General features: G+C 33.9%; 8 protein-coding genes across 18 annotated transcripts; 5 read left to right on the top strand and 3 right to left on the bottom strand.

Annotated features, from left to right (window-relative positions):
* The first annotated feature begins 3006 nt into the window (after positions 1-3006).
* LOC127242923 (E3 ubiquitin protein ligase DRIP2-like) lies at positions 3007-7909 on the top strand. Of its 2 annotated transcripts, none has more exons than XM_051262662.1 (8): positions 3007-3223; positions 3442-3693; positions 4534-4636; positions 5395-5719; positions 5802-6232; positions 6329-6382; positions 7327-7399; positions 7472-7909. In XM_051262662.1, exons 2-8 carry the CDS (start codon positions 3579-3581, stop codon positions 7640-7642), a joined length of 1272 nt encoding a protein of 423 aa, XP_051118619.1. In that variant the 5' UTR covers positions 3007-3223; positions 3442-3578; the 3' UTR covers positions 7643-7909. The 2 variants fall into 2 exon arrangements, with proteins under 2 accessions (XP_051118619.1, XP_051118618.1); XM_051262661.1 differs by having other exon boundaries at positions 3007-3274.
* Positions 7910-8108: 199 nt separating this feature from the next.
* On the bottom strand, positions 8109-8957 carry LOC127242924 (PRA1 family protein E-like). Its single transcript, XM_051262663.1, has one exon. It carries the CDS (start codon positions 8857-8859, stop codon positions 8275-8277), a length of 585 nt encoding a protein of 194 aa, XP_051118620.1. The 5' UTR covers positions 8860-8957; the 3' UTR covers positions 8109-8274.
* A 4301-nt stretch (positions 8958-13258) lies between these two features.
* LOC127242925 (signal recognition particle 9 kDa protein) lies at positions 13259-17086 on the top strand. The gene is made up of 4 exons (XM_051262664.1): positions 13259-13495; positions 13608-13676; positions 14749-14842; positions 16670-17086. Exons 1-4 carry the CDS (start codon positions 13424-13426, stop codon positions 16744-16746), a joined length of 312 nt encoding a protein of 103 aa, XP_051118621.1. The 5' UTR covers positions 13259-13423; the 3' UTR covers positions 16747-17086.
* A 4421-nt stretch (positions 17087-21507) lies between these two features.
* Positions 21508-24384, top strand: LOC127243070 (probable WRKY transcription factor 21). Of its 2 annotated transcripts, XM_051262922.1 has the most exons (5): positions 21508-21701; positions 21830-21885; positions 22049-22983; positions 23071-23196; positions 23904-24384. In XM_051262922.1, the coding sequence occupies exons 3-5, from the start codon at positions 22229-22231 to the stop codon at positions 24046-24048; spliced, it is 1026 nt and encodes a 341-aa protein (XP_051118879.1). In that variant the 5' UTR covers positions 21508-21701; positions 21830-21885; positions 22049-22228; the 3' UTR covers positions 24049-24384. The 2 variants fall into 2 exon arrangements, with proteins under 2 accessions (XP_051118879.1, XP_051118880.1); XM_051262923.1 differs by lacking the exon at positions 21830-21885.
* Positions 24385-35978: 11594 nt separating this feature from the next.
* Positions 35979-37195, top strand: LOC127243053 (histone H1-like). Its single transcript, XM_051262903.1, has 2 exons — positions 35979-36298; positions 36376-37195. The coding sequence occupies exons 1-2, from the start codon at positions 36101-36103 to the stop codon at positions 37081-37083; spliced, it is 906 nt and encodes a 301-aa protein (XP_051118860.1). The 5' UTR covers positions 35979-36100; the 3' UTR covers positions 37084-37195.
* Positions 37196-37311: 116 nt separating this feature from the next.
* Positions 37312-44023, top strand: LOC127243051 (pentatricopeptide repeat-containing protein At3g22470, mitochondrial-like). 9 transcript variants are annotated; one of them, XM_051262896.1, is made up of 7 exons: positions 37312-37466; positions 37788-37896; positions 38014-38058; positions 38908-39095; positions 39726-39917; positions 40017-40128; positions 42151-44023. In XM_051262896.1, exons 6-7 carry the CDS (start codon positions 40103-40105, stop codon positions 44021-44023), a joined length of 1899 nt encoding a protein of 632 aa, XP_051118853.1. In that variant the 5' UTR covers positions 37312-37466; positions 37788-37896; positions 38014-38058; positions 38908-39095; positions 39726-39917; positions 40017-40102. The 9 variants fall into 9 exon arrangements, with proteins under 9 accessions (XP_051118853.1, XP_051118856.1, XP_051118854.1 ...); XM_051262899.1 differs by having other exon boundaries at positions 37788-38058; positions 38908-38944; positions 39023-39095; positions 39833-39917; XM_051262897.1 differs by having other exon boundaries at positions 37788-38058; positions 38908-38944; positions 39023-39095.
* A 1126-nt stretch (positions 44024-45149) lies between these two features.
* Positions 45150-46929, bottom strand: LOC127243052 (fructokinase-1-like). Its single transcript, XM_051262902.1, has 4 exons — positions 46582-46929; positions 46112-46362; positions 45734-46025; positions 45150-45656 (listed from the first exon to the last, which is right to left on the bottom strand). Exons 1-4 carry the CDS (start codon positions 46927-46929, stop codon positions 45150-45152), a joined length of 1398 nt encoding a protein of 465 aa, XP_051118859.1.
* A 152-nt stretch (positions 46930-47081) lies between these two features.
* Positions 47082-51377, bottom strand: LOC127243054 (iron-sulfur protein required for NADH dehydrogenase, mitochondrial). The gene is made up of 8 exons (XM_051262904.1): positions 50915-51377; positions 50690-50825; positions 50492-50614; positions 48793-48890; positions 48537-48663; positions 48332-48417; positions 48101-48226; positions 47082-47410 (listed from the first exon to the last, which is right to left on the bottom strand). The coding sequence occupies exons 1-8, from the start codon at positions 50942-50944 to the stop codon at positions 47237-47239; spliced, it is 900 nt and encodes a 299-aa protein (XP_051118861.1). The 5' UTR covers positions 50945-51377; the 3' UTR covers positions 47082-47236.
* Positions 51378-70599: the final 19222 nt, after the last annotated feature.

Raw genomic sequence — 70599 nt, 5'->3', positions numbered from 1 at the left:
CTACGTGCAAAAAGTAAAATGCAACTTTGCACCGGGACGGAGGGAATATAATATTTTAAAATAAATACATTTTTTTTCATCCAAATTCATATTTATTTATTTTTTCCGATTTTTTAAAACAAAGCATAATCCTACTCACGTCCTCGTTCTTAACGATGAACTGCGGCGCATGTTATCCTTGGACTCGTTTGCCCCTTGTTTTCGACTTGTTTTTATATCAATGTATTTCATGATATATATATATATATACATTATGATTTTATATATATTTTTAATTTGATTATTTTAAAATTTAAATAATTATCAAGTATATTATAGTATTTAAAATAAATAAATATGCATACAAATAAACAATAATTTAGACATGATATATATATTTTTTAAGAAGATATCATATGTTTTATTTAAATACTCCATCCCTCCCTTAATAATTTATCAATTTTTTCATTTTCGTCCGTCTCATAATAAACTATTCATTTTCTTTTATAGTAACTGTACCTAACATTACACATATTTTTTCAATTTACAATATATTACACAAATGTCATTACTTTTATATCATACAATACTAATAAGGGCAATTTAGTCTTTTTATCTTTACTTTACTTCGACTATATTCCAATATAATATTAATATTTCTAAAACTCCGTATAAAAAATAAATAGATATATAAATATGAGACGGAGAGAGTACTATATATTAGAGTGTTTTAAACTTTTTCAATATTTTAAATTGTGATACTCCCTCCGACCAAAAATAAGTTTTTTATTTAATTTTTCACATGATTTAAAGTAAATTAGTATTTTATAGATATATAGTGTAATAAAGTAGTGTAACGTGTATTTTATCATTTATATTAAATTTAAAGTGATGCGAAAAATAAAAAAAATATGAGTATTTTGTTATGTAAGTGAAATATGTTTTTTTTAAAAAAAAAATGAGAAATTTTAATTTAGACAAACTAAAATGAGAAATTTACTATTAGAAAAATGAAATATTATTATTATTTTTTTTATGAAATATCATATCAAATACTCCCTCAATCACAAAACTATAGTCTTAATTGAGTTGAACACATTATATTGGTAGTTGGCAAAAAATATGGATAAAAGACTTTTTTGTCGTTGTGAGTGTATTAGTGTAGAAAGTAATGACAATTGTGTAATCAAAATGGTAGTTTTATAGTGATATGACTATTGTTTTTAGTATTGACAAAAATGGTAAATAAGACTATTGTATTGAGACAGAATGATGGAGTATCAAATTCTCTTATTATTTCTAAAATTTTAAATCTTTCAAGAAATTTCTTATCTAAAACCTATATATATATATATATATATTTATAGATAATTGTAAAAATTAAATAGTGAAAGAAAATGTCAAATAAACACATTATGTGATTCTTATATTTTATTCCTCAATTTTTATTTTTATTTTTATTTATATGATAAAAAAATGAAATGATTTATTTCATTCACCGACTCAAACAAATAAAGAAAGAAATGAGTTTTAGTTTTCCATTATCATTCATCTGTTGCTTTTTGTATAAAAAATGAAATTATCAAAAAAGTAGCAAGTAATTAAAACGAACTAATCTGTTTGATAAATTAACAAATTTAATTGAAAAATATTAAAAAATACAATAATCTGATTAATAAATTTAGAGTAGACTATATTGCTAGTGGAAAAATAGAAAATGAATCAATTATAAAAGAAATGATAACAAAGAAAAGCAGAAATATGTAAAAAATATTGTCATATTTAATTAGTGTTTTTAAATAGTTATTTGGACATAATTTTTATGAGATAAAAAATATTAGTACTCCTTCCTTCCGTCCCAGATACAGTATATCTACATTGTAGACACTGTATTTTAGAAGGGGTGTAATTAGTAGATAATTAATAATGTATCACTGAAAATAATTATTCTATAATATAAATAACTATAAATTAACATTAAGATAACTAATTAGTTTAATTAAAATTAAAAAAATAAAATTTAAAAATTTAAAATGAGATTAAAGTGTGTAATCATTTTCCAAAAAAGAAAAGTAACATGATACATGGGACGGATAAAAACGGCAACATGGACATAGCATGGACGGAGAAAGTATATTTTTAAAAAAATCATAAAAGTTAAAAAGTAAAAATAAAAAATTAAATATATACTCTCTCCCACTTTCACGTACCTAGAAATATTTTTTATTTTTCTCACATAATTTGCAATATTTTACGGTCTCTCAAATAATAAATAAATAAATATAAATTTTTTTCTCATCATATTATTTAATTTTTAATTTATTATACTTAATTATTTACTTAAATTCTCATACCTAAAAACAAAACATTTCACCATACATTAGACGAAAGTACTGTGTTATATTCTTTTGTGAATTTTTTTTTCTTAAAAATATCAAATTAAACTATTACTTTTTTTATATATAATATTACAAATTTAATTTATATTCAAAACATCATGTCAAAATTTATTTATATTATATCAAACAACTATTCAAATTCAGTTTTTTACTATTCTTAAATCCAAACCCAAAACCCCATACCCACAAACAAACACACCCGATGATTATGTTCTTTTGTGGTTTTCAATACTAATTTTTACTATTCAGATTTTTTTTTCTCTAAAAAAAATATCACATCAAACAATTATTTTTATTTTTTTATATTATACTACAAATTTATTTTACATTTAAAATATCACATCAACTCTGTTTATATCACATCAAACAATTATTCAAATTCAAATTTTTACTATTAAAAAATTCAAACTTAAAACCTAAAACCACATACAAACACACCCTATATTTCTCAATCTTTATTTATTTCTATATTTTTCACTCATTAAATTTTTTTTAAAAAAGAAATCAAATACACCCTTAAATTTTAATATATTTAAAATAAAAACAAAATGTATTTATTTTATATAAGTATGTAAGCAGATTTAATAGCGAACTTAAAAATAACTCAAAAACAATTTTCTAATAGATTGGGCGGAAAGACAATAAATTACGGTGAGGGGCAAGGCTGTCATTTGAAGAATTCATTTGGTCCATGCTAATTGTCACAGCCGACCGAGCCTTTGCTGCTTTCTTCTCTCCCTCGCCGCGCCCTCTGCACTGTCGTCTCGCTCTCAGTAGATTTCGGTTCGCGTTTCTCTCTACAGATCGGCGAGGAGGCGTCGGCGCTGAAGACGTCGCTGGTGGAGGTATATTTTTCCCCAAATCAGCCAGTTATTGCGGAGTATATTTTTAGTCAGGTTTGAAGGCTTTTTTTTTTGTTTTGTGGTAATTCACTGTTTCCGATTCCGATAATAGTTGTTATCGCTTGGATTTTTATTTTTGTTTTTGTGTTTATGGCGTGCTTGTTGCGGAGGAGGTTGTTTCCGGTGATGATTTGCGGCTTTGGTGTTCGATTATAATGCAGGTATTGCGACAGAGGTGTGAGGAATGGACGTAAATGGCAGTACTCATGTGGCAGTGTTGGCATGCACTGCATAAGACACGTGGTTTGGAGGTCGATAAATTTGATTTGTTTGATTCAGGTGTGGATTTGGTAGGACGATGTCGCACCAGGTTGTGAAAGTGAAGCGGGATGCGGTGGCGCCATGCATGACATGTCCGCTCTGCCACAAGCTCCTCCACGATGCCACCACAGTAATCGAATGTCTTCATACATGTGAGCGATTCTGTTCCTCCTCTTGGTTTTCTAATTTTTGCTGAGATAGTGATTTTAGTTTGATTCTTGTGTGGTGATTTTTTTTGTAATTGGGGTGCGATTTTGTTGCGATTTGGGCCTTTTTCATCTTGCAGGTTGCTCTAGTTATTTGGATAATCTGGATTTTTTGTATTGTTATGATGTTATCTTTGTTTTGGTTCCATGAGCATGTAAATATAGTTGTGTAGTTCTGTTCTAATCAGCGCCTCTATGGATATTTAATAAGATATCTGTTTTTTTAAATCTGATCACCTGTTATTGAATGTCTTTGATTCATACATGGAATTCCCAAGCATAACAACCTACATGGCATTGGTTACAGACCAGAATAAGATGTTTGCCTCATTTTCAGTGTCCCACCTAAGTTTGGTTAATTTCAAGTGTTGATTGTCTTATTTGTTTTTCCAACAGCGTTCCGGCTAAGTCCGGAACCTCAATGTGACTTGAAAATATAATACTTGCCATTGGTAATGTGCTGAGTTTTGTGATGACATTCACTAAAAGCAATGCACAAAACTTTGACTGCTTGAGATGAAATTAATGTCTTCAGAAGAAAATTGTTGCAAAACATCTGAGCAAGCTTATAATTAATTCTTCTGTTCACCCTGCTGTGGTTTGTGCTTGAGCTACTTTTGCTTTTATGGTGTTGCACCTGAAATCTTAGGAATGGAGACGGGTAGCTGGCACATGGTCTCATGTTGTTGAGCGACTTTGACCTTTATAAATTCCTTTTCAGACATAGAAAGACAAGGTTTTTATATTGTGGGCTGATAAATCCAATTTCATATTTCCATACTACAGTTTGCAGGAAGTGCATATACAAGAAGCTATCATCAGATGAGGAAGAGGACTGCTGTCCTATATGTAACATTCACTTGGGCTGTGTTCCATTGGAAAAGCTGAGGTCAGTTCCTCTTCTATATATATATATATATATGTTTCCTTCACTTAACTGATTTTGTCATCTATAGGTTGCTTCGGGACAAACAGAATAGACTCACATGCACTGTAAAACAGTTGTCTGTACAGTCCTCTTAATCCTTTATAGGACAAGAATGATTACATATGAACTTCTCATGATCACATATCACTCTAGCAATGCTAGTGACCTGAACAATGCTATCAGACCCTTAGCAATCCTTTAACGTGCGTTTACACTCATTTGTTTTTAGCTTCTTTTTTTATAAATTTCCCCCTTACTTTAGTAGTGTCAAACAATAGGTAGGGGTCATGGATGGAGGATAGTTTTTCTTGGTTTGAGATTTCGATTGATTGGCTACACATAGATGAAGAGAAGTAGCTTTCTTTCTTTTTCTTAATTTTTTAAATTTCCTTTTCTAATCTTAATTTTTTATGAATGTTGTATTTCTTGTGACCGGGCATCCTTCTGTTTAACACCAGTCTACTAAACTCACAAAACAACAAGATTCGTAGTAAAAAATAGGATCACAACAGCCAACTCTGGCTCTACTTGATCTGGGCTTCTGAAATTAATCAGTGGACATTTGATGTGTGTTAAATACCTCTTTCTGAAGGTGGATAGTCATAAGTGAATAGGAACTATAATCTAGGTTGTCTGTTCTGTGCATATAATTTGTCAATGAACTCTGATGCCTATAGACTTCTTTCCCCTGCTTTTATCTCTGATATTCTATTCATCAGGGCGGATCATAAATGGCAAGATGTGAGGTCAAAAATATTCCCTTCTAAGAGGATAAATGCGCGAGCCCCTGAAGTCGAGACTGCTATCACATTGCCTTCCAAGAGAAAGGAAAGATCTCTCTCATCCTTGGTGGTCAGCACTCCCCGAGTGTCAACCCAGAATGGACTGACAGGAAGAAGATCAAAGTCTACAACAAGAAAAGCGTCAAAGGGAACAAGGATTACTATGGAGAAACCTTCAAAGAGAGAAGATTCCATGGCTGATCACCCTGAGAGCTCTGACTCACCAGAACCACCAAACAAACTTGCTCGGAATGCGGGGCAGGTATAGTTGTGTAGAGTTTGACCATATTAACATTGTGCACATTGCAAATACTACTCTTATACTTCCTGGTGTGTGGATGTAGAGTTATGGTCCTGGTGAACTGTCTGAACGCCCCAGTCCTAATGGCGGAAAAGAGAATGGATATGAGGCTAGGGAAGGCGACGTTGCACTCTGGAAACCTTTAAATTGTTTATTGGAGGCAGCAAATAGGAGCAAGTATTCAAATTTTAGCAATCAAGGGTCTGCTTCTAAATCAGAAGCTCCTCATGACAATGTTGAATCTTCCTATAGAACCAAGAATAAAGTACATGGTCAGAGGTCGAAAGTTCCAGATGAGAAGACCGGAAGCGATAACACCCCCCCACCATCAGAAAAGTTCCATAGAACTCGTCCCAAGAAGCCACGAGATTTTGGAGAATTCAGGCTTCCACCCCAGGTCGTGCTTAATGCTGCCAGTGCTAAATTTGACCGTGCAAATTATCCTATTTGGTTTTCATTGATCTCAGATGAACGGTAAGCTTTTATTATCCATAGTTGCAGTGATTGTGTATTCTGAATGACTGAACCTAGTACTGACAAAATCTCCTGATTTAATTCACACATTTTCAGGAATGGCGATGTGCTCCCGTTGCCTCAAATTGCTGCAAATTTCGTAAGAATAAAGTAAGTTTGCCTAAACATGTGTCCTATGAAATTTCCTTCATTTATAAACTAGTAATTGTTCAAAACTAACACTAACTATGTTCTGGAGAAGTAATGATATAATGCCTCTGCAATTTGCATGAGGTACGTTTTGTTTGGTTTCAATAAGACAAGCGAGTCTCTTGCAAAGGTAGTTAATAGTTTAGTTGGTTAAACTATTTTATTGCTTCGCAATTCAAGTCGACGTTTCCAGAATGCAGTCTGATGGAATTCTCAGTAGAAATAGGGTTGTCGATAGTTGGACTCTTATCTAAGAGGTTTGTGGAAAGATAAACCTTGTTGATTGATCTGCCAAGTAGATTCATCAACTTTGTAGTTCATAACTTCAATTTATTTCAAATTCAAATTTGCATCAAGGTTTTACTGGATTAGATTTATTTAGTTTATAATAGTGACTGACATTCTATGGTTTGTATTGTACTTGTATTGTTCTTCTACTTCTTTCCAGAAAAATGTTCATGAATTTGCTGCTGTCTAATATGATGGTTGCTTACATTAACCAAATAAATTGTAATTCAACTCTTATAGATCGAGTTTGTTTGCTTAGTATTTATAGTTTTAGGTGTCTTGGTTGTAATGCGTGATAAAATTTGAAAGTATTATAGAGAATAATGTTTTGTGGTTTTTGTTCATTTTTGTGCTTTTTTATTATCGTTTATTTTTGTGTGTATATATTGTATACATTTTTAGGGAATCATGTACGTGTGATCATTCGTGCCCCAGCTTTATGATATCTATCAAACTTCAATCATATGATCGAGTATTTTTCTTTCTTTCTTTCTTTCGTTTTTTGGTTGTGTATTGTTGTTCCTACCATATTTGATGATTTTTAGACTAGTTCTAGCATCAATTTATCTTTCTACATGTAGCTTTTCGAAAGTTTGATTATTTAATTCTCATAACAGGGATGGTAATATGCCAGTTTCCCTTATCCAGAAATACCTCAAGATGAAGCTAGCTCTAATCGGCGAAGATGAGGTAAATTTTCGTCAACATGGTCGATATCCATCTTAAATTATGTGATTTTTTTTGCATGTCTGCTTATTGTAGGTCGAAATAAAATGCATGGGCCAGACTGTGATCCCGACATTGACGATGAGGAATCTAGTCGATCTATGGCTCCAAACAACCACGAGCGATCGAGTTTCTGCTCAAGTTGGTTCTTCGGCCAAGGAATTTGTAATGGTTTTGGGCTATGCTCGCCGAGTCGGCAAAATGTGATACCCGGTGGCACCTGTTGTTGGCGTTGTGTTGTGTTACAAATGTTCGATTTAACCGAACCTCCGAAACAAGTTTTGCTCATTTCATACAGGTCAGAACTTACCAAACAATCGCCAAGAAGTTTCTACACACTTCTAGACGATGCATCTATATACTGCACTTGGATCTTAAGTTTTATCTTTTGGATCTCAGAGTTATTATGCGTGTCAATGCACATTTCTTCAAATCAAATTATGTTTGTTTGTTTTTCTTATTGTTCGATTTGATACGGTTATATATTTGAATATTAATTATTATATTAATAATGTTGTATAAATAAAAAAATATATAAAAATATTTTTATTACTTTTTATTTCTATATTATTGTTTTGGTTACAAAAATTGACAACTGAAAGGAGTATATCGAATGTCTTTAACGAATTGAATGCAATTTCTAGTGTATCTACACATACCTCATCCACAGGCGTTTATCAAAACCTAATGACTGTTCGATTCAAAAAGTGGCTCCGACGACGGAGGGAAGGAGTATATGTAGAAACATTCGAATGTCTTTAACGAATTGAATGCAATTTCTAGTGTATCTGCACATACCTCATCCACAGGCGTTTATCAAAACCTAAAGACTGTTCGATTCAAAAAGTGGCTCCGACGACGGAGGGAAGGCTGCCGCCGGAAATCTCATCTTCATCCAGGAAAAGATCCTCCGTGAGTCTGAACGTCGCGTGCAGAACCACCGCCGCCGCGCCGATCGACAGCGACACCAGAACGTTCAGCCAAACGTTCGTGAGAAGCAGAGCGACGATCGTGACGATTCCGAGCGCAATCAGCACCGCGCGATCGTCTACCATGCGATCGAACACGACGATAGGCTCGTCGCGGAAGAAAAACAGGAAGAACCAGAGGATAAATACCGCTATGAAGACGATCATCGAGATCGGTCGGTACAGCAGGCTGAGGAAGACGACGAACAGCACGACCATGGCGTAATTGACGCGGAAGTGCGCGAGGTTGTGTTTGAATCTGGATGCGAATTCGCTGAAGCTGGTCGGCACGGAGTAGGACGACGGATGAGCCAACAGCTCGCGCCACGGCCGGCGCGTGGCGAAGATCTCATGCGTGCGCGATTTGATTCGGACGAAGGCGGCGCTGCTGTTTCCATTGCCGCCGGCGCCGCCGCCGATGTACGGCGCGAGGCTACTGTATCCGGTCGACGTCATCTGGTGCGAATTGGAGGGAAAAACCCTAATAGAAGGTAATTTTGACGGAAACGTGTCTAGGAAAACGATGAATCCTCAAAACGACGCCGTTGGGTGGTCCTGCTTCGAGTGTCGTGTCCAGGTACGAATATGATAACATTTTTAATTAAAAATAAAATAAAAAGGAAATACAGCGGTGCCGAAATGATATGGAACTTTGAATTGACTAATAAAAAAATGACTTGTAATAAAATTTGATAACCTCTTTTAGTTTTGTTTGGTTTAAGACTAATTATTACTTCATTTGACCTTCAGAACTTAAGAGCTAAGCCTTTATTTAGTTTAGATATTTTAAATTAAAATAATAATACATATTTCTTTTTATAAAAACTAAGGGTGTGTTTTTTTTTTTTTTTGGGTAAAATTGTGGTTTCAAAATTTAGAGTAAAATCTCCCTGTACTTTAAAAATTGTACGATACTTTCTTATACTTTAAAAAATGTTGCATGAAACCCCGTTACCATGAAACTTTCCTCGTGTGATAAGAAGATGATTTCCTATCTATATGTTTTGCATGGCAAGGGATTTTATGCAATATTTTTTAAAGTATAAGCGAGCGTCATGCAATTTTTTAAAGTAAAATGGGGATTTATGCTGAGTTTCAAAACCACAAAGTGGTTTCATGCAATATTTTTTAAAGTATAAGGGAACGTCACGCAATTTTTAAAGTAAAAGGGGAATTTACGCTGAGTTTCGAAACCACAAGGGACTTACGGGCAATTTTGTTTTTTTTTTTAAGGGGTTTGGGCTAATTTGAGTTTTAATTTGGTTTTTATTTGAATTTTAGGATGAGTTTGAATTTTGTTGTTTCTTTTTGTGTTTGGGTTTTATTGGAGTTTTGATGGGTATTGATTTGATGGATAATGAATAAAATAATATAAATGTGTATTAAATTTAATTGATAAAATTTATGTTGTATGATTTGATTATGAATTTATATTATACTCAACCTATTGTATATATTTTTTTACCCTATAATTATTATAAATATTAAATAAATATAATATTTGAAAAAAAAATTATACAAAATGGCAGCTGAATTTTGGCAGCAAATGTGAGACATTTGGGAGCTGGCTCGGTTTGGGTTTAAACATTGTGTTTGTTCCCAAACTGGCCAAGAAGAAACAGACCCTAAATGTTGATTCTAGTCCATATTGTTTGAAGGTGATTCGAATAAATTAGATATACAATTTAAAAATTTTGCAAGTCAAAATTTCATATTGAGGGTGAATTGGTACAGGAGATTGCAGATTTTAAGATTTTAGATGTTTTATTATATTGGGGATTTAGACGGTGATCTACATAGTTCAATAGAAGATTGCAGATATTTTAAAGATATTGGTCCAATAATTTTGGATGATTGACCGATAAACTTACAATCTAAACTGACTCAGAAGATTTTAGGTGTTTTAAGGATGTTATGTTATGGATTTTAGATAAAGTAGAGACAATTTAAGTAGTTCAACAGAAGACCGGCAGATAGATATTTTAAGGATGTTATTCCAGTAATTTTGGATGATTGAATGTACATGCAATATGTAGACATAAAATCTGAATTGACTTAGAAGATTGCAAATGTTTTAAGGATATTAATTTGGGGGTTTTGGATGATGAGGTGGGGACAATCACATGGATGTTGAACCGACAAAAGATTGCAGATATTTTAAGGATGTTATTCTGGGATTTTGAATGATTGACTGCATTAAACACACAGTAAATATGACAGATATTTTAAAGATGTTATTTTAAAAATTTTGGATGATGGATAATCCATGTGGATGTTGAACTGAAGATTGTAGATATTTTAAGGATGTTATTAGAAGAATTTTGGATGATGAGGTGAGGACAATCCACATGGACGTTGAACTAACACAAAAGATTGCAAATGTTTTAAGGATGTTATTTTGGAATTTTGAATGATTGACTGCATTAGATACACAATAAAGATGACAGATGTTTTAAGGATGTTATTGTGAAAATTTTGGATGATGGATAATCCACGTGGATGTTGAACTGAAAATTGTAGATATTTTAAGGATGTTATTATAAGAATTTTGGATGATGAGGTGGAGACAATCCACATGGATGTTGAACTGACACAAAAGATTGCAGATGTTTTAAGGATGTTATTTTGGGATTTTGAATGATTGACTGCATTAGATACACAATAAAGATGACAGATGCTTTAAGGATGTTATTGTGAAAATTTTGGATGATGGATAATCCACGTGGATGTTAAACTGAAGATTGTAGATATTTTAAGGATGTTATTATAAGAATTTTGGATGATGAGGTGGGGACAATCCACATGGATGTTGAACTAACACAAAAGATTGCAGATGTTTTAAGGATGTTATTTTGGGATTTTGAATGATTGACTGCATTAGATACACAATAAAGATGACATATGTTTTAAGGATGTTATTGTGAAAATTTTGGATAATGGATAATCCACGTGGATATTGAACTGAAGATTGTAGATATTTTAAGGATGTTATTATAAGAATTTTGGTTGATGAGTTGAGAACAATCCACATGGATATGGAATTAGCATAGAAGATTGCAAATATTTTAAGGATGCTATTTTGGATGATGAGGTGGGGACCACATGTCATACTAAGTTACAATTCCTTGAAACAGAATTCTTTTAAAGTTTCATTATATAGTTAGTGTAACAACCTTGTACGTATTCAATCACTTGTGTGTTTGTAACTGACTATAATATAGACACTGTAACAACCTTGTATGCAATCAACTACCTATATGTTTGTAACTGACTAAAATTTGTGAGAATTTTATATACTTTGATGTATGCATTGTGTAAAAAATAGTTGAGAAAGTGAGATATGTAAACTGAGTGAATGAATACTTCATGGATCTTTTCTAGAAGATGATCAAATTACTAAAGAGTTCATATGATCGGAAAGTTGGTCTGAATGTTAGTTTAACCACACGTCATCATATTTGAGTACGAATCGGAAGTACACTAAGGCTTGGGGGACAATTGACCCCAAGTCCAATTTTTTTGATTTTTTTTAGTGTTAAAAATATTAATTTTTTATGTATTTATATACAATTTGCTTCCCCAAAACTATCTAAATTCATATATAATTCTATCATTATTTTGTTTATTTAAATTTATTAGTTAAATATTAAATAAATTATACTTCCTCCGTCCCATAACAAAGTATTTATTTTTTCCATTTTAATCCCATAACAAAATATCTATTTCTTTTTTTAGTAACTGTACTATATACGTAACATTACAAATACCCTTACAATTTACAATATAGTATTACACAAATGTCATTACTTTTATATAGCACATACTTATTTTAGTCATTTCTACTTTATTCCTTCTACATCCCAGTATAATATTAATATTTTTAAAACTGCGTGCAAAAAGCAAAGGAATATCTAATTATGAGACGAAATGAGTAACATTTTATCCCCGAAATTTAAATGCTAATTTCGTCACTATCCGTTGTATCATATTGCTCAAGGGGCTAAAAATGAAGTTGAAATGCACTCTACTCGACCATATAAGGCGGTGACTCAAAGAAAATTAGTTCTCAATATGTGTCACTTAAAGAGAGGGATATCGGATGTTTTTAATGTTTATTACTTCTACATTGGTAATTTGATGATGAACGAGTGAATTATATGCATATGCTTTAATTTCCTTGTCTAGTGATTTGTGTGTGTTTTTGAAAGTTAGATTCTGGCATAAATAAAATTTTTGGAACAAAAAATGCAATTCTATATCTTGAAATTTGAATTTCAACCTAACATAAACAAATCATATTTATATATAATATGCTAATTTACAAAATAAAATATATAATATTAATTTTAAAATATATATTATTGTAAATCTAAGCCTGAGATAACAATAAAAATTTAAAAACAATGAATTATTTATTATATAAACTATTATATTTAAATTACTATTTAAACAACTAAAACAATAATAACCAACTAATCATGCCAAAAAGTATTTGATTTTAAATGACACAATGACAATTTTTTTTAGATGACATTTTAATAGTAGATTTATTTTGATTAGATACATTGTCCTCCTAAATTTAAAGATTTAAAAAAAAAAAATTCAAATAAAATATATTATTTTTTTATCTCATATAAAATTTTTATTTTTTTTATTTTCATCAATTTCACATCATTTATTTTAAAATAATTAATTATATATTTTAATTTATAATTAATAATATTATTAATTATAATTAAATTTTTTAATTTTTAATTTATAATTAATTATTTATATTATATAATAATTATTTTTGCGAACATACTATTTAATTATTTATTAATATCCTTCTGGCGTGTCTAATAGTGAAGGGTGATGTAAAACGACGCCGTTGAAGAGGAACCCCACGAAAAGTTGTGCAGTAGTATTAGGGAAAACCTCGCATAAATCTCTCCCAACGCGACGGCGTCTGAGCCACGGCAAAAATTTGCACAAATTGCATAGATATATAGAATCGGCAGGACGGATCAGTCTCGGGATCATGGTCTACATTGCATCTTGGGATGATTTTGTGGAAAAATCCGTCCAATTGTTTCGCGCTGATCCAGAAAAGGTATACTTGTTTCGAACCGTACGCCGTTTTACTTGTTTTGATTTGAAAATTCAGTGTTGCTTATCTATGAACTGTGCAATTCTGATGGTTTTCCGTTTGTTGGGTGTCGAAGACTCGTTATGCGATGAAATACAGGCATTGCGATGGAAAATTGGTTCTAAAAGTCACCGATGATAAAGAGGTAATACAGCGAAACTCTTTACCCTTTTGAATTCGTTGATCTTCATCTTCTAGCGCATAAGATTTTGGGGTTGGAAAAGGTGCCGATTTGTGTGTTTGTTTGATTTGATTTGATGAGTTCAGCACCACGTGACTAGTAGTTTTGTTTGCATTGAAATAAGTGAATTGTCAGTTTGATTCAAGGGAATGGATGAAATAAGATTCTAAGCGTTGGTGGAATTTGTGCTTTGAGATTGTTTTTACCTTCTTGAATTGTTGTTTATTGGTTGAATTTTTAAGATTAATACCATGATTAGATAAAAATGATCAATCTGTTTTCACCGCCGACAGAAGCTCTCTTGAATTTTGATTTTGAAGTTGAAATTTTTTGGCATGAACTACTGCTTTTTGCCACTAACTCTTTACCCAAACCTAAAGTTGATTTTTATTTTTTTGGGTTAGTTACAAGATATTATGTTGAAATTTGTTTGGTTTTGATTTGAAATTAAGTTTTTTATTTGAGTTTTGGTTCAAATATGATTTTGACACGATGTTTTGTGAAATAAAACAGGTGTAGTTTTATTGGTATTGGGAACCGTGCAGATGACTAGTGTTAGATTTGTGTTTAAAACACAAACCAAACCAAACACAACGTGGAGGTTTGGGTTTTGAATAGTTGTTGGACATGATACATATAAATATATATTGATGTGATGTTTTTAAACTAAAATTTAATTTTTGTATGATATTCAAAATAAAAAATGAGTATGATTTGATTTTTTGGGGGGAGGGGGGGTTGTGCGCGGAATTTTTGGTGACTAGTGAAAATATTTGGGGAAAAGCCCATCCAAACATAACTCAATGTTTCATCTCTCCATCCAGGTGAATGTTCATCTTTTTTTCTCAATCTGGGTTATGTTAATGTTTATATTTTGTGTTTGAAAGTTTTAGTCACGTCACTGTCCGCATTCCATGTTCATAATACTATTTTGTCATTCTTTGGAATGAAATGAAGAAGCCCTACGTGTTAAATTAAGTTAAGAAATTTAAGTTGGAAATTATCTTAATTGCTTGATTCGTTTGTTCCTGATCAGTGCATCAAATTTAAGACGGATCAGGCACAGGATGCGAAGAAGATGGAGAAGCTAAACAATATTTTCTTTACTTTGATGGCTCGTGGACCTGAAGGTATTGGTTTCACTTGTCAACTGCATCTTTCATTGTTTCATCATCATTTAAGTGTTGAATTACATACATAAAGCATGGATACTTGGATAGGACAGGGATGAGAATTTCATGGGGTTGGGTTTGAGATATTTTGGTTCCCTCTGAATAGAACGATCATTGTATGGTTGGTAATTAAATTTATAGTACATTCCACTTCATTATTCATCTAAAATAGGGGAGTTCTAAACTTTATAATCTGGAAAGACCGATTTTGGACAAAATTTCAGTATGTAAGCATGTGTCTTTTACTTGACAGTTTGTACATGCATATCCAAAAGAGTGGTGCCTATGCCTAATGCCCATAATCATTCATCACATTTTCCCTCGAATTCTTTTTTATTCTTTGTATCCACATTTCCTCCTAATGATGTCTGAATTCTTGTCTGAACAAGTCATTAGAGGTTTGTTTACTCTTGTGTGTGTGTGTGTGTGTTTTGTTACAGTTGGTATATACAAGTTTGAGGTTTAATAGGGTTGGATGTTATGTTTTTTAGTGGCATTGTTTGATTGAATATTGGGAAAAAAAATGCAAACAAACAAACCGTAGATATGAGTTTATTTGGTTATGTTTTTTCTACGCCTCGTATTCACTATACATCTACAATAAAAGAATTTTCTCATAAAACATCACATCATATATTTTTTATTTCATATATTATGTATAACTGTACTTGTTTGATTCAAAACATCACATCAACTACCTATTTATATTACATCAAACTTTCGATTCATTTTCTTTTAAACTAATTCCAAAACACCCTAAAATACAGCCAAACAAGCAAAACTCGTTTGAGTGTACTCAATCCGCTGCACTAACAAACTTGTCTCTTCAATTTTCTAGTCCATTGTGTTGCTTCAGATAATTTCTGCTGTCAATCAAATACATTTTTGTAAATCCATGAACAAAGTAACGTATTGCTTCTAGTACATTCTATTGCTGATTTTCAATTTCAAAGCCACATTCTTCTTTAGAGACTCGTCAGCTATGTAATAATCCGAATCATACATGAATTAAACAACAGCAAAGAAAATAACATGATGAACAATCTTTTTGGATCATATATGAAATATATATCTAGATTTGGAATTGTTCAATTCACCAGCACTTTCTAGAGTAGAAGAAAAATTTCTGGAAGAAAAATGTGTTGATGTTTTTTCTTATTCGTACTTTTACCGAAGATTCCAGAACCCTAACTAAGATCACATGTTACCTATTTCCTTGGAAACCTGTTCTTAGCATTTCAGAATTTGCTCTTGCATTAATATGATCTTTTGTTTTTATATATTTAGGATTCTTCATGGGATATTGAGATTTATTGATTGCCATGCTTCAGAAAAATTTCCCCAAGTCTTCTTCGACATAAAAATTATTGTTGTCAGGCTAATTTGTTTTCCAATATTGTCCGAATGCTAATATACACACATCTCACATCCAAGTGCCTATTATACATATGAATTGATTGCTATGTAAATCCAGGATTTTGAGTCTAATAAAAAAAATAGTTATCATTTAAGAAAAAATAAGGGGAAAAATGCGAACTTCATATCCATCCTCCTTTGCGCACATCAAATTAGTGTATATGTATAACACCAAAGTAGTTTGCTCATTGATTGCCTTAAACTCCTGTTTCTGTGTCAGGTTTTTTACGTAGTCTTGTTAAACTGCGAATAGAACTACTGTGAATTGCATTTTCAGTTCTATCAGGGCTTATCTTTGGATTTTGCCGAGAATACCTTACTTGTTTGAAATGCTAACTATAAAAATTGTCCTATGCAATCATTCGCCAGCTGACATCTCGGAAGTTGGAGGAAAAGATCAAACAGAAGCACAGCCAACCAAGAAAGGAAGGGGCCGGAAACAATAGTGCACCACTTCATCGTCATCTGGATAAGCTTTCAGGCAGCAAACACAATCGAATTTATGAAATCTAAAGAATTTCAGGTGATTCTCATTGCTTTTGTTTCGAGTGATCCTGGATTGCCTGAACTTTTGCTGCTTATCAATACTCTCTTTAATCTTGACTTGCATCGATCAAATCTTCGACATTTTGTCATCTCCATTACAAATTATTCGATGAAATTTATGTTAGTTAGTTAGTTCTTGATTCAGCACATGAATGTTTTTGTTTTATTTGTCACACTCCCAATCCATCCAAACAATGGTGGTGAGTTGTTCTTGTGCTGCCATGGTTTTTTCTTACAAATGGAAAAGAGAAAGAGATCCATTTTCCTTCCAAACAAGAAGTGATGTATGCATTAGAGTGTCTGAATAATTATCCCATTTTGGTATGTCAAATCCCTGTCAAGAACATGCTTCTTTTTAGCTATATTTAAGCTTTGGATTGGAAAAATGATCGCCTCTGTTAAGATATTTTGAAGTTTTGGAAATTATGGTAATAGGAAAATGTATTCATAGAATAGCAAAATAGAAATCCCGTGGTTTGCGAAATATGCTGAAAAAAATTCTGTGATACAGATAGTATTGCAAATTTTTTCTCCATTTGTTAGTAATTAACGGAGATTGTAGCTGACACGGTTTTATATTATTATAAAATCATAGATAACACGAGAGGACATAGTGAGTGTATACTTCTGTACATGCTTTGAAGAGGAAATGTTTTTGTCCTGTTATCTATGATTTTGTAATAATAATCACAGTTCTAAGTCGAAAGGTATCTTTTGTAACATTATTTGAATGAAATTTTATAACCTTCCCCCTCCCCCCCCCCCCCTCTCCCCCCCAATACCCCCAATTATATAGATAGAAATATGTTGAAAATGAAGAAAGCACTAGAGTCTAAATTTCTTTGATTTGAAGTTTTGAATGAAAAGATTTTTGTACTCTCTTGCTCATAAATATATATATATATATATACACTTATTTTATGTCTAAAAATGTTTTCTTTTTTCAGTAAAATTTATATATATTATATTTACTATAAAAAAAATAAAAACTAATAAAAATATTTACTTATATAATAATTTGAGTATTTTTTTAATTGTTACTATGAAAAATTTAGTAAAATTCTGATTTTTTTTCAAAAAAAGGGAATAGGTAGAAAAAGTAGTACTTGTAGTTTTAATATTTTTAAGTGTTGTTATGAAAATTTATTCCTTCTATATTGAATTAATTTATCAATTTTGTTATTTTGGTTTATTTAATTAATTTATTATTTTAGTAATTGTACCTTTTATATGTAATTTAAAATTTTGTTATAATTTTATATATTATCACAACATTAATAATATCCTCATGGTCACAAGTCTAATCCTTGTACCTCTAGGCCGACGAGTTCAACACTTGATGAATATTAACTTCTATATTTCCCGTGACATAATATATATATATATAACTGTATACATGAATAGTATTCATGTGACTACACTACAAGTGGCCAAGAAAAAATTAAATAAAATATAAAACATATATATATATATGCAATAGTACTATTATATATATATATTTTTCTGTAACACGAAAATTCGTAATTACTATCCAAAAATATACATTGGGTACTATTATATACTCTTTTGGTTTCATAAAAAATATTCATATTATTAGTTCTATATAATTTGTTTTTCAAATATAATTATACATTTTAATTATATTTAAATTTTTAATTAATAATTTTTAAATTTAATTAAATTACTAAGTATTCTAATTTTACTTGTAATTATTTTTATTATATACACTTCTTAATTATTATTAATTATATTTTATCTAAACTTTTTTTTTTTGTCTATAAATATTGCTAGAGACAATTTATTATAAAATGAGGAGTAATAAATTGATATGTCTCAAAAGTGACATCTCGAGCTAATCAATTTTGACAAATCTGACGATGAAAGAATAAAATACAGTCCCCTATATTAATAAGTAAGAACCCATCTTGACGTATACTCCGTCATCTTACTATTTGACAACATTTTTTTTTTCTTAAGTTTTGATACTTATTAATTAACAGCAGTAATTTTTAAAATTTATTCACTTCTTCCATAATAATAATGGACACTCTTTTTAATATTTTATAAAAATTAATTTTATTTATCTATATTTAGAATTTATAATATTAAATATTTATGTTATCTTATAAAAATTTACATGAAACATTTAAATTTTTACTATTTCAAAAAAAATTCAAACTATCAATAATATCTATGACGAGGTCTATGGGTGCGTTTCTTTATACCAAAAACTTTAAATTTTTACTATTTAAATTTTATATTTTTCGAAAAAATAATATATATATTTTTTTACAGAACATCTGATTATATATTATTTTAATATTAAATTTAAATCAAAATTTTTTTAAGCTTATAAAAAAGAATACTACCTAGGTTTTGTGGGTTTGTTGATTGCGACATTTTAATTAATATCTCTATTTTAATTACCTCATTTCAATACAATAATTTTATTTTTCATTTTTATTTGTCTCAAAACAATAGTTTCATTTTCATAAATAACTTTATCACCATAAAACTATTCCCATTTTTTTATTATTATTACATAATTGCTACTATTTTTTACAATAATATACTCACAATGACAAAAAAATTATGTATCTTTACTTTTTACCGAATATTAATATAATATAAATATTTTTTAAATTTTGTGTCCAAAAATATACATTTGGGACGAAATGAATGTTTTATTTTATTTTATTTTACTTGGGAAGGACGTGTGTCCTGAAAGTCAACGGCTGCCGAACTTGTGAGGGTCCACATGAACCGGGTTACGATAGGTCCAAACCGGTTGCACGATAAACGCGCAGCACTGGAATACTCCTCCCTATCCACGCGTCGGCTCCACAACGATACCTCGCCTGCGTGGCGGAATCTCGTTGGCCGTCGCTGTAACGGCTAAAATGAAGGAGAATGTTCCCTGCGTAGGTTAGTGGGGGCGTTGTATTGCTGTTCTAATGTGCGCCGAGGGCTGGGAAACCCTTCGAAGCCAAGTAAGATTCAAGCCACATCAACTCCAACCAAGAAGTATTTCATTATTCTGATAAGAAATAAATAAATAAATAAATAAATATTTCCTCGCTCTCTCATTTAAATTGTCAACTTTAAATTTAGCCAAGAAAATTTAAGTATTGAATAACTTAAAAATAATTATAATTTAAATTAGAATAATTAAATATTTTATTTAAAATCAAAAAAATTATATATAAAATTTAAAATGTAATTAAAATGTATAATTATATTTTTTTAAAAAAAAATAACAAATTATATAGGATAAATAAAAATAAAAATAATAGACAAATTAAATTAGATAGAGGGAGTATTTAATAAATAAAAAAAACAGTATTTTATTTTTTTTAATATAAACATTTATTTTATTGTTTGAATTGAATTTGTGATTGTAAAATTATGACTTTAAATTTCGCATTATTTATTAAACATAATTTATCTACTATGATTTATTTTATCGAGTCTAATTTACATGTTATTAGATTTGATCGAAAATATCTAAAGCTCATTGAAAGAGTAGCAATTGTGGGTCTCATGTAAGAAATTATATGAACAGAAATAAAAAAAAAAAGGATTATTTTATTTTTTGATCAATAAAAAGTAATTTTGTGATGTGAGAGTGAACTTGTAATTCTAATAATAATAATATATATTTTATTTTTTTCAAATTTTTATATTTATGAATTTACAATTATAAGTTAACTCTCACATCACAAAATAAATAAATAATATTATATTTTTATATTAATTATAAATAAATATTTTTTTATTTTTTTTATTATATAAAATTTTATCTTTACAAAATAATATTAATATTTTATTAAAATGTAATATTTAAAAATATTTAAACATATATTTATAATTTTAAAAACATTGTTATTTTAAAAATATAAATAAAAAACACTCCTATAACAAATTAAATAATATCATAATCTATTCTTAATTTATTAAATTTCATTATCTTAAATATAATATTAATATATCATTTTATTCAAATAACATTTTAATATAATATTTTATATAATAAAAATATTTTTTTATTAAATTATATAAAATAAATAATATTTATTTTTATTTAAAATATTAATATATCATTTTATTCAAATAATATTTTATATAATAAAAAAATATTTTTATTAAATTATATAAAATAAATAATATTTATTTTTATTTAAAATATTAAAAGAAAAGTTCGTTCACTTTAATAGTTTAAGTACAACTATTCCATATAAATATTATTAAAATTATATATTTATTAATTCATTAAATTAATAATTTAATAAAAAAAATGTTTTTTTATATAATCAATATAATTCTTTTATACGTAGCATTAAAAATACATAAAAACCCTATAGTAAAAGAGTGTGGAAATAATAAGGAAGGGAGTGGAAATAGAGAATGTGTGTGTGACATTAAAATAACAAAGTGGGAAGAAAATAGGAAGAGCAATAATTATAACGAGTCCAAATAGTGGGCCCCGCCTTTGAAATCCAAGGGACGTGTTTGTTTGGAAATTTTGATTATAAGTTTTTGATAATTTTAAATTAAATTAATTGTTTAAATCAATTAAAAAAAAAAAAAAAAAAAACAAACAAACACGTTAACATACACATACATACAGGGATATATGAATGCCTCTGCCATTTCCATTGCCATGGCAGTTTCTCTCTCTCTATATCTCCCTTTCTCTCTCTTCTTTTCAGGTTTATTCAATGCATTCTCCCAACGCCACTCCGTAATCTCACTGCCTTCCTCCTCCTCCGCAGCGACCTTCCTCATCATCATCATCATTATGACGACGTCTGATTGAGACTGTGACTGCACCAGAAATCGTCGATTTCTCGCTCGAGTACGACTGTTTTGTATTTTTAAATTTATTTTGGAAGAAGAAATTCAATGCTCTCTGTCAAAAGTTTGTTTGGTCTTCCGTTTCACACCTTTCAACGCAGTAGGATTTTTTGTTTTTTGCTTTCATAGAAATTGAAAGATTCGACTGTGGCGACACCAATTTTCCTCCGAAAGTCCAACTAAAGGTCCGCGCTGTGTTGCTTTTTTTCTACTTAGCCTTCACTCTTACGCTGCCTTCCAATGTGTTCTTCTTTTTCTGCTATCTGAGTTTTGTGGTTGGTAGGGCAAGCAGTTGTTTGCATTTCATTTCATTTCAATTTTTTTTTTATTTCCATGTTTGATTTTCAGATTGTGTAGATAGTGTTGTCCTCCTGATTTGTTTCGCGATTGCTATGGCGGAATTGGTCCTGTTTTTGCTGCATCGTTTGTTTCGAAGTTATCGCCCTTATCTGCCGTAATGTTGCCGTCGAATTCGGAGTTCTAGGGTTTCGGATTACCATTTTTTTGCTTAGAAATTCGTTTCAGTTTATGATGGAGGAAATTGAGAAAGCAAATAGTGCAGCGATTGAGAGCTGTTACAGAGTGATTAATCTGTTGTCTCATCCTCAAGATCAGAATCAGGTTAGGGATTTAGCAGAGCAAACAGGGGTGGCTGTGAACAAGTTCAAGAGAGTCGTTTCTCTTCTTAATTCCGCCTCTGATCATGGTAATCCTAGAGTGAGAAAGGCTAAGAAAGTTGAGGCTCCATCTCCACAGAATCTTTTCTTAGAGAATCCAATTTGTATAACAGATCATCAGAATCCCAAGCCACTCCATCTTCTCCAAATTAATCCTGTAGAGAGTGCTCGTCTTCATGATAGAAAGTGTGATCTCACATTAGGAAGAACTTCTTTGGAGCTCAGCTCACATGGAAAAGTTCCTCTGCATCTTACGCAGCAGCCGCAGACACCGGCGGCGATGTTTCCGAATTATCATTTGCTTCAGCAGCAAAGGACTCAGCAATTGAAACACCATGCCGAAACAGTTTATCGTAGCAGCGGCATCAGTTTCAATTTCGATAGCTCTACCTGCACGCCGACAATGTCGTCAACTAGATCATTTATCTCCTCATTGAGTGTCGATGGAAGCGTCGCTAATCTGGATGGTAGTGCATTTCATTTAATCAGCACGCCTCGCTCGGTGGATCAGACCTCCTACCACCATAAGAGAAGGTGCTCCGGTAGGGGTGAGGACGGAAGTGTCAAGTGTGCGAGCAGCAGCAGATGCCATTGTTCTAAGAAAAGGTGTTTGTGTTAAAGCTCTGTTTGAATGCCTGATTTCATTATAGAACTTTGTGTTTGATTTGTTAACTTTGAGTGGATTGAAAACAGGAAGCACAGGGTGAAAAGGTCGATCAAAGTGCCGGCTATAAGCAACAAGTTAGCCGATATTCCCCATGATGAATACTCCTGGAGGAAATATGGTCAGAAGCCGATCAAAGGGTCCCCTCATCCTAGGTATTGTTTGACGATCTTGCGCGCTTGAATCCTTCGTTACTGCAAATTTTTCGTGTTATTGATTGTCGGTGAAATTGGTGTTTACTGTCTTTCAAATTGCTGCAATCTAGTTTGTTTATAAGCTACCTTCACTTTGCTGTTGCCTTGATTGATGCTGTAGTGTATTTGTTGCTATCATGCCATTTCAGGACACAACTGTCCGCGAAGAAAATATGCATTTGCGTATTCTCAACGTTAATTTCATAGTGTGGGTGTGTTTCCTTAACATTTAGATTTTAAAATTTAGGAATACTAAAGATTTAAATAGATGCTTGACATGATAGTATGAACGAATAAATTGATTTTTTTGTGTATATAATTCGAAGTTTTGGGGAAAAAAATGATAAATAGTATGAGACCAAATTTAGACCTTTAGATACTACTTTTGTGGTGAAGATATATATTGGGATCTCATAGTTTGTAGCTTTGAAATTCAGTCTCCACAATTTTTACAAAGGAACCTATCACTACAAAAAAATATATATATATTTGTAACGGAAATTAGGGATGGACGGCGTTAGCTACTAGAATTTTAGGAATCCGTCGGTAATTTTATTAGCAACGAAAAAAGTGAATTTAAGGATGAAAATTTTTCGTTGCAAAAATGTTATTTTCTTGTAATGTATATGGATGTATCGTGAAATTCTTTGTCGGTTGTGTGTGTTCAGGGGATACTACAAATGTAGCAGCATGAGAGGCTGTCCAGCAAGAAAACATGTGGAGAGGTCGTTGGAAGATCCTTCGATGCTCATTGTCACTTACGAAGGCGAACATCACCACCCGAAGCTACCTTTGCAATCCGCCAACACATAGAATCTCGGAGGAAAGGTATGCACCCCGAGGCCTTCGATTAAATTGGTTATGTACATTATACTTGTTTGAGCTCAAATGGCCGGCGTAGAAGGGGCTATGATATGGGGTTTTGTTTCGTAGAAGTTTCAAAGCTTGATCTCTTTTTTTCTCGATTATGATAGAGAGATGGTGATCGAAAACACGATCCTAACCATCTCGGTAGACTCTCTTGCCCTTTGGAAGAATTTCCGGGCCATTGTTTTTGCGGTTAGTGTTGTTGTTGTTGCTGCGTGTCTATCTCAGTTCTTGAAACACATTCGTCGGCTAAGTTTGAAAACAACTGCAATTGTTCGTTCACTCTCGCCTCTCTGATTTTTTTCTTTTACTCCACACACGCACCCACCCAGGATCAACCTCGAGGTCTAAACCCAAGTGAATTTACAAGGGCTTGGCCTCATGTTGCGACCAAGTTTTGCATGCAAGTAGCCATTCATGAGAATTTCGGGAGCAGTTTTTGCTACCCAAACCCGATCGATAAATATTAAACATCTGACGGGATCAAATTATACGATCTAACCTATTTGCAAATCTTATTCGTCGATCATTTATCCTATCCGACGGCTGTAAATTATTCAAGACTATCCTGAATAATTGAATCGGGAGGATTCAATTCATCACAAAAATTTCTCATCATCGATAGGCTTCATAAAACCCCTTAAACTATGCATCTTTAGGCTTCTTTTAGGTTTGGGCCTTTCCTTGTCTTCCTGCTTTTTAGAAGTTTAGTTTGGGCTTTGGATACTTTTTGTTTTAGGTTCATTTCTTGGACTCAATCTTTTTGTGTTATTTAATATATATTTTGGACACATTTCAACAAATAAGCTTTTAAAATGTCTTTTACAACAAGATTGATAAAAAAAGATTTTTAAGAAATGGACTTCTTGGGCTTTGGATACTAACATGTTTAGACTTCTTGTTTTGGGGTTCATTTTTTGGACTCAATCTTTTTGTGTTATTTAATATTTTTTGGACACGTTTCAACAAATAAGATTTTTAAAAAGTCTTTTACGACAACATTGATAAAAAGAAATAATAAAAAAAAAAAAAAAAAAAAAAATTGAAAAAATGGACTTTTTGGGCTTCTTGGACTTTGGAGGAAGCTTCTTACAATCTAGGCTCCCATCGAGTTGGTTTCTTCACCAATTCCTTTCCCATTCGTCCAATATCAGTTTGATGCATTTGACCTTAACGGCAATTATAACAAAAACGCATATTTGTTTTATTTTGTATGGCTTTCCAAATAAATTGCATTTTATTTTTAAAATTATAATTATATATTGAAATAATATTTTAAATTTCATAATTTATAATTTTTTAATTTTAATTAAATTATTTAGTTATCGTAAATTTAATTTATATTATTTGGATTATATAATAATTATTTTTACTAATATATTTCTTAATTACTTGCTAATTATACATAAATTTTTGTATCTACACTAACTAGAACGGAAAGAGTATTAAATAAAAATCTTCAGCATAACCATTGTGTTAACTTTTAATAGGGCCAAAAACTTGAATTTATTTATTAAGATCTCTTTGTAAATCACCAAATCAACTTGATATATACATGAACAAAACGATATCAACACAAATCAATATAGAACTTTGCATATATTATAAGAAAATCAAACAAAAACAAGTTTGATACGAGGTTCAACCCCTAGATTATATTGGAAAATCGGTTAATTATTTAATCGATGAGATTTAATTTTAAATTAAATCTGTAATTTTTAGAACTGATTATTTGTTGAGTTGAAATGCATATGAATTGTTTGGTGGTTATTAACAGTGTAGTTAAGCATATGAATTCCGGTAAGCCACAAGCGCGCGTGCCACCTGTCCGGACCAAATAATGACATAAGTACACAATGATATTGGCCGTGGTCGTAAGTTGGGCCTGAGTTTGGTGAATGTTAGACTTGACGAACTCTAGTATGCTTCGGAGCCAAAATTGAGATAATAAATTATTTTGTTGAAGCCTAAGAAAAACTATTTTGTTCAACAAAAACATAGCCATATAAGGAGATGCATATATGATAAATAATTATTTGAAATTCAAATTTTAATTTTGCAATTCAAAATTTAAATAATATATTTATGATCGAAATTAAATTCAATGTTTATGGTCAAACGTTACCAGTATTATGACCGGCCATTAAATGCCGGAGGTTTCGACTTGGGAAATTGGCGGAGGTGCCCTCTTTACACGCATTTCTTTACACACCAACACAAATGAGAGTTTTCTCCCTGCTCTTCCTCTCTAGTCTTTTCTTCTCCAGCAAAGTTTTCTGCGAGTTTTTCGGCATCTTTTTTGGCTTTAACCTCCCGACACGGTGTGTAATTACCTCATTTTAGTTTGCCGGAGCTCCGAAATATTATGGTGCCATCTAATTCGGAAACAAATGTCGTTTTATTTTTGGGAATATTGCGCCATAAACCGGAAGTACTATCGGGGTGTATCCGTTTTTACGGAGAGAAATTCTACCTCGACTCGATGTAATTATCGAATTTATTTCGATATATTATATATGATATTGAAATTTATTTTTTTCGATAATAATTTGATATAGTCGCAAGATAATAATTTTCTAACATATTACACCCATACACAAACCAACCAACCAGACATCAGGGAATCGACCAAGAAACAACGCCTCAAAACACAATCAACGTGTGCCTAACTCAAAAATGAAACCATTAATCCTCGTCATATAAAGAATGACCTAATGGTGTGGAATGGACTAACTACCGTAAAGTCGTGGGTTCAAACCCCAACGACTCCGGATTTTGTCAAGTACATGAAGATCTTAGTTGTGGTCGTACAAAAATATAATCATATAAGTACATGCATATATGATAATTTGATGTTTATGATCAACGTTACCGGAATTATACTTCCTCTGTCCACTTACATATATTTCTAGTTTTTGTTGTCAAATTACAAATAACAATTTCAAAAATATCTTCTTCTTGATTTTTCTATAAAATACCTTCATTTTACCATTACATCATTACTTTGACAAAAAAAAAAAAAAAAAAAAAAGATAAAATTATCTTTACATTACTTTTAACTACCAAATATAGTAAATATTTACCTTCAAATTGGATGAAAAAAGTATTTTATATTGTCAACATGATTTTCAATACCTAATATAAAAAAAGGTGAGGATTAGGTGCTGAATGAAAAACTTCAGCATCCATGCTGAGCACTTACAATTTGATGATGTAGAATTATGTTAATTATTTTAATTAATTATATAAATTAAAATAATTAATTCTAAGTGCTAGCATGGGTGCTGAATGAAACTGAATTTTTTCATTCAGCACCCAATCCCTCCCGTATAAAAAAATACAACCGAATACATAACATACACACACTTCAACTATTAGAAAAAATGTTGATAATTGCGAAAATTTGTCGCAAATTTTAATCCGCGACAATTAAAAGTCACGGAAAGTAATTTCGTAACAAATTTATGTCACAACTTTTTGCTTTGACTATTCCGTAAGTAATATTTGCAGAAAAAGTTACAAACAACTTTTCATAACCTATTTAAAGTAACGACTTATGTAACGAAAATGTCCAAGATATTTCTATTCCGTGTCTTTTGACTATTTCGTTACAAAAATTGTCACGGAATTTTTTCTTGACTATTCTAAGTTGCGGCAAAAATAACCAAAATATTTGCAATATTTTAAATTATTACAAATATTGTTATGGTATAATTTCCGTGACTTTTTAAAATCAAATGTCACAACATAAGTGACGAAAACAACTATAAATTTTTCTTATTATCTTTCGTAGCTATTTAAAGTAATAACAAAATAATAAAATCATCTTCAATATCTTTATTTATTTTTACTTGTATTGTAATTGAATAATTTTTTTAACTATTCATCACTGTTTAAAATTAAGTACTTAAATATTAGCAAAATCTTAATACTCCTATATTTATTTAAGTTATTGCAAATATTAACATAAACCAATATTTAACTGTTTATAGTTACCATATCGATAATATTTTTAAATATATTGTTAAATTTGAAAATTTATATGATAGATTTTTTTAAAAAAAATGATTGAGTTAAAAAAAATAATAATAATTTATTGACAATAGATGAAATTCAAAAACTCTAATACTAAAAAAATACTATATGTTAAATAAATTTAATTTTTTATATTAATAGACAAACTTTAATTTTTTGTTGAAAATTCATAATGATATATTAAATAAATATATATATTTTGTTAAATGATAAATTTATAACCAATAATATTTATATAGTTAAAATATAATAACAAACAAAAATTAATACTTTAGAGTAGATAGCTAAGTTGGCATGACAAATTGTATAAGTCTATAATAACTATAAGGTCATTAGTTGCAGATTAAATGAAATCAGAGAAATAGAAATGATTTATTTCTTTAAGTTTCATTTATCCGAGACCATTTCCATTTCTATGGCCTCATTTCTTGTACCAAACATAACCTAAGGTCATTGGGAAAAATAGTGTGGTACGAAGTAATTCCGAAAAAAATAATCGTGCGTGGTTGTATTGAACAAAAATTATAATATAATTATATATATATTTTTTTCGTTAATATAAAGTCACAGAGGTGTAATGATATTATTTTATAATTTATTGTCACGAAAATGTCACTATTATAAAATATTCATAAAATTTTGTTGCAGCTTCTGTTGCTATATAAAGTCATAGATATGTCATGGTATTATTCTATAACTTATTGTCACAGAAATGTCACCATTTAAGAAAAAGTCACCAGCAAAATTCCACGGAAATGGTTGCGTATATTTTTTCGTGAATTTTTAGTAAAAAGTCACCAATTTGTATTAAAACCGTGATTATTTTTACCGCAACTATAGCATAATTTTCTGGTAGTGAAATTCAAAAAACAAAACAAATACATTAATTATTTTTTATACAAATAATTTATGGGTGTATACCGAATGAGTAGAAATATTGTTTCACGACGAAATACCAAAATTTAAAATAACTTTATAAATACAAAAATTAAATAAAACTAATTTTGATATCAATATATCAAATTATCAGTATATATCGAAAAATGAACCAAGAATAAAAAATTTATACGGTATACTGAAAATATTAAACTATATGTTGATAGTGTACTAAAATTTTGATATATTTTAATATTTTTAGGTATGATATACATGATATTTCAACAATTCGATATTTCTTTTTATCCCTAATTAAAAACAAGTTGATGAAATAATTATAAGTAAAAAATATTAGGACGTGTTAGCTAACAAATAACTTCAAACATATTTTATGATTAATATTATAAAAAATACAATATAACACACATTCAGACAATATATATATACACACACGACTGGTTCACTTTGTATTTTTGTATGAATGTATTTTTATGATAGAAGGTCGATCATGTCTTTTGAAGGACCGGGGTGAAAAAAACAAAGGCGCCTAATATATGCAAATAATACGGAGTAATTTTTATCTATAATAAAATATTTAGATAAAATAATATTTCTGAGAATGATGTCGGTGAAAATTTTTGGGCAAACAAACCTTTGAAATTTGAACTCAAGACCTTAATATTGTATTCACTCTCAAATTACCAAATTGCATTCCTTTATATTTATACATATCAAATAATTTTTATATATATAACAGTGCTCCCCAAGATTGGCTTTGATGTTAAGTATGGTGAAATATATCGATAATATAAAAAATAATATTTTGTATTGAATTATTAATTTTTTATGATTGAATGAAATGTATATTATATATATTGTGTTAATGTGTTATATATTATAATTTTTTTATATAATATTTATAAAAAGAAAATTGTGTCAGTTAAAAACACGATGTGAATAAACTCATAATATTCCTACACACTAAAAAAATTAATAATTGAATACAAAATATTATTTATATTATTGATATGCTTCCGTAAGGAATGATTTAGTGGGTGGGAATTGAATTTGTGACCTGCAAACTTTAGATTAACACAAAAGAATTTTATAAAATAATATTTTATACAATTTTACTAAAACAAGGCATTATATAATTTTTTTTTTTAAAAAAAACCACTCTAAACTAAAAACACTCAAATACACACTAAATAAATTCATTTAAATTAAATAAAATTTAATTATCTTATTATAAAAAATATCAGAGGAGACAACTAAAAAACAATATATTTTGATGGGACAAAAAATATATACATAAAAGAATATATACATTTGAATTTTTTTTATTTTTTTTTATTTTATCATAACATTTATTTATATTACATTAAACACCTTTATATTTCATATTTTTATTATTCTCATGCCAACTCAATATCATAACACCGTTTGAATTTTACTATACGTTTTTTCTTTTATAAAACTACAATTTCTTAGTTATTATTTATCAAAAAAATTTAATCATATATATGATGCATTAAAATATTTATAATTTTAATATTTTTAAGAATTAGTTCTCTTGAAGCCCCAATTCTCAATTCCTTTTGTACATATCTATCTCTCTCTCTCTCTATATATATATATATATTATTTTTCTCAAATCACTATTTAGAGTAAAAATTAATTTTGTTGTCATTGTATATTACTATTATTAATTTTGGTCTCATTGAATTTTATTTATTTATTATTATTATTATATTTATTTATTAATTTTGGTCTTATTTAATTGTACTTTCATGGTAGTTGACAATGGCTGAAAATGACCATATTGGATGACTCATAAGGTGATCGGACAATCCAAATAGCCAATACGACTGTATTAATTACCCTGCTTGAACATTGTCTTGTTCATGCCCCTATTTACGGTCATGTTCTGAATACAATCGTGTTCCGATCCGTGTTCATATCCGTATTCTCAATACAACTATGTTCATGTTTGATTTGGTGAAAATAGGCATGACCCGAAAATTCAATTTGAACTCGGCACAAAAAAATCGTGCTTGAGCCTAAAAAAAGGTCAGAAATTCTCGAACCGTGTTTGGCCCGGTACGCAAATAAATTGGATTGTGTTTGGGCCCGTTGAGGTCAGGTCATGCCTGCCTAGCCCGATAATAAATTAAACTATATTTTTAAAAAATACTTTTATATAAAAGAAAAATAATTATATAGCAAAATTAAAGATATAATCTAATCGTTGAGATATAATGTTATATCTATTGAGTTGTGGGATCAATTTTCATCAACTTAGTTTTTATTAAATAGTTTTATATTTTTTAAAAGATAAATTGAAAAAAATACAAAAATAAATAAATCAAGGCTTCCCCGCATGATGGTGAACCGGTCTGTGTCTAAACCCAAATATTTAGGCTTGATATAAAATTGAGACGGTATGTTCTTAATCGGGTTGTGTTTGGGCCTGAATATTAAGGTTCGATATTAAATCGGCATGCTCTTAACTGGATCGTGTTCAGGCCTAATATTTAGATCCGAAAAAATTGGGCTGGCATGTTCACGGCCCACTTAAAATTGAGCCAACATGTTATTAACATGACCATGTTCAATGCCCATTTAATTTGTATATATATATATTTTTTAAAATTTTTAAAATTTTAATTTTAATTAACTATTTATATATTTTAATATTAATTTATAATTAGTTTTTTATCCAATATTTATTTTTATTAATACAATTATTAATTTACTTACTACTTGTATTTTAAATTTTCGTATACAGTTTATCCAAAATGGAGGGAGTATTGTTTATATTATCCGAATATGTGATTTATTGTAATTTTTCATTAATAGTCATTAAGGGTGTGTTTGTTTGGAGTTTAGATTTTGAGTTGGAATTTAAATAGTAAAAATTTTGAATTTGAATAGTTGTATGATGTGATATAAATAGATGTTGATGTCACGTTTTGAATGTAAAATTGATTTTTAATATAATATAAAAAATAAAAAATATGTGTTTGATTTAATGTTTTTTAGGAGAAAAAATGGGATGAACAGTGGATTAGAAATCCAATTCCCCCAAACAAACACAACCTAAATGTGGATATGTGTATATTATATATATATATATTTATGTAATCATATACTTCATATAAATATTCAATATATTTACAATATATAAATTGTATCGATAATATAAATATAATATTTTATATTAAATTATTGATTTTTGTGATAGAATATATCCTCTATATATTATTTATATTATGTGGACGTATGTATGTACAGAGGCTGTCTTGACTTTCGAAGAGTCGAGACGAAATAAAAGTTAGAGATCCATAAATATATATAATATTTTTTTTACATATAATAAAATATAAATAATAAAAAAAATATTTTTTACTAGTATTTTGATGCAAAAAAATATCAATATTAATAATAAGGCAAAATTACCAATAATTCCAATATCATTTTGAAACCATAAATTGTTTAGATACTTTAAAAATTGCGTAGATGGAAAATCATCTTCTCATCATCCGAAAATGTAAAACAAGTTTCATGCAACATTTTTAAAGTATAAGAGGGTGTCGTGCAATTTTTAAATTAGAGAAATAATTTAGGCTGGGTTTGAAAATAATAAAAGAGTTATTGACAATTTTGTCTAATAATAATAATAATAATTGTCTAATACTTATTTTCTTTTTAATTTTAAAAATAAAAAATAAAAGACCTCTATATATATAAATGATGTATTTTTTTTTTTTTTTACCTATAATAGAATATAAAATAATTAGATAAAATAACTCTCTTTTAGCATTTTTAGATAAAATAACAATAATAGTATTAATATTAATTTAGTCTAAAAAAATTTAAAACAAAAATGACGGGCTCCTAAATATTTATAAATAATATATATATTTTTATCTATGATAAAATATAACTAACCGAATAAAAAAATTTCTAACATTTTTATATGCAAAATATTAGTAATAATATTAATATTAATTGTCTAATATATAAAAAAAAAATATTTTCAAATTTTAAAGGTACATGAATTTGAGTAGTACATGTAATACTTAACCATGAAATCATATTATGTTACTAATACATTAAAATAAAATAATATGTATATATAAATATTTTATGTATAACATAAATATATAATAGACCTCTATTTAGATTGGGCTTTGTCTAGGCCCAGGGCCTGCGTATATATAATGTTATACTCCCTTAGTCTCATATCTATATATCCATTTACTTTTTGGACGAAATTTTAGAAATATTAGTATTATATTGAGATAAAGTAGAAATAAAAATAAAAAGACTAAATTAACCCTATTAGTATTGTATGATATAAAGTTAATAACATTTGTGTAATATATTGTAAATTATAAGAGTATTTGTAATGTTAGATAATCATACAATTACTTAAAAAGAAAATAGATACTTTGTTATTGAATGAACCAAAATGAAAAAATAGATAGATTGTTAAAAGACAAATATAGTAATTTTTATTAATATTTATCGGAATCTTGCCAACAAAATAGTATTGGATGGGTAGATTAAGTATGAATATGTGTATATATTATGTATATAAATATAATGTATTTTTGTAACCATATACTCCCTCGTAATCATATACTCCCTCGTAGACACGAGAATTTAGGTAAAATATAATTAGTAAATAATTAAAAAGTGTATTAATAAAAATAATTATTATTTAGTAAAAATAATTAAAGATTAAGATTAAGATAAGTAAATAGTTTAATTAAAATTAAGAAAATTATAAAATTTAAAATTTAAAATGCGATTAAAGTACATAATTATATTTCCAAAAATAGAAATGACAAATTATGTGGGACGGACGAAAATAAAAAATAGGGACAAATTATGTGGAACGGAGGGAGTACTTTATATAAATATTCAATATATTTACAATATGATTCAATAAATTTATATATTTAATTTAGAAAGTAGATAGGGCAAGTGAACTTGGAATGGCTTAATTATTGATAATTACCATACATACATGGTTATTTCTATTTGATTATATGATGCAATTTAACATTAGTAACTATGATTAAAGTAATATGTGAAATCTTTTATGCTAATTACTATTTAAAACAATAGTTCCTAAAAATGTTAGAAACAAAATTTATCTAATGATGTAATAGACCACATGATAAGAGTAAATAATGCATTCATTTTACATTTTTAGCATTTCTAAAATCAATATTTATATACGATTTTTAATAAAAATATATTATTATTATTATTTTTTCATACAAATATCACATCAAACTATCATAATACAAACATGGATCACTTAAACAAAAACAAATCAAAAAATTTAGTTGATATAAATTTGTGACATAAATAACTCAAATGAAATTGTCTAGTAACATTTTTTTTTTGTCTTACATGTTAAACAACAAAAAAAAAAAAAATACAACATGCCAAAAAAGGAAAATAAAATCCCTTCTTGCTTGGTATTCGAATGTTCGACTTGTCATTCGATACGCGGGAAACACGGGGCACGTTGATGTAATATATTGCGTAAGAACTTTATTTTGCACGTGATCATTGTAAATTCTGACGACTTTCGAAATCGAATGATATAAGTAGTATATTCCTTTTGTTGTTTGTTGTCGTTCTTGATTTAAGTTATTTCAAACGAATTTATTGAAAGGTCAACTTAAATACGACAATAATAACTATACATTTTCATTCAAAAATTAAATCTTGCGCAAATATTTATGATCCATTGAAGCTTTGGATGTATGAATACCAAATTTGGCTAGTGTCGGGATAATACATTCTATAAAATTTACACGTGTGTTAATTCACATAATATTATTTATATCTTTATTCAAGTAAATTTCAATAATTGCGTAAATCGTGTGAACGTTGACTTATTATAATTATGTTGTTAATCATTAAGCTTCAAAAACTCAATTAAGGAGACGGATATAAATAACTTTTTTTGCATTGACTATATCAAGGTAAAGTTATTTGGTCAACGTATATTTTTAACAAATTTTTATTTTTATTTTTATCAAATATAAAGAAATTTACTCTTATTGTCGTCATGAATAACTACGATAACAATAATCAGTTTGTTGTTGAGCATTTCAACATTTGTTCATACAAAACACATAACATAAACAAGCTTCAATGTGATATTACATTTCGTTCAAATAATAAATACAAATATAAATTATACAAATATTACATCTATTTTAGAAATCCAAATTCGTAAAATATTTTCGCAAAAACGTTATGCTCGATAACTTGCAAGAATTATACATTCCAATTTTTTGTTATTACATTATTTTTTTAAACAAGATTATTAAGCTAACACATTGTTATACTTAAGTCAACATAAAAGTGTTCATCTTCATCCTCCTTCAAACCAATATTTCCCCGACCAAATCTCGACGGAATTTCACGATACTTGGCTCTATAGATTCATAAACTAGCCTAGTATCATGTCCAATTTGAATTTTTCCAAAATTTTATGAGCATTTTCAGATAATGTCCCAAAACCACTGAACACTCCATGAGAAGTCATATCTTGACCACTTCGTAATCAAAATGCAATATCTCCTAAATTACTAATCCTCAAAATGCAAATAAATACTCTACAGAAAGCTTACGAAATTTTGCACACAATGGAAAAAAAATCATGGAAATTAGTCACGTGTAGCTCAAGTTATTTTTAATTAAATCAAGCTTAGAAACACACTTTATGTGACCAAAATAGCCAACCTTGATGTACAATCCTATCCTATCCATCCTACTCATCAAAAGCCTGCGCCGTAGATCAGATCCCATCGGACGGTCCAAATTCAAAATTTGGCTGCAGCGGCGATCCGCGTCATTCACCTCTCGACCAATCAGATTTCACCTACCGGAAATTGGCTGTGAACGCTCACTATTTAAATCCGTCGAATTTTAGCTTCACACTCACCCTTAACCTGACGAAGGCATCATCATTTCGGTGCATAGATCTGTTCTCTCCAATTTCCCCAATTTCCCAAAACCCTAACCCTAATTTTAGCTTTGGTGAAGTTGCTTGGCTATGGCTGCCACAGAAGAGCCTAATGTCCCTGCCGCGCCGGAGGAAGTGGAGCCGGCAGTCGAGGAGCCTCTGAAGGAAGATAATCCCCCGGCGAAATCGGGGAAGGCGAAGAAGGCTGCTGCGTCCAAGGAAGCTAAGCCGAAGAAAGTTCCTGCGCCGAAGAAGCGTAGTGCTCCGACACACCCGCCATACTTTGAGGTATTCGATTGATTGATTGATTGGGTTGAATGTCGTTTGTGTTGGATTTGGATCTGAATTGTTTTGTGTGCATGCAGATGATTCAGGATGCGATCGTGACTCTGAAGGAACGGACTGGATCGAGTCAATACGCGATTGCGAAGTTCATCGAAGATAAGCATAAGAATCTGCCGCCGAATTTCAAGAAGCTTTTGTTAGTTCAATTGAGGAAGCTGGTTGCCAATGAAAAGCTCGCTAAGGTTAAGAATTCATACAAGCTGCCTCCTACTCGTCCTTCCAGGGCGGCGGCTGCTGCTGCGCCGGTGAAGAAGACGGTCGCCGCAGCCAAGCCGAAGCCGAAGCCGAAGCCCAAGGCGAAGGCGGTTGCTACCAAAGAGAAGAAGCCAGCCGCCTCAAAGGCCAAGCCAAAGCCGAAGCCAAAGCCTAAGGCTACTTCAGCGAAATCCAAGACCGTCGCAGCTGCAAAACCGAAGGCAGCGCCGAAAGCCAAGCCAGCTGCCAAATCCAAGCCTGCTTCTAAGGCGAAGGTTGTGACTCCGGTGAAGGCAAAGCCTGCGCCAAAGAGAAAAGCTCCGGAAAGGTCGAAGACGGAGAAGAAACCGCCTGCAAAGGTCGCGAAGACGTCAACAAGGTCAACTCCTACAAGGAAGGCGGCGGCAGCGACAAAGAAACCAGCTGCAACCAAGAAGGCGGCGCCTGTGAAGAAGACTCCTGCCAAGACCGGGAAGCAAAAGACGGCGAAGTCTCCGGCGAAAAAGACGGCGGCGAAGAGGGGGAAGAAGTGATTCAGGAGGGTAGAATTGAACATCTATGTTTGTTTGTGGGGATGTTATTGTAAATTTAGTAATAGCGATCTTGTTGCGCTCATGAAAGAATCAAATTGTTGATTTTTTTTTTTCTTCCCTATCCTGTTTTGATTAATTTAAAATCTTGATTATTCTTCCCTTTCCCTGAAATTCAGTGTCTTGTTTATGGGTTCGATGCAGTACATGCTTCTTAGCTTAAACCGTTTAACCATAACATTTCGTTTGATTCTCTCCTCGTCTTGTGTGCTTTAGCTGATTAGTTGCTTGTAATGGTGCAGCTAGGGTTTTGCTCGGGACTGGTGGAAGGCTCGGTTGAATGCTTCTTCATTCGCAGGCAGAAAGGCATGGAGCTATGGAGTGAGGTATGTATGCTAGATTCAATGCGGTACATAAGTGCAGCATATCATCTAATTTCACTGGTAAATCTGCCTACTTTTGGTTGAATTCTTCGGACTTGTTTGCTTGTCATTGATCAGCTATTTGTAGATTGTTACATGTCCTGCACAACTAATATTGTATTCTCTATACTACTCTTGGGTTTACTTCGAAGAGGAGAAGATATTTATCGCTAGGTTATTGGAGGAATTATGTAATGGACTGATAAGTTTGGTGTTAATTGTTCATTTTAGTTTTTGAATATGCATTGGATAGTTAAGGTTTAACTTTCAGCTTTGTGGGGTTAGGTTTTCTTCCCCCAATCTGGTGAGGAAGCAGCTTCATGTTGTATAAGTTCTGAAATGATATCGAACTCGAGAGAGACACACACACCATGAAGGAGATATTGGAAGGAAGGTACTATTATAGGTTGATAATCTCCAAACTGAAATACTTGTTTGATTTCCCTGATAATTGTGTTGTCGTGCTCTCTGACACTGATTGTTCAATGTGCTCATTGGCGCCTGATATGAGATGCCGATTACCAAGGCACATTAGCAAGCCGTACTCCTATTCCAAGTAAGAGAATTGGGATTTGAACTATGCTTTGTTTTTAACTACTCTGATAGGTGATTATGTGCATGTGCTAGAGCTTAGTCGTAGTAAATAGTAATCTAAGATGGTGCCAAAACAAAGTAATTATTGATTGTTTGGATATTTAGTTTGCACAATAGAGTTGACATATATGTTGGACAACTAAAATCGATACATTTAAGGAAACTAGGAAAGTAATAACCATGCATAAAAGCTTGAGAATTAAACAATGCTCTCAAAATCTCCAAATACCAGTTGCTCATTGAAAAAAAATGAAGAAAATAGGGAAGTGATGAGCATGCATAAAAGCTTAAAAAATTAAACATTGCTCTCAAAATCTATTAAACATTGCTCTCAAAATCTCCAATAGGTCCTTTTACTTCTAAATACTTCTCAAGCATTAAATTAAATGCTTCATTTGGTCGAGATAGTGTAATATTGGTTAAACACTTCGGGATACTTATTGTCATGAATAATAAATGCACAATTCCGACAGCTTAAAAAGGAAAGTGAGACATGTATTTAGGTACAAAGCGAGCTATATGCTGTAAAAGCATATGTGATGCAATAGATGACGTGATGACGGTTGCTTGCTTCTAGGCAGATTGTCTTGCCGCAAAAACTCATTTTGCTTTTGTTGTTATATGAAGTTTTGCATTTAAAAAAACCAAAAAAAAATTGGTCTCACTTAGAGCTAAATGAAGTATGCAAATATATATTGACAACATAGATTCTTGTCAACATTCATTTTTTTTCCCCTTTCGGTTTCCAGTTCCTTCTAGTTTGTTACTTGTTATTCACTGAATGAAATGGCAAGAACTTATGTTATTGCAGGGGAATTTGCAGAATCCTTATGAATGGTGGAGCAAATGTCTGCATGACAACTAATCATTCGTATAATTTTAACAATAACATACCCGTATTCTGAAGGAGAGTCATGGACTCGCAGACATCGGATGCAAATAACAATTTGATAGTTAGATGGTGTTTTGGCGTTCAACCATTGCAGACTCAATTTCCCGGTAAATAATTGTGCTTAGAACTTTCTTGATTGGTGGATAAATTTGAAGTGTTCAATTTTTTCAGTGTCTGAAATATCTAGAGAAGTATTTCTGGTTTTAATGACTGAGTTTTTGTTATATATGGTATGGCTCATTACACGTGTTCCTGTCTGTATTTCTATTTTAATGCTGTCTTAGCTCATTGGTGGTTTGGCCCAAATAGTTTTCATGTGAAGCTCTTGATTGCCATATTTAGTACACTCGTGAACTCGCCACGTGGCATGATGCTCGCTGGAGGATCTAGAACAGAATTCTGGTTGAAAACTTTCTCCAATGCTTTCACTCTTTTCATCTTGATTTTCTTGATGATAAATTAAACATGAAATAATATCCCATTTTATGTTCGTGGCGACATTAGTAAGTTAGATTCATGCGCGCACAAATTTAATAATATTCTACCTGTTTAGACGGCTTCTTTGCTCGTTGACTGCTATCCTGTCCGTTCAAAATCATTCTCGATTAGTTACTTTTTGCTTTAAATTTCACATAACTTGGTGTATTTTCACAATCTGTTATTTTTTTATTTACGCATTGTCGTCACCTTGAGCTATTTGATTCTGTAAATGTTCTCAACATGAACTATTATTGCAGAGTGAGCTGCCGTGTTGACGACATGAGCTTAAAATAAATGATTGCCTCCCGATTCATTTCAAAACATTAACTGGTAAGAATCGTGCAATTTCTCCTTTTAATTGCAGCAAACTCTCCGGCACTGAAAAATCTACTCGGGATTGACTCATTCTCCCTCTATCCAATGTTCTTACCATGTTCAGTTGTTTTAAGGTTAGTTCTCATATTTGTATTCTTTCAGACAGTTCTCCATACTTCCTCATTCTTGTTACTCAGGTCGACACTGAATTCTCGTTTCCTTTGATCTAACAGGACTCTTTTTAACATTTGTGGATCTGGATGCCAAAATCCACAAGGAGATGATGATTGTGTGACGTCTCTGCCGACATGAACCAATAATGCCTTCTCCTCCGGTAATGCTGCTGTAAGTTTCTTGCATCCCCTTTAGATGCTTTTATGCATACCAAGCTTTAAACAGATCTTTATGTCGAAATTTTTGGGATTGAAAAACCTCAAATTTCTTACACCCTTTGCTTGAATAACATATTTGCTGGGGGACTGCTTTGCTTTGTAGCTTTTTTATTGATTTGGGAACAATAAAAACTTAAATTGGATGAAATATTTGATACTATAATATTTCTAATTCAAAATAATAGTTTGGTGAGACATTTTGCAAGAACAAAAAGATATTTTTATTAGGAATCGTATATAGTTACCTGTGTAATAAGGTATATGTATGTTGGCCTGTACATTCAATTATGATTTTGAGCGAGCTCGAGTATTGATTGCTCAAGCTCGATTCAAATTTGTTAATCATACCGACTCGACTGGTTAAAAATTCGAGTTAAAATAGTGGCTCGAGTTTGGCTTGTCAGACACAAATTCAAGCTTGAGCTTGACTTGTTTGTCTCTATACACGAGCTGGGGTCGAGCTTCATTTAAAATTGGGTGGCATGCGATGACTTGAAGGAAAATCACTCAAATTGATTGAAGAAAAAAGCGAAGAAGAGTTGGAATAGCTAGCTAGAAATTGTTGAATTATATATTGTTTCTAACTATCTAGAAAAGTAAGGAAGAAAATGTAAGACGGCGAAAAAAAGAATAAGAGATATAGTTTGGGTGAATGGTTTCTTGATCCTTTCTCGGCTGTTGCTCCATCTCATTTTGTGCTTCTCAATTTGGCTAAATTGCACAAAATTCACAATTGATTTTTTGAAATTGCGACAAACTCTCTCGTAATTTCATAAATTCTGCTTCTAATCCCTCGACTTTCCTTATTTAAGGTATTTGACCTAAATGTGATATATTTTTAATTTTAGGTGGTTAGAAATTGAAATTTTAAAATTTATTCGCAGTTTGGGCGTATTTAGGCAATATACTATTAAATAAGGATCGCCGAGGGTTAAATGCAGAGTTTATAAAATTACGATAGAATTTGACACAATTTTAAAATTATAAAAAATTTGACGCAGTTTCGTAAAACTACATGCAAGTTTTGCACAATTTAGCCTTTCAATTTCTCACAAATTGTTTAATGTTGCTATGTTTTTTCATTCAACTCCCTTGCAGTCAATTTACTTTTCAAGTCCCAACTTTAGTAGCATGTAAACTAAGACTATCTAGTTAGGTATAATGAATTTGAGATTTATATATTTTCGTCCCATATAAAATGTTTATTTTTTTATTTAATTTATTTTTTTAGAAAATATAATTATATTTTAATTTTAATTTATAATTTTTTAAATTTTAATTATAATTATATAATATTTTCTCAATCTGGCTCAAAGGGTCTCATTTATCTTTTATGTTATTATATTTAATATTAAAAATATTTCTATATTTGTATAATTTTTTGTACTAATATTATTATAATAGTATTATAAGACACTATTAATAAGTATTTTTGTCATTTTCATTGATTTATACTATGTTTTTATATAATAATAAATGCAAAAAATAAATGAGATTTTTAGAGTCAGATGAATGTAGTAGTTATTTTTATTAATATGTTTTTTAGTTACTTATTATTTATTCTATTTTAAAAAATAATTATATATTAATACATAACTATTTTTAATTTTTATTTAAATTACAATATTTTATATAAAGAACAAAAATATCATAAATTCTTTAAGTATTTTCTACTCTAATAAAATTCCAAAGGAACTTTTTATTTAAAACGGAGGAAGTATGCTTTATCTAAATTGTTGTGTTACGAACATTTTCTTGGGAACGGCGGGAATTTTAATTTGTTAATACAACTTAGCCTCTAAGTTGGCCTATAATTTAGAGCCCATCGTCTGTATTTTTTGGCCCAAATTTGAAGCTTGTTAGACCTTTTTATGCTCAACTACTACTATAACGAATTCCTGGTTTTTCTTTTTAGTGATTTTGTATTCTTATTGATTTCGATTTCGGTCGGACTTTGGAATTCTCGCTTTTGCAGCCATCCGCCAACGGAGGTGCTGTGCAATTTCTGGAGTGCTCCAGCCATGGTTTCAAGGACGTTAGGAAAGCATTCTCCTTCTGCTGCATCTCTTATCGCCGGTAATTCAGATGGAGGAAAGCTTGCAACGATGTTCATAAACCCACGCGATTCCGACCTATCGAAACCTACCGCTCAAATCCGAGGTCGGCCAGGAAGGCTCCGGAGGAGAGAGTCAGAAATCAACGCAAATGACGCTCTGGAAAAGTTCGACGAAATGCTCCGGATGCAAAACCTACCGCCGATTTCGTCGTTCAATTCGCTTTTAGGCGCGGTTGCGAAGTCCAAAAGGTACGGTGATTTGATTACAATGTTCAATCGTATGGCGGAGGCTGATCTCCCAACCGACTACATCGGAATGAACATTTTGCTTAATTGCTATAGCGAATTGAAGAAGGTCGGTTTAGGTTTCGCAGTTATGGGTAAAATATTGAAGAGAGGTTATGAGCCTAACATTGTTACATTCACTGCATTGATAAAGGGGCTGTGTTTGGAGGATAAAATAGGCGAAGCTGTGGCATTGTTGAGGAAGGTAACTCGAATGGGGTTTAATCCTACTGTTAAAACTTGGGGGACTTTGATCAATGGATTATGTAGAAGTGGCAATGCTGAGGTAGCTCTGAGGTTGCATAAGGAAATGAAGAATAGGAAGATAGCCTCTTGTTTGAGATTCAACCCTAGTTTGATTTACTATTCATGTCTTATAGATGGTGTTTGTAAGGAAGGGTTGATTGAACAGGGGAAAGAGCTGTTTGCAGAGATGGAGGGGAAGGGTATATCGGCGGATGTTGTAGCATACGCTGCGTTGATCCATGGATTATGTCGGAAAGGGGAGTTGGAGCAGGGGAAGGAGCTGTTTATTCGGATGGTGGATCGAGGGATTCGTCCGAACGTTGTGACGTTTAATATATTGATGGATGCGCTCGGGAAAGACGGGAGAACCGACGAGGCGGTTGGGCTGTTGGAGCTGATGATTTGTCGGGGGGAGAACCCCGATTCGATTTCATTCAACACTTTGATCGACGGGTACTGTTTGGAGGGAAGAATCGATGATGCAAGAGAGCTGTTTCTTTCGATGGCGGCTAAGGGTTACGAACGGGATGTCGAAACGTACAACGTGTTGATTAATGGGTATTGCAAGTGTAAAGAATTAGGAAAAGCTACCGATTTCTTTAAAGAAATGCTCGAGAAGGGTTACGAGCCGACGGTCGTTACGTTCAACACTCTGTTGAATGGTTTATTTCAAAGAGGTAAAGTTAAGGACGCGGAAGATCTCTACGCTAAGATGAAAGATCACGACGTTTCGCCAGATTCTGCTACATACAGTATATTATTTGATGGTTTCAGCAAGAACAATTGCCTCGATGAGGCCATGGAATTGTTCAAAAATCTCGAGGAGTCTGGCTACAAAATGAATAATTTACATTGCAACTGTTTACTCAATGGATTGTGCAAAGCAGGAAAGCTCGACTTGGCCTGTGATCTGTTCAGAAAATTTCCAGAAATGGGATTGGCGCCGGATGGCTATACCTATTCCATTATGATCGGTGGGTTTTGCAAGGAGGGGCAGCCGGAGAAGGCGACCGATCTGTTTCTTGAAATGGAAGCGAAAGGCTGTGCTCCCGATGTCGTCATCTTCAACACTCTTATGCGAGGATTCTGCAATAATAATGATGCAGGTAAAGTGGTTAAACTTCTCGATGAAATGGCGAAGAGGAATTTCTTACCTGATGCGTATACAGCAAGTATAGTGGTGGACTTACTGTCGAAAGATGAAAGCTATTCGAAATATCTTGACTTGATCCCTAGTTTTGCCAACCGGGCTAAGAAATAGATTCAATCAAAATGGTGATGTATGAATCATCGAAGTGGTTTTTGTTGCGCTAGCGAACATTTTCCTGATCGATGGCTCAGATACGTCTCGGGTGGATTTGACAATGTCGATGAATCTGCCGTGGTTCTTATCCCTGGACGCTACTAATTCAACGGCACAGGTGATTGGTATGCAGGTAATAAGAATTAAACATTTGCAGTAGAAATAGAAATTAATTTGTCTTCTTGATCTTTAGCATATATATACCATCTTTAAAATGATCGAGCAAGAAAATATGAACTTACCCGATATTAGATGATGTGTCTATAAGCTGCTTCTTTAAGGTAGTCCGTCCTAGGATCTTGGACAAGAACATCTTTCTAGGTTGAGGGGAATGAAGCCTGGTCCGAAATCATCACTTCCAAAGATGGATTTCGCACCAGACAACATTCCCCACAACGACGGGAAGAACTTAGGACAAAAAGATGCATTGTGTGTATTATTTCTCACAGAGTTTTGGTTCTCTTTATACCCGAAAACACAGTCGACGTAATAGATTCTCTTTTTCTTTCACATGACAAGGAATCCACTTTCAAACCCCCCCTCCCCCACCCCTTCTCATGGAATATCATCATTGTATGCAAGATTGGGACAAGAAGAAGCATTCATATTTACATCTACCTGTAAGTCAGTCCTTCAAAAAGATATAAAAGTGCATGTTATGTTTTTGTTCATTAGAATGTACTTTGCCTATCTTTTTGTAACTACTGTACAAATGTGCAATTTTGTAGCCTGCCATCAACACATGCTGCCACTTGGGTTAGTATCTATCAACTTTATTGAATTGATTTCTCCAAATATATTTTTAGGGTTGACATTGAATTTAATTAGATATTGACATTGTGTTTATTCTCCATCTCAAGTTAAGTATATATCTTTTGCTTGCCACTAAGGTAAAGGTTGCATTTTTATTTCTTTTTTTATGCTAATCTTATGGCTGAAGCTCATCTCATCTTATCTTGTTTAGTGTTCATACTAATACTTTTGGTGTCTCGGTTTTTATAGATTCTCACTGTAATGACCAACAATCTTGCAAGAACATGACAAGAAATGTTCTGTTTCTAACAAAGGATTTTTTACCTCAGATTTATTCGTTGCAGGTCCCGACATCCTCGGCCCTTACGGGTTCTAGCACGGTTAGAATTTCGCATGACGATTTCTTCAAAGAATTTTGTGTGAGCAGTGTGATTTCATTCTCCGGATGCTTCTTTAGCAGTGGCTCCCAAAATCCGTCGTCTTCGTTTAGGCTCGACTCTCCTAGAAGTTCCACGACCCGCTTCAGATTTGCGACGTTTCTCCCGGCCCCGCAACCTAAGGCAGTTGCGGCGCCCACTGCATTGGCAATTGTTAGTGTAGAGACGGACGGCATTTCGTGTATATAACCGAATGCAACAGCGGCCACGAAACTGTCTCCGCAGCCGACAGTGTCGATGACGTCCACGTTGAACGCCGGGGCGCAGGATATACTCGTGGGGGCGACGAGAATCGACCCCCGCGACCCCATTTTTATGATCACCCACTCCGTTCGTGTCCCTTCCCGGAGGAGCTCTTTTGCGGCGAGTATCGGGTCTTCTATACCCGTCAGCTGCTCCGCCTGGCGTACAATACCGATACAGATCATAGCTCAATCAACTGTGTGGATGAAAATCAAGAACTACTGTAAGTTCATACCTCTTCAGAAGTTAACAGAAGGACATCGCTCATCCTCAAGTACCGGTCGAAGGCGATTTGCTCGTCGGCACTGCCGTTGATCAAAGACTTCCCTCGTGGTCCGGGGTCGAAGAAGATTGCTGTTCCCTCTTCAATGGCGCAATCTAAAACAGACGTGAGTAGGCGCGGGGAAAGCTCGTCGAATCCGTAGCCGTTGCAGAAGAGGATCTTCGACCTCCTTATAGCCTTCTTCGTCTCCTCGGAGAGCGTCTGCATCCACCAGAATGCAGGGGAGTTGCTGAAATCTGCGCGGCTGAAGAAGAAGCGGAGAGCTGCGAATATCAGTCAAATGGAGGCTAAACCAAATCCCTAGTTTCAGCATTGGATCATCCATCGTACCTGCAGAAGCCATGCCTTTGCTGAGGATCGACCAACACCCAGCACAGAAGCGTCTCGTATTGTGTCGATGAAGTTTCGTCGACTGCATTTGGATCGTCCATTTCAGCCATGGCGATTCCTTCGTCGCGAAGTACATCCAAGAGGAATCGGCCGTAGATCTCGTCGCCGACGTGGCCGATTGTCACCAGATTAAGCCCTAACCTAGCTGCTGCTATGGCGACGTTGCAGTTACCGCCTGCTTCCCAGAATTCCTGCAAGGAATCAGTTAAGTTTTTTCCCTCTTCTTTTAAAAAAAATATTTCATGTTTCTGGTCTCGATCTCATCTACAAAATTGACAGTTTCGAGTTTCGTTCCAATGGCAGATGTACCTCTGACTTGTGACGGTTTCCATCGCAGTGCTTGAGATTCGAACAAAATCTAAGAGTTGGAGAAAAGCAAGTAATAGAAATGGAGATAGATATACGCAAACCTTATCAGGAGAAGACTTCGCCAATTCTTCCATGTAAGCTTTCCGTTCAGCCATGGCTTTCGGCGGAAGCTTCGGAACATTGAGCACAATGTCTACGCAGAGGTTTCCGACCGTAGCCACGTCGACATCCTTCTCTCCGACCGATTTAATCCTCTCCTCCTCCTCCTCCGCCGCCGCTCCATTTCCATAGCTCAGTCGCTGTCCAATCCCCTGACATTTCAAAGCCGAAGTACAGCGGAAATTCCTTCCGGCGACATACGAAGAAATTCTAGGGTTTCGGCGCCGGTTAGCGTGTGGAGTAAGGCAAGCAAAATTAAAGCGGACGGCGAAACCTGCTTGCGTCTGCATTCAGAAATTCCGGCGGCGATTGGATCGAAAGACAGAAATTCGAAGAGGAAAAAGCAACCAGGACCGCCAGAAAAAAGGTTAGTAGCGTTTCCTTCCTCTCCCCTTTTTGAAGGATTCTTAACGAACGATGATCCACGAATTGAATTGAAAACTGAAACAGCATAAATAATTTCCATTTCTGAATCTGGATTTCAAAATTTCTCAAAGTACACACACTCCCTCCACAAATTCATATTTCTTTCTATCATTACACTATAAAGATTATAAAGATCGAATGAATAATCAACATCAAAATCAGCTGTAGCATCTAAAGGTTGATTTCAGGCCTTGAGAATTCTCCCTCTCTGCCGAGTTCCTCGAGTCTGGTCACGATTTTCCGTGCTAAATCGTTGTAGGCTCGGCTGACAAATGAATTGGGACTTGATATCACGATAGGGATGCCTTCATCGGCGCCATGTCTGATCCCCGTCTCTAATGGTACCTACAATGATGGGATGGCCGGATTCAACATGTGCATTCACAAGTCGAATAGAAGATGCTTGAAGTTAAGACAACAAAGTAACATGTTCAATCCCATACACAGGTTAGTTCTAAATTAATATCATCTTTTTTACATGATGGTTTAGATTCAATTTCTTTTCGAAAATAAAAGATCAGTTTAGGTAGGTTTTCTTCGCCACATGGGAGCAAAGTCTCTTGAACTTAAACATTTTATGTACAAGATAATATTTAGATGCAATGTTACTAATAGTATGCATGTTAATATAATACCAATGCTGCATATGAACTGACATATATATATATATATATATATAACAATATTACGTATAATATATACTATCATCGATTTCAGTATAAATTGTATATTCCTATAGCACCTATCATATGCTGCTGACTAGGACTAATCAACATATTAGCCCTGTATTGATTAACTCTAACATAGGGTGTTTTTGTTTGGGGAATTTTCCCCAAAATTTACTATTTATCAATTGTTTTTTTCTCTGAGATTAAACATTTATTTTTCATTTTTATATTATACTAAAACTTAATTTTACATTTAAAATATTACATCATACAACTATTCTAATTCAAAATTTTACCATTCAAATCCCAATTTAAAATTCAAATCCCCAAACAAACACACCCTACAATGTTTTGGGATCAATAGTACCTCTCCAAGAAACTTCATGCCCATTTCTTGGGCAGTCTTCTGAGCTCCGCCTTTTCCAAAGATATAATACGGCTCCGAACAGTTAGGACATTTGAAGTAACTCATGTTCTCCAGGATTCCTAGAATCTGCGAGACATCAATTACACTGTCCGGATTTTATTACAGTCGACTGAATGTTTGGAGATGAATATGTATGTAAGCAAGCGCATACACTTCAAGAAATGTACGTACCGGGACATGCACCTGCGAGAACATTCCAACGCCTCTACGAGCATCCATCAATGCAACATCTTGAGGGGTCGAGACAATCAACGCGCCTGTCCAAAAATGCTTCGTATTATTTAGGTTGTCATTTCTTTGCAAGAAACATAAGCGCCTTTCTTGTCTGGAATCCTTAGAAAAGTATCGGCCGAATTAGGACAGAACAACAACACACCTGATAGTTGCAATCTCTGGGAGATGGAAATCTGAGCGTCGCCGGTGCCAGGTGGCATATCCACGACGAGAATATCTACGTTTCCCCAATTAACTCCTCTTGTCATCTGTTCAAGTGCTTTCATGACCTGAAAGGACATGAAAGCATCATCGACTCGGTTAATAATTCTTTAAAACAATACCATGATATTCTTACAAAAACTCCACCAATAACATAGAACAGGAAGATAGGAATCGGACAAACAACATAAACTTGCCATTGGACCTCGCCAGACGATCGCCTCCCCTTCCGGAATGAGAGATCCCATTGACATGCATTTGACCCCGTAGCTTTCGATAGGAGTCATTTTCCTAGCTGCAAAGAAGCCACACATGATTCTCAATATTCAAAGAAATCATCGCATTCAACCCATTGTTCAAACAAAAAATCCGAAAAGATAATCACAAAAGCTCGCCAAAATTCCCAAAGGGCTCTCTCTTTATTCCAAGATTTTATGATTCCGGGAAAAAAAAAATACATTGTTTTTTTCTCATAAATCATCACATTCAACCCATTATTTAAACAAAAAATCCAAAAAGATAATCACTAAAGCTCACCAAAATTCCTAGGACAATTCTTTTGAGAGATGAATAAATGTCCGAATTGAAGAAATAAATAAATGTAGTCCAACTAAAAATAATAGGACATTCAGGCGCGGATCCATCTAGTACATTCACTCCACCAAATTAACTAAAACTACAAAAATTTATCCCAGCGCTTTCATTCTGCACAATTTTCAATAAAAATATACTATTTTCTCTCACAAAACATCGTATGAAAATACCATTTAAACAAAAACTAAAATCTAACGTCCCATTCTAATTAACTTTCAAACTACATCCAAACAAACCAAAATTTATTTCAAATTTGTGTTGAAAGACCTTAGTTGTCAATTTCAGATAGCGATATGCTATAACAGAATAATAGAATCCTAATTCATAGATAGTTTTATAAGAAAAAATAATTAGATCACAAACTAATTTGATAAGTAAACAATTAAGTTAATTATGCTCAATCTAATAAATAGATTTTCTTCTTCATTTTCAACACCCTCACTCCTACTCTCATGTGAATATTTTCTTCACCATCTTTGTTTTCAATCATTTCTTCAATTGTATGTTCGTCACATTTCACAATGAAATACTATAAAATCTACATTTAACAAATATAATATTATATTATAAAATATAAATCTACTTATAATAAAGATCATAATATACTCCCTCTGTCCTGACTCAAAATATCCTTTCTACAATTTTCGTTTGTCCCAGTCCAAAGTATCAATTTCCTATTTTAGTAAAAGTTAGCATTAACCAATACCAAAATATCCTTAACTTTTACCTAAATTTCAAACATATCATTACACATTAACAAAAATGTTAAAAACCTCTTACACATTTCCATTAGCTAATAAAATACTATTATTTCTTAATCTACTACAAAATTCCAAAGGGGCCGGGAATATTATTCAATTTAAAGGCGCTCCACTCCGCACCACTAAAAGCCACTACGCCACTGTTGCTTAAAGGTCTCCGTTCTGCTGCACCACTATTAGCACACTATTGACAGCTATAAGGAAGACTGTTAAGAAGTAAAAATGTGGAGAAGGGAATTTATTATCTTGCACGGCATAAGAACTACAATGAACCATATAAAACATCTTTCGAACTATGGCTTCTTTTCTTTTCGGTTTCTTCCCTCAAAATTCCCTCTAAAATCAACAATTTCATTTCATAAAACATCATATCTGACCCCCAAAAAAATGCGTTTAACTGCATGTAAGAAATGTTGAACCATGTGCAAATATCATAATCAACTTATACACTACAAGCTCTCTAACTTCAGAAAAATCCAAAATGCTGTTAAGTACAGAAAGCGTAAGAAAAATTGGAGAAGATGACAATGGCGGAACACACCTTCAGTCAATTGAGGCTTTCCATGGAGTTTCATCATCATAGTAATGGACGGTCCGTAGACATCCGCGTCCAGCAGGCCTACCCTAAGCCCCAACGTATTCGCCAGTGAAACTGCGAGATTCACTACAACAACAACAATAACAAAAATCTTTGAATCACAGTTCTTAGAGACGACGAAGACGACGACACCATCAATACCTGCAGTGGTTGACTTGCCGACGCCGCCTTTGCCGGAAGCGACGGCCACGATATCCTTAATCCCTTCAATCTTTAGATTCTGCTTCGGATTGGTTCCCTTACCACTCTGCACAGCCAAACCCCTCCGGCCTCCGAGCTTGAAGAAAATTTCATAACCACCACCGAATTCAACAAATTGGATCTCGAAATTGTAGGTTTAATCGAGGTTAGGATAGCATCACTTACCGCCAAATGTAATCGAATCGTGTTCTTCATGGAATCCGGCTAAATTCCTCCGCCTCGAACCTAAACCCTAACTTCCCCAATCGAATCGAAAAACGTAATCCCCAAATTGAGCAGCGGAAGGAGGAAGTGAGGAGGGAGTTTGGTTTGGGGGCTTTGGGAAAATGGATTTTCGATTCGATTGCATATCCAGGCCCACGATTTGAGAGAGAAGAATCTGGTGCCATAGCCCGTTGAGGATCAGATCGAATCGAATCGAATTGAATTCCTGTTAGTGGGCCTCCCTGCCTAGCTAGGGTTAGCGATTCAATTGACGATGGAAATGAAGAGAGGAAGAGAGCAATAAATTGGGGGCTTTGAGTGCGAGCAGTTAGGAGCTGGGAATTCAGCGTCGCCATCATCATCATCATCGATGAAAAGACCTTAGCTCTAACTCTGCCATGAATGTCGTCTGTAAATCTAATTATTTTATTTCATTTTATGTTGGTTGCATTAAGCATTTAAGCCGTAAGATTTTGATTCAAGATTTTAGTTTTAAATTTAAATTAAAATAGTTGTTTGATGTCTTTATAAATATATATTAATGCGATATTTTAAATGTAAAGTAGCTGACTTGCATAATTATTGAACGAAAAATAATAGTTAAAATATTTGATTTTATCAAAATAGTAAAATGGTAGATTTAATTGACTAACGAAAAAGAAAATTGATATATTTGTAAACTAAAATTATATACTACTCTATTTGTCCCAAATACTGCGTAATATTTGAGTTCGACACGAGAATAATACTAAATATGATCATTTGAATATTAGATAATGTAATTGGAGAGAGAAATACATATTTTTTTTTTTTATTTGAGTGATGTGATGAAATAAAATATATATACTTAATCTCTTTAATCTCTTTTTGGTATGTCTCAAACATCCAACAATATTTTCAAAATATAAAATAATTAATTATACTTAATCTCTACCTCACACTTTATCCCCTTACATCGTCCAAATAAAAAAATAAAATATATATTTCTCTTTCCATCACATCACCTCATTTCTAAATTATCCTATTTAATACTACTTATCTAAAAACTCGTGCCAAAAGCAAATATTGTACCTTGTTTGGGACGGAGACTAGTATATTTTTACATGTACTTGGTATAGATAAATAGAGATGGATACATTGAAAGTTTTTGACTTATATTGTCTGTTTGAATAAAAGAATCATAATTTAAAAATAAAGTATTATTATTATTTTAATTAAAAATGGAACAAAAATTAAAAAATTAAAAATTATCAACTAAACAAACCATATTTGAACAAAAATTTCCCCTCTGCCAAAATTCTCACTTACCTGATCTTCGTCTCCTAGTTCATTCACTCTCTTTTTCCCTCGACTAAAGTGTAATAAATCATTGGATAAACATTTTTTGTTTAATCCTGTAATTGGATTCTTATCATTTTAATCTCGTAAGTGGAGCATGTCGTAAATTAGTCCCATAAGTAAAAAGTTTTCGTTGTTTTAGTCATTCGGCGCCGGAGACGCCCACGTGGCTCGCCGGAGGTGACGTGTCCGCCAGGTGTCCCGCCAAGTCAGCGACACCAGGCGGACATGTGGATTTTTTTTTTTCATTTTTTAATTTTTTTTTAAAACTTATTTTTAATTTTATTTGTATTTTTTAATTTTTTTAATTTGGTATAATTAAAAAAAAAAATTTAAAAAAAATCCACGTGTCCGCCACACGTCACCTCCGGCGAGCCACGCGGGCGTCTCCGGCGCCGGAGGACTAAAACAGCGAAAATTTTTCACTTATGAGACTAGTTTGCGACAGGCTTCACTTACGGGACTAAAATAATAAGAGATCCAGTTACGGACTAAAAAAACAGTTTAACTTAAATAATTTATTCCAAATATATTTATTCACATTATTGCATTTTTCAGTTATATTTTAAACTGAGTTATCTAATTTATCAAACATAACAATCACTTGTTATTTTTTATTATATTTTTATTTATAATTTTATTATCATTTATACATACAAAATGCAGTGAAATACTCAATTCGTTCAACATAATTTGTCCATATATTTTTATTTTTTTTTGTCTCTCTCACATAATTTTTTTTTCTTAAATATGATTATACACAATATTTTAAATTTCATAATTTATAATTTTCTTACTCTTAATATAATTATGTTTACTAATATATTTTTCTTAACTGGTTACTAATTATATTTTACTTAAATTTTCGTTTATACAGTAATAGACCATAGTTTCTGGAAATTATAAAAATTGAATAGTATAAAAAAATTATTTGAAATATAAATCAACTTTAAGTTTGTTCTTCCAATGTACTACTCCCTCCGTCCTGATCCTTTTTCCTTTTTTGTATGTTCCACAAAAGATATCTCTTTTTATTTTGGTAATTTTATCAATTTTAACATACTTAACAAATATAAATTAATTTAATTAAATTTCTAACATCTTACGCGCAGGATCTACTCAAAAACCCTTTTATTTCTATATCTCTTCTCAATTAACATAATTTTTTTTATTTATATTTAAAACTTCTCATTTTTTATAAAACTAATTTATGGTAATGATAAATATTTATTTATTTATTTGTATTATATAAAAAATTATTATTTACAAAATGATATCCATATTGCATATATTTTTTCGATATATAATCTTAAAATTTTTAAAAATACCAATAATATTATTCACATAAAAAATAATAAACTAATATCATAATTTATTATTAATAACTTACTAATGTACATTACCTAAAAAAATGTGTCCCTAACAAAAGAGTTCATCACTCTCGCAGGAGGGATAATTTTTTCCTACATAATTATCAATATATATAATATTTCCTCCGTCCACCACCTATTTATCCGTTTACTTTTTGCACGTAAATTTTAGTATATTAATATTATATTGATACGTTGAACAATTGATATACATAAAGACTATTATACCCCTTAAAATTTATGGTATTAAATGGTGTTATTTGATGACATTTGTGTAATATTATATAAAAGGTGGAGTAATTTTATATTTTAATGGAAGATACATTTACTAAAAAAAATAAAAAATAGATACATTTGCGATAGACAGATTAAAATGACAAAATAGATAGATTGACGGTTGACGGAAGGTGTATTTATTTTATAAAAGTACCTAATTTTTTATAATTTACATAATTAATATATTGCAAAAAATATCTCACACTTATACCTTATTATCAATTTTGTTCTGTATTTATCTCCCTAGCAAAATATATCCCACATGTTTACAAAAGTAGCTATTTATGTCATTTGCCCGCGCGTGAAATTCACACCACGCGCCCTTTCGCGCAATCACGCGCGGCCAAATGATAGAAATAGCGACTTTTGCAAATATGTGAGATATATTTTGCCAGCAAGATAAATACAAGACAAAAGTAATAATGAGATATACGTGTAGGATATATTTTGCAATATTCCCTCTGTATATATATATAAATATAACATGAAACCAGAACACTAAACAAACAAAATTTTAGTTATTAAAAAAGGCGTCAAGTCTCATTAAAGGAATTCCCTATCAAGTAGGGGCCGGTGGTGCAACTTTGCTGCTCATTAATCCATACAAATTTTACTTTCTTAATTAAATATAAAAACAATTAAATTGATCAAATTTGTATAATGACTATTTACTATTTGTTTTACTGTCATTTGAAATTGAGTTGAAATAAAATATTTATTTAAATTTTTTAATTAAATTATAATTTGATGTGACATTTTATAAAAATCACTAATACTTTTTATTATTATTATTATTAAATATTAAAAAAAAAAAAAAACAAACAAACTCAGTCTACAAATTTCTAAATTAATCAATCTTAAATATGCCCTTAAGGATACAAAGAACATCAATAATTTCTAGGGGAAAAATCCAAAAAAATATTTTGATAAAAGTTTAGAATAATTAAAAAGCATAATATGTATTTTCACATTTCTTTTTAATGATTGTACTTTTTTATATTATATATATATATATAAAAGTGTGTTGATAATATAAAAATAATATATTTGTTATGAATAAATAGTATGTATATTATATATATTGTAATTTTTAATGCATTTTAATTCTAAGATTGATTGAGAATTAATTTTTTTATAATAATACTATTTAATTTATAGAAATATATATATATATATATTAAAGTAATAGTAGTATAATATCAAATCGACTTTAAAAGAACAAACTCATAAAATTTTCAAGAAATGGCACAATCATCAACGCACGTGCCACCACGTCAAGAAAATCTTCTAATCAATCTAATTCAATGCCAAATTATTATTATTATTATTATTATTATTATTATTATTATTTATTTATTTATAATCTATCCGTCTCAATACAATAGTCTTGTTTACTATTTTGTTCGTTTTAAAACAATAGTCTCATTTCCATAAATAATTATATCACTATAAAACTATCATTATTTTTTCATTATTATTACACAATTGCCACTACTTTTTACAATAACACACTCACAAAGGCAAAAAGGTCTTTTACCTTTATTTTTTTTATCCACTATCGATATAATATCAATATTTCTTAAATTCCATGCCAAAATCAACCAAGATTAAATAATTGTGATTTAACTTTTATTTAATTGCTACACTTTATTTCATTTCTAAATAATTAATTAACCACTTTTCTTAGCTGTCTTTCAAATGTGAATGATAACAGGCACTTGGAAGGCAATTAAAGCTTTATTACTTTGGATTTAATTAAATTACTTATCCAAATCCAATAATCATTTATGTACATATATATTTTTAACCAACTAAATATAGCAATAAATCTGAATTTCAATTCGCAATAATTGTTAAAATTATACTAACAACAACAACAATATATATATATATTTTTTTAAATTTGTTGTGTTTCCGAAATTTCATTATTATTTTTTTTTTCAATGACGATGGGAACCTGTTAAGTATCCGACGTTAAATGTAATGTTGGGATTTGTAGAAAAAAAGAATTGTATATTTCATCATATCGAAATTGGATACATACAGTCCTATTTTATAGAAAGATTTAAAGTATAATGAATAAATAAATAGCTACAATCTCTCCTAATATCAAGCGTAATCAATACAAAGATTTAAAGTATAATGAATAAATAAATAGTTACAATTTCTCCTAATATCAAGCGTAATCAATACTTTCCATAACCGAATATGGAAATACAATATTTACCAATATACATTCCAACACACCCCCTCAAGCTGGATCCAGCAGATTGATGGAGCCGAGCTTGCTAAGTAAACGAAGAAACTGTGTTGTGGGAAGCATTTTGGTGAAAACATCAGCAAGTTGTTCCGAACTTCGAACATAACAAGTAACAATAATTTTAGATTAAACTTGTTGTCGAATACAGTGGCAGTCGACCTCGATATGCTTTGTTCTTTCGTGAAATACGGGATTAGCAGCAATATGCATCGCTGCTTGATTATCACAAAATAAAGCAATAGGAGTAGTAAAGGTACAACCAAGATCAATAAGGAGAGATTTAAGCCATATAAGCTCACATGCAGCAGAAGCCATAGCCCGATATTCTGCTTCTGCACTAGACCGAGCAACAACATGTTGTTTTTTGCTCTTCCAGGACACCAAATTACCCCCAATAAACACACAATATCCCGTAGTTGACCGACGATCCAAAGTATTGCCTGCCCAGTCAGAATCAGTATAGTCAAAGATATTAGTGTGACCATTATTAGTCATCAGAAGACCACGACCGATTGAACCTTTCAAGTAACGGAGGATCCGTTTAACAAGCTGTAAATGATAATCAGTAGGTGCATGCATATGCTGACTCACTAAACTCACAGGAAATGCAATATATGGTCTAGTAATAGTCAGATAAATCAACTTTCCCACAAGTTTTTGATACATGCTTGGAGAAGGAAGCAGTTTGCCAACAGACTGTAACTTTAGTTTGTTGTCTAATGATGTAGGTGCCGGTTTAGCATCAACCAGGTCAGCATCACGAAGCAAATCAATAATATATTTACGCTGATTTAAAAATAACCCATTGGACGAAGAGGCCATTTCTATTCCAAGAAAATACTTCAACTGCCCAAGATCCTTAACAGGAAATCGAGCTTGAAGCTTACACTTCAAATCGGAAATGGACTCTGTATGGCTGCCAGTGACAATCAGATCATCGACATAAATAAGAACCACCAATGTTTCTTTTAATCGTCGACGAACATACAAAGAAGAATCCGCCGAGCTCTGAGTAAAACCAAGATTCTCAAGTGCTGAACTCAACTGAGCATGCCAAGCACGGAGACTCTGTTTCAAACCATAGATTGACTTGTGCAATTTACATATCAACTCAGGATTCTGAGCTTGAGGATGTCCAGGCGGAAGTCTCATATACACCTCCTCCTCAAGTTGCCCACGTAAGAAGGCATTTTTTACGTCCATCTGTGACAACGACCAGCCATAATTAATTGCAACTGATAAAAGAACACGTACCGTTGTCATCTTCGCAACAGGGGCGAATGTCTCCTTGTAATCTACCCCAAACTGCTGAGTAAACCCCTGAGCCACAAGCCGAGCTTTATGCCGTTCAATAGTTCCATCGGCATTGAACTTGGTTTTAAATATCCATCGACTCCCTACAACATGCTTTCCAGGAGGAAGTGTCGTAATACTCAAAGTCCTATTTTCGGCAAGAGCTGAGAGTTCTTCGGCCATAGCTTGCCTCCACTCCACATGTTTTACAGCTTCTTTGAAGCTTGTAGGTTCCGGGTTGCTAGATACTGCTGCAAGGAAAGTTCGATACGCAGGGGAAAAATTATCATACGTCAAACAAGCAGTAAGAGGATGTCGACTAGCAAAAAGGAATCCTGATCGTAGAAAAAAGGAATTGTATATTTCATCATATCGATATTGAATCCATACAGTCCTATTTTATAGAAAGATTTAAAGTATAATGAATAGATAAATAGTTACAATATCTCCTAATATCAAGCGTAATCAATACTTTCCATAATCGAATATGAAAATACAATTGTTACGTACGAAATTTAGAATTAGGTTAAAAGCCCAAGGTAAAAAGAAGAATGGGCCTGACAATAGGGTTGATTGAACTGGCTGAAGGACACCGTGAGGAAATCAAGGAAAATAAATTTATTTATTTATTTCTAAGGAAAATACAGGACGGAAGGACCTCAGGTCGGTAGGTCCTCAGGACGGAAAGACCTCAGGTCGGAAGGTTTTCAGGTCGGGAGGTCCGCCAGACGGGAAGACCTCAAGTCGGAAGGTCTTCAGGTCGGGAGGCCCTCAAGATGAAAGACCTCAAGTCGGAAGGTCTTCAGGTCGGGAGGTCCGCAAGACGGAAAGACCTCAAGTCGGAAGGTCTTCAGGTCGGGAGGTCCGCAAGACGGAAAGACCTCAAGTCGGAAGGTTTTCAAGTCGGGAGATCCTCGAGACAGAAAGTCGTTGAGATGGGATATCCGCAGGTCGGGTAAACTGTAGGTCGGATAGAAGGAGGAGTCGGACAAACACGGAGGCCTTTGATCAAATATAGGGGGCGGTTGATATGGAGGTCGGCCCAAGTGGGGTCGGGCGAAGAAGTAGGTCGGACGAAGGACGAAGTCGGGCCAAAAGAGCGGAAGGTCTGTAGTTGGCTCAAGGAGTGAAATATAGGGATTTTTGGTCTGCTGGGGACACGTGTCAGCATAAGAAAGGTTGGAAGACGGTTGAGAAGGAGACGTTGTAACCGTTCGGGTGACGGTTTTCAGTACGGTTTCCCAGGGAATATTTAAGGATTTGGATCATCATTTGGCAAGGCATCTTCAATCAACTTCAACAAAGCAAAGTCAGATTTGGGGATCACCACTTTAAATTTCAGTCTTTTATTTTCCAGTTTATTTTCTGTACCATACAGTGTTTAGAGATTCCTAATCTCAGGCACTAATTAATCAAGTTTAAGGATATTTTCTATATCTTTGAATTTTACTTTATTTTTGTTGAAAAAATACATCAACAAATTGGCGACCACAGTGGGAGCAAGACAAAATTGCTCATTCCAATTCCGGCGATAATTTCATACGTCTTAGATCCGGCCGAATCATCGGAAGGGTCCATATGGCAGGGTCACAACCGCAAGCATCTTCGACACCGGTGGGAGAATCCGTTCCACCACCCATTGTGCCAAATGCCGGGGAAATCCCACAACCACCAACTGATTGGTGGTCTTATGTTCAACAAATGAACAACCAGCATACCTTGATTATGCAGAATATGTTGCGTGAGCAACAAACGAACATGTTGCGTGAGCAACAGAGTCAGTTGCAGAACATGATAGATCAAGCATTGTCAAGGGTTAGTCTTCAACCCACTCAAACACCACCAGGAGTGTCACCGTCCAGACCACAGGCAAATTTCGCAGGGCCATCATTCGTGGATAGTACATTCCCAAGTGCCACAAATCCCAACCGAATGGATCGGGGAAAAACTCCTTTGACTTTTCCCAACAATGTTCCACTGGGACCAAGGGTTACCAGTTCGCAGCCGAACAATACAAGGGAGGACAGGCCTGAAGGATATTTACATGATCCGATTCATATTCCTGTGCAGGATCCGTTCCAGGTTCCTGATCATCAACGCTTTCATGTAGATCCTGATGAGATTGCACATATATTAAGGGATCAGTATGGATTAACTCCTCAGATGGCTAACCGCCCTGCATATCAAAGACCTTTCCCAGAAAGGATCATTCATGAACACCCTCTCCCAAGGAATTTTCGACCACCCGACTTTCATGCATTCTCAGGGGAGGACGGATCTTCCACCATAGAACATGTTGGTCGGTTCACAGCACAATTAGGAGAAGTTGGCAATAACCCTTTTTATAAGTTACAGCTGTTTGGTTTATCTCTTACTAGAACGGCGTTTTCGTGGTTTGTAAGTTTGCCTCCAGCACAAATTCAGACATGGGAAGGACTGGAGATGGCATTTCACGCTAGATTTTTTAATCCTTTACCAGTTGTTTCTTTAACTGATTTACTTGAATTGCGACAGTATCCAGAAGAAACTGCTTCACAGTTTATAGAAAGGGTGCGATTGATGAAGGGACGATGTCCTACGGTAATCAGTGAGAAAGAGATGACCAATTTAGTGGTCCGGAATATGCATACTCGTTTAAGAAAGGCACTCATTGCCCTGGATGTTGAGGATTTGGCAAGTCTTGCATCCAAGGCAGGACGTCTAGAATCTTTGTTCAGAGAGGAAGATCAGCATAACAGGCGTAATAGAGGCCAACATATGGCGAGTATGGGAACAGAAACATGCGACTTTGATTTTAATCAGTCAGAAGAGATGGCAGCCGAAATCCTTTCTGGAAAACCGTATGTATGTCCTAAATTGAAGCCAGTACCAGGATCTGAAGGAAAGGAGCAACCGACCTTTGATAGTTCGAAAGCTGATGAAATCTTTGATATCCTACTGACTGATGGGCAGATCCGTATTCCAAAGGGTCAAAGACTTGCCACTAAAGAAGAAATCAAAGGGAGACCATATTGTAAGTGGCATAATTCTTTCACACACACTACAAGTCAATGTACTCATTTTAGGAAGGAAATTCAAAAGGCCATCAAGACAGGTCGGCTCAAATACATCACTCTAGGTGTAGACCAGCAACCGTTTCCGAATGTAACAACGGCAATGGTTGACATCCGACCAAGTTCGGAAACAAGGAAAAGTTCGGCCAACGATGGACAAAAAGGGGAACGAAACCAGTCAAGCCCCGAAACAAAAAAAGGAAGTCGGCCAAACAGCAGCCGAACGGAAGAACGACTCAAAGTTGTTGAAAGGCCAGTCGCTGAAAAATGGGACCGTCCAGACGGTTCTTTTAATGTGGAAGTGAAGGAAAAGGTTTTAGTGCGAGACCACCCGACCAGAAAAACGGGTTCAGTCGGGAACGATTGGGCTCGAAATAAAAAGCCTTTACCCGTTGATATAGATCCTCGTTTCCCAGGTATGAATCGTACACAGATTCGCAATGCCAAACGCAGGTATGCTGCAAAGTATGGGAAACGAGTTCCTGCAGTACAACAAAGAACCGACGAACAAAATGCAGCCGACCACTTGACAGGAGATCAGTTCATTAGAGTCTTTGCAGAACAAACGACCGACGAGCAGGGAGCGGCCATTCAGTCTCCAATAAGTCGGTCCAGTCGGGTCTGGTCAGGAAAGCAACCGAAGGACGGATTAGGAGCTTCCGACTATACCAAAAGAAGTTCGTCGGGACAGGGGGAAGGTAAAGGAATGGCAGATGAAATAATTAAAGGTTTTAGATGCCAACATTGTGAACGGATCAACATCAATCCATCTCTGGAAGAATTTCGTATTGAATCCTTGACGGTTCAATCTCGAAATGAGACGAAGGAAGAAGTGGTGCCTACAGAGGAAAATTCAAGATCTGTTAAATCTCGTCTGGGACCACGAATCCCTTGTCGAATGACAGAGATTAACCAGATGAGTGATGAACCGACGTGGGCGAGTCTGGTAGATGATACTATGGACGAACCTTTATGGGCATTCTTGGCAGATGACGAATTAGAGGAAACAGAGTTGGCAAAGATTACAGATTCTGAGCCTCAGTCGGAAGCACCTTCAATTGTCTTTCCTCCTATTCCAGAGGGTGCGAACTTCCATTTGAAACCGCTGTATGTTAATGCTCACATTTGTGGGAAACCAATCACAAAGGTGTTCGTGGATAATGGAGCAGTCTTTAATGTTATGCCATTGAAGACTCTCAAGAAGCTAGGGAAAGGAATTCATGATCTGTCCCCTGTGGAATTCGAAATGACAAGTTTTACAGGGCAGCCGACCAAGCCTGAAGGTATGATGGTTGCCACAATTGAGGTCGGACCAAAGAAAATTTCCACTGTTTTCTTTATTGTGGACGCAGATACTACATACTCTCTCTTGCTGGGAAGAGACTGGATTCATGCCTCTCAATGTGTGCCTTCAACCCTGCACCAACAATTAATGTTCTGGGAGGGAAATCAAGTCTTCAAAATGGAAGCGAATGACAACCCATTCGATGTAACCGAACAAGTTGAAGAGTCAGTGTTTTATTCCAGTCAGGTGGCTCCGATGTCTCAGTTGTACATGGCCAGGGAATACCCAATCAAGGGTTATAAAGTCACTGGCCAGAACTCGATGTTCTATTAAAAGAACACCTTTATTGTATGGCTCATGATAAAGCCACACCCATTCCCGTATAATTTGTTTGTAATGGAAGATACAAGCTTAGAAGTATGTAGTTCTCTTATTAATAAGTTCTATTTAAAGCAGTTATTATATAAAGCAGAAAATAGTAAAGAGATTCTGGATGTTCACCTCCAAGAAGATGAACAATTTCGCTGGCCCGACTTATTAGAAAAAACAGAACCAACAGCTTCATCACAAGACCCATTATTGGAGTTTAATTTAGGAACCGAATTGGTTCCAAAAGTGATCAGGTTAAGTGGTTATTTGTCTAAAGAGCAACAAACAATGATGCTCGAAGTTATTAGAAACAACATTGATTGTTTAGCATGGGATTATTCAGAGATGCCTGGTTTGACAAGAAGTCTAATAGAGCATCGATTGCCCATCAAAGAAGGTTGTAAACCTTACAAACAACCTCCAAGGCGAATGAGTCCAGATCTGATGCCTCAAATCAAGGAAGAAATCCAAAAACTTCTCAAAGTGGGTTTCATTCAACCTTGCCGTTATGCGGAGTGGCTGGCTAATATTGTGCCAGTGGTCAAGAAAAATGGTAAGATAAGGATATGCATCGACTTCAGGGATTTGAATCTAGCTACCCCTAAGGACGAATATGTGATGCCTATGGCCGACATGCTGATAGATGCAGCAGCAGGGCATAAAATCCTTAGTCTGATGGATGGTTATGCAGGTTACAACCAAATATTCTTGGCAGAAGAAGACATTCCTAAGACAGCATTCAGATGCCCAGGGGCTTTGGGTATTTATGAATGGACAGTCATGCCATTCGGGTTAAAGAATGCAGGGGCAACTTACCAAAGAGCCATGAATTCAATCTTTCATGATTTAATTGGCAGATCTATGGAAGTGTATATTGATGATGTTATAGTTAAATCTGCCAGTTTTGACGAACATTTGAGGGATCTTGAAGAGGCATTTGAAAGAATGAAGAAGTACAAGTTGAAGATGAATCCAACCAAATGTGCTTTTGGAATATCAGCCGGGAGCTTTCTAGGATTCTTAGTTCATGAGAGAGGAATTGAAATTGATGCCAACAAGGCTAAAGCCATTCTTGATAGTCGGTCACCCAAGACGGTTACAGAAATCCAGAGTCTGTTGGGTAAGGTGAATTATTTGAGGCGTTTCATTTCTAATGCTGCTGGCAAGGTCAGACCTATTACTAAATTGTTGAAAGCTGGAAAGATTGCCTTTGAATGGGGGCCCGACCAACAAACGGCTTTAGATGCTATCAAGCAGGCATTGGTTCACCCTCCAGTCTTGATGCCTCCCAAACAAGGTCGGCCACTCAAACTTTATTTGGCAAATACATATGAAGTGGTTAGTTGTTTATTGGCGCAGGATGGTGATGACGGGAAGGAAAGGGCAATTTACTATCTCAGTAAAACCCTTACAGGACCAGAATTGAATTACACTATGCCAGAAAAAATGTGTTATTCATTGGTCTTCGCTTGCACTAAACTCGAGCATTATTTGCTGCCCAGAAGAGTTGAGGTCATATCAAAGGTGGATCTCATCAAATTGATTTTACAGAGACCTACTATGAAGGGCAGACTCATGAAATGGGCCATCAAATTGGCTCCTTTCGATCTTCAACATTCCCCGCTGAGGGCAATTAAGGGACAAGCAGTAGCCGACTTCTTGGCAGAATTCTCACAAGTCGGGTATTCTCTTTGTGATAGTGTCCGACCATTTAGTTGCTCATCATATCTGGATAATCTACAGGTCGGATGTGTGCCATATATAAGTACCAGAACATGGTTGATGTTCTTTGATGGTTCTACCTCTGGAAACAAATCAGGGGCAGGGGTCTTTTTGCAAGGACCTGATGGTCAAAAGATCAACTTACAATTACGATTGGAAGCCATGACCCATAATTCGGCAGAATATGAGGCTTTAATTTTGGGTCTGGAGGCTTTAATAGCCAGGAAGGTCCAGTCTGTAATCATAAGAGGGGATTCTCAACTAGTAATCAACCAGGTAAACAACCAATATGTTTGTAATTACCCTCATCTCCGTAGATACAGGGACATTGTGGGTCGGTTACTGACGAAAATCTCAGAAGTAATAATTGAGTTCATTCCGAGGAAAGAAAACCAACGTGCCGATGAGTTGGCTCAAAGGGCTTGTAAAGGAATTCTGGAGGATATGTGGTCGGAGATCAAGTCGGGCATAGAAGAAAAGACAGACCCAATATATGACCAAACGGTCGGGCAAGAGGCTATTGGACAGGATCCCGACTGCAAAGTTACGGTCGGGCAAGAGGCTATTGGACAGGATCCCGACTGCGAAGTTCTGGTCGAGCAGGAGACTGTCGGACAGGAGCCCGACTGCGAAACAGTGCCCGATTGGAGAACAGAGCTTATCCTGTATTTACAGAATCCTGGTGCGAGTGTTTCAATTGCGACACGATTGAAGGCTTTACGTTTTCAATTGATAAATGGAATTTTGTATAAGAGATCATTTGAAGGTTTACTTTTGAAATGCTTGGGATCTAAAGAAGCTCTAGAAGTGATGACAGAAGTACATGGTGGGATATGTGGAGCTCATCGGGCAGGTCTCAATATGAGATGGGCCATTCATCGCTTGGGGTTTTTCTGGCCAAAGATTTTTGAAGACTGCATACAATTTGCCAAAGGCTGCCAGGAATGTCAGAGACATGGAAACTTAAACCATTTGCCAGTAACCGAATTGCAATTCTTGGCAAAACCATGGCCTTTTAAATCATGGGCTATGGATATTATTGGTAAGATACATCCTGCTTCATCGAAACATCATTGTTTCATATTGGTCGCGACTGATTACTTTACCAAATGGGTAGAAGCAGTTGCTTTGAAAAATGTGGATCAGAAAGAAGTGATAGACTTCGTTTTGAACCAAATTATTTACAGATATGGTATTCCTCAGTCTATAACAACCGACCAAGGCTTGGTCTTTACAGGGGAAAAGTTCTCTAATTTCTTGGCAGAATTCGGTGTTCGGTTACATCATTCTTCACCTTATTATCCCCAAGCCAATGGACAGGCGGAAGCAGCAAATAAGATTATCATTGGGATTATAAAGAAGATGATTGAAGGGAACCCAAGAAAGTGGCATTTGTTATTGTCTCAGGCTTTATGGGCACATAGAAATACCAGAAATACGGCCACAGGGTTCTCGCCGTACCAACTTACGTTTGGCCAAGATGCTGTTTTACCAGCCGAAATTCGGGCATCATCCGGCCGAACAGAATTTACTGATAGTGATCTTACAAAGGAATACCAACAACTTATGTTGCAGCAGTTAGAAGATTTGGATGTTAACCGTCTCCATGCAATAGATCGAAGTGTGAAACAGAGTGAAATCAGAGCAAGGAGTTACGGAAAGAAAGTTCTTCACAGGACATTCCAAAAAGGAGACCTAGTCTGGAAGACCATTCTTCCTACATATAAGAAAACTGATCAATTGGGAAAGTGGTCACCGAATTGGGAAGGACCATACATTGTTCAAAAAGATATTGGAAATGGCGCGTTCATTATTGTAAATCATGAAGGTAGAAGAGTACATGATTGTATTAATGCTAAATATCTGAAGAGGTATTATCCTGCCTTTTCAGATAACAAAACTGCCTGAAACCACATATTATTCAGAACCCATTTATGGGGTTTCGAACCTACTGGAAGGTTCATTTCTGTTAGTCATCGTGTGGTTGTGAGAACTTTTCTGTCTCTGAATCAGACTTTTCATCCCAGTGAGTGGATATTAGCTCTGGTTCTTCTTCAATAAGATCTTCCAAGTCTGGTCGGTACCTTTCCCATTGGCTTTGCATGTCATCTAGATCTTGGTGGGTACGTGCTTGCATGTCTGTTAGGGCTTGATGTTCACGATCAACGATGGTCCGCAATCTTGAAAAGACTTTTCGTTGGTTGGAAAATAGGTTATCCCAACCAAGATCTGGAAGTATGTTTGCTGCGTGATTTTCGATCATTTCCATGTGATGATGGAGATCAGGGATTCGGCTGCGGATGTCATGAAGAGGTTCATACCCCTCAATGACTTTTTCCATCAGGCGGATGACGCGATGAATAGTTCTTCTACCTCGTTGGGAGAATCGGAATTTGAAGTCTAGTTGCTTGAGTATATGTAACAAGTCTTCTGCATGGCCTCCAATAGGGTGATTACCTACAAAGAAGGGTTGAAGAACACCCTCCCAGTTGCTTGATGGAACATGAGGTCGGTCATTCGCCATGTTTGTTAACACTTTCAGTGTGCCTGGGAATGTGTTTCTTGAAATGTGAGAAACAATGTTCTTTTAAAGAAGGAGTTTGGTTCGTTTCCTATAAAGCTGGGAATTGAAAGGTGATCCTTGTTTTGAGAGAAGAAAGAAAAAATGGATTACTAAGTCAGTTGTTGTTACAAAGGGGGAAATATTACAATAGTGCCCCTAGGGCAGTTTTTATCTGTGTCCATTTGTTTTCATCCCTGGATAGCCTTCTGGTATTGGCAGCCGTCTGATATCTTCTGATGAATTGGGATCGGGCTTGGGTTTTCAGCTCTTGATCCAATTCAGCCTCATTTTTGGTATACTTCTCAAGCAGATGCTGTTCATTGGTAATTTGCTTATCCAGGGTAGACTGTTCTTTCCTCAGCTCCCGCAATTCTGCCTCCTTTTTCTGAATGGCATCATCAACCAGAGCTTTCGTGCTAAGGAGACCACCCAGTCTTCCAGTAGTTTGCTGAAGGGATTCTCGAGTCTTGGTCAAAGAATTCTCCAGCGTTGTTTGATCGAAGTCGGGCTGGGGGGTTTCGGCTGACAGAAGGCCAATGACTACCACTTCAGTCTTGAGCTCTGTAAGTCTTTCCATCAGCCGATGCAGAATGGGGACGGCTGGTGATTCCGTTGGAGTGTAAAAAAGAAGGCCACCAACCGTCTGAATGAGTTTGTCCAATAAGTCGGACCTTAGTTCGGACAGGGGACGGTTAATGGCCTCAGTGAACACAGTCTGGGCCTCCGCTGGAACCGGAACAGTCGATAGGACAGCTAAGTCCGAAGGCCCCTGCAAGTCCTACAATGTCAATACATATTCCAAGGGAGTTGCAAATTTGTTCGGAGAAAATATGTGGTACCTCTGGGCGGACTGCTGTCAGTGAGGGGGGCAGCAATGAGGTCGGTCGAGTTGGGCAGACAGCTGGTATAATAGCAGCCGACTCGTCGGCTGCTGCGAATGGTCGCTGAGGTGCCGACCTGGGTCCCTATAGAAAGTAGTATTGGAAACAGTTAGTGTTTTTCGAAAGAAAAGTTATGACCTGGATTGGTTTAATCTTACCAAATTCACAGAAGTCTCCGAATCGGATGAAGACATTTCTCCCATTTCTGGAGGTTGGGCTGCCACGGGTGGTTCTTCTGCCTGCCATTCGATGGCTAGAGGGAGTGCCGCTGCTGGTAGGGCGGCTGCAGGTTGGACGGCTACCTCTAGAGCCACTGCAGCCAGGATCTCTGGGGCACCTTCGATTTCGGGATCAGCAGCATCAGGGATGTCGTTTTGAAGGTCAGTTTCGGCGAGGGCGGCTGGTTCTTCCTTTGATATAGATGAGTCTGATGCCATGTATGGCGGCCGACCCATCTGGGAAGTAGTCCCCTCGCTGTCAGAAGAGACCCCTGCTGCTGATGGGATGGGTGAAGGTGTCTGTGGAAAAATCATGAAGATGTTTGTTGTTAACTATATCAAGGTTGATCATTAGAATACTAAGGAGTGCTGGTGAGAGAACTTACTGGTTCTGTAGGTACTGCTGGTAAAGATTGTCTCCTGGTCGGGGGCCTGGCCCGACCACTCCTCGGTGCGGGAGGAAGAGTTTGCCTCCGCGTCGGGTCCTCCGCCCGATTGCTCATTGGCAAATTGGTCTGGACCAAAGGCCCGATTGAATGGTCGGTTGGTGCTGGCGTCGGTTGCTTGGTCGGTGTCACCAAGGTCGGTTCTGGGGAATGAAATGAGTAGAATCAAAGTTACGATTTAGTGAATTGGTTCACGGTGTTAAGAAACATTACCAATTCGGGGTCGGGTCCTTGCTGACGTCCTATTTATTCCAAGGTCTGCTAGTGTTTGTTGGTCGGTCTCCGAGGTCGGGGGTGTTTGCAATTGGGAAGTTTTTCTTTTGCGCGTGGGACCACCAGATCCGATTCCCGGGGCGGTTGTATGTTTTTGGGTGCTAGTATGTATCGCCGTCCCTAGAACCAGTCCTTGGGGAGGGAGGAGGACGTTCAGCAACCGACTCTCATCAGGGGATATCAGGGACCATACGACCGACCACCATTCATTGAAAGTATCTACGATCTCAGGCTTGTATTGCGAAGAAGGAAGTTTATCAGGAGTGTTGCAGTAACTGGTGCAGTTGCTAAGGGAGTTTTTCAAGAGGGTAGTGATTTATGAACTTCCAAACATTGATTGCTAAATGGCGTTTGAAAGTCCCTTGGCGGCGGGCAAGTTGTTACGTACGAAATTTAGAATTAGGTTAAAAGCCCAAGGTAAAAAGAAGAATGGGCCTGACAATAGGGTTGATTGAACTGGCTGAAGGACACCGTGAGGAAATCAAGGAAAATAAATTTATTTATTTATTTCTAAGGAAAATACAGGACGGAAGGACCTCAGGTCGGTAGGTCCTCAGGACGGAAAGACCTCAGGTCGGAAGGTTTTCAGGTCGGGAGGTCCGCCAGACGGGAAGACCTCAAGTCGGAAGGTCTTCAGGTCGGGAGGCCCTCAAGATGAAAGACCTCAAGTCGGAAGGTCTTCAGGTCGGGAGGTCCGCAAGACGGAAAGACCTCAAGTCGGAAGGTCTTCAGGTCGGGAGGTCCGCAAGACGGAAAGACCTCAAGTCGGAAGGTTTTCAAGTCGGGAGATCCTCGAGACAGAAAGTCGTTGAGATGGGATATCCGCAGGTCGGGTAAACTGTAGGTCGGATAGAAGGAGGAGTCGGACAAACACGGAGGCCTTTGATCAAATATAGGGGGCGGTTGATATGGAGGTCGGCCCAAGTGGGGTCGGGCGAAGAAGTAGGTCGGACGAAGGACGAAGTCGGGCCAAAAGAGCGGAAGGTCTGTAGTTGGCTCAAGGAGTGAAATATAGGGATTTTTGGTCTGCTGGGGACACGTGTCAGCATAAGAAAGGTTGGAAGACGGTTGAGAAGGAGACGTTGTAACCGTTCGGGTGACGGTTTTCAGTACGGTTTCCCAGGGAATATTTAAGGATTTGGATCATCATTTGGCAAGGCATCTTCAATCAACTTCAACAAAGCAAAGTCAGATTTGGGGATCACCACTTTAAATTTCAGTCTTTTATTTTCCAGTTTATTTTCTGTACCATACAGTGTTTAGAGATTCCTAATCTCAGGCACTAATTAATCAAGTTTAAGGATATTTTCTATATCTTTGAATTTTACTTTATTTTTGTTGAAAAAATACATCAACAACAATATTTACCAATATACATTCCAACAGGATTCCCCTGCCTTATAAGGGGTGGACAACCAATTGGTTTTAAATTGGAACCCCAAATCCCTGTCTTAACATGGTATCAGAGTCATGATGCCATATTGGGTTTGGAGGGAGTATACAAATTTTATTATTTATTAATTTTTATTTTTAAAAATATCAAATCAAAGTACTTATTTTTTATTTATATTATACTAAAAATTAATTTTACCTTCAAAATATAATATCAAAACTTATTTATATCATATTATATAACTATTGCAATTTAAATTTCCTACTATTAAACTCCCGACTCAAAATCCAAACCCTCGCATCCTTAACAGTTGAGTATATTTAAACATACTTGTTTATTAAAAAAGAGAAGTAACAAATTTTAAGTATGTTTTACTCACTCCGTCTCAATACAATAGTCTTGTTTACAATTTTTATTCGTCCCAAAACAATAGTCTCATTTCTATAAATAATCATATCACCATAAAACTATCCCTATTTTTTTCATTATTATTACACAATTGCCACAACTTTTTACACTAATATACTCACAAGGACAAAAAAATCATTTATTCTTACTTTTTACCGACTACCAATATAATATCAATATTCTTTAAATCCCGTGTTCAACACAATAAAACTATACTTTTAGACAGAGGGAATAATTGATTTAAAATTAGAAAAAATTTGGGAGTATTAGCGCCAATAAAAATATAATGGAGATGTTACCCAAATGCATCTTTGATCTTTTGTAATTGGTTGTGTATCAAAAATTTAGAATTTGTTTGGTTGTAATTTGAAATTGATTTGAGATAGAGTGTTGATTTGAATTTTTGTTTAAATAATATTTCAATGTGATATGTTATAAGAAAATAATACTCACTCAGTCCCATAAATACTGTCCACATTACTATATACTCGAGATTTT

Source organism: Andrographis paniculata, unplaced genomic scaffold (genome assembly GCF_009805555.1).
Source record: "Andrographis paniculata isolate CXL003 unplaced genomic scaffold, ASM980555v1 Contig89END, whole genome shotgun sequence".
Classification (NCBI taxonomy): domain Eukaryota; kingdom Viridiplantae; phylum Streptophyta; class Magnoliopsida; order Lamiales; family Acanthaceae; genus Andrographis; species Andrographis paniculata.
The sequence above is the reverse complement of the archived record's forward strand: the minus strand, read 5'-3'. Positions and strand labels throughout refer to the sequence as shown.

What these genes read in the sequence shown, in the direction of transcription:
- LOC127242923 (XM_051262662.1), top strand. Translation starts at nt 3,579, where the DNA reads ATGTCGCACCAGGTTGTGAAAGTGAAGCGGGATGCGGTGGCGCCATGC. An exon ending in GTTCCATTGGAAAAGCTGAG is followed by an intron (nt 4,637 to 5,394) that starts GTCAGTTCCTCT and finishes TCTATTCATCAG; the next exon opens with GGCGGATCATAAATGGCAAG. An exon ending in TTGCTCGGAATGCGGGGCAG is followed by an intron (nt 5,720 to 5,801) that starts GTATAGTTGTGT and finishes GTGTGGATGTAG; the next exon opens with AGTTATGGTCCTGGTGAACT.
- LOC127242924 (XM_051262663.1), bottom strand. Translation starts at nt 8,859, where the DNA reads ATGACGTCGACCGGATACAGTAGCCTCGCGCCGTACATCGGCGGCGGC.
- LOC127242925 (XM_051262664.1), top strand. Translation starts at nt 13,424, where the DNA reads ATGGTCTACATTGCATCTTGGGATGATTTTGTGGAAAAATCCGTCCAA. An exon ending in TTCGCGCTGATCCAGAAAAG is followed by an intron (nt 13,496 to 13,607) that starts GTATACTTGTTT and finishes TGGGTGTCGAAG; the next exon opens with ACTCGTTATGCGATGAAATA. An exon ending in GATGGCTCGTGGACCTGAAG is followed by an intron (nt 14,843 to 16,669) that starts GTATTGGTTTCA and finishes ATCATTCGCCAG; the next exon opens with CTGACATCTCGGAAGTTGGA.
- LOC127243070 (XM_051262923.1), top strand. Translation starts at nt 22,229, where the DNA reads ATGATGGAGGAAATTGAGAAAGCAAATAGTGCAGCGATTGAGAGCTGT. An exon ending in TGCCATTGTTCTAAGAAAAG is followed by an intron (nt 22,984 to 23,070) that starts GTGTTTGTGTTA and finishes GATTGAAAACAG; the next exon opens with GAAGCACAGGGTGAAAAGGT. An exon ending in AAAGGGTCCCCTCATCCTAG is followed by an intron (nt 23,197 to 23,903) that starts GTATTGTTTGAC and finishes GTGTGTGTTCAG; the next exon opens with GGGATACTACAAATGTAGCA.
- LOC127243053 (XM_051262903.1), top strand. Translation starts at nt 36,101, where the DNA reads ATGGCTGCCACAGAAGAGCCTAATGTCCCTGCCGCGCCGGAGGAAGTG. An exon ending in CACACCCGCCATACTTTGAG is followed by an intron (nt 36,299 to 36,375) that starts GTATTCGATTGA and finishes GTGTGCATGCAG; the next exon opens with ATGATTCAGGATGCGATCGT.
- LOC127243051 (XM_051262898.1), top strand. Translation starts at nt 40,103, where the DNA reads ATGCCTTCTCCTCCGGTAATGCTGCT. An exon ending in TCTCCTCCGGTAATGCTGCT is followed by an intron (nt 40,129 to 42,150) that starts GTAAGTTTCTTG and finishes TCGCTTTTGCAG; the next exon opens with CCATCCGCCAACGGAGGTGC.
- LOC127243052 (XM_051262902.1), bottom strand. Translation starts at nt 46,929, where the DNA reads ATGCAGACGCAAGCAGGTTTCGCCGTCCGCTTTAATTTTGCTTGCCTT. An exon ending in CAAAGGCATGGCTTCTGCAG is followed by an intron (nt 46,026 to 46,111) that starts GTACGATGGATG and finishes CTTCTTCTTCAG; the next exon opens with CCGCGCAGATTTCAGCAACT. An exon ending in TTCTGTTAACTTCTGAAGAG is followed by an intron (nt 45,657 to 45,733) that starts GTATGAACTTAC and finishes ATTGTACGCCAG; the next exon opens with GCGGAGCAGCTGACGGGTAT.
- LOC127243054 (XM_051262904.1), bottom strand. Translation starts at nt 50,944, where the DNA reads ATGAAGAACACGATTCGATTACATTTGGCG. An exon ending in TCTCGCAGGTGCATGTCCCG is followed by an intron (nt 48,227 to 48,331) that starts GTACGTACATTT and finishes GATGTCTCGCAG; the next exon opens with ATTCTAGGAATCCTGGAGAA. An exon ending in GCATGAAGTTTCTTGGAGAG is followed by an intron (nt 47,411 to 48,100) that starts GTACTATTGATC and finishes CCATCATTGTAG; the next exon opens with GTACCATTAGAGACGGGGAT.